At 40.4% G+C, this 65,716-nt stretch overlaps 2 protein-coding genes and 1 long non-coding RNA gene across 5 annotated transcripts; 1 reads left to right on the top strand and 2 right to left on the bottom strand.

Annotated features, from left to right (window-relative positions):
- Positions 1 to 5,272: 5,272 nt before the first annotated feature.
- Positions 5,273 to 6,883, bottom strand: LOC121439413. Its single transcript, XR_005973257.1, has 3 exons — positions 6,844 to 6,883; positions 5,859 to 5,953; positions 5,273 to 5,288 (listed from the first exon to the last, which is right to left on the bottom strand). It is a non-coding gene; the product is annotated as an uncharacterized LOC121439413 (long non-coding RNA).
- Positions 6,884 to 11,018: 4,135 nt separating this feature from the next.
- On the top strand, positions 11,019 to 37,450 carry Zrsr2 (zinc finger CCCH-type, RNA binding motif and serine/arginine rich 2). The gene is made up of 11 exons (XM_041639922.1): positions 11,019 to 11,208; positions 11,521 to 11,600; positions 13,501 to 13,582; positions 15,849 to 15,957; positions 16,864 to 16,950; positions 20,447 to 20,485; positions 21,189 to 21,307; positions 27,024 to 27,237; positions 30,777 to 30,832; positions 31,552 to 31,661; positions 33,930 to 37,450. Exons 1-11 carry the CDS (start codon positions 11,168 to 11,170, stop codon positions 34,442 to 34,444), a joined length of 1,452 nt encoding a protein of 483 aa, XP_041495856.1. The 5' UTR covers positions 11,019 to 11,167; the 3' UTR covers positions 34,445 to 37,450.
- Positions 37,451 to 37,682: 232 nt separating this feature from the next.
- On the bottom strand, positions 37,683 to 61,942 carry Ap1s2 (adaptor related protein complex 1 subunit sigma 2). 3 transcript variants are annotated; one of them, XM_041639923.1, is made up of 6 exons: positions 61,735 to 61,912; positions 59,496 to 59,674; positions 54,323 to 54,431; positions 52,532 to 52,669; positions 38,715 to 38,723; positions 37,683 to 37,968 (listed from the first exon to the last, which is right to left on the bottom strand). In XM_041639923.1, exons 2-6 carry the CDS (start codon positions 59,672 to 59,674, stop codon positions 37,921 to 37,923), a joined length of 483 nt encoding a protein of 160 aa, XP_041495857.1. In that variant the 5' UTR covers positions 61,735 to 61,912; the 3' UTR covers positions 37,683 to 37,920. The 3 variants fall into 3 exon arrangements, with proteins under 3 accessions (XP_041495857.1, XP_041495858.1, XP_041495859.1); XM_041639924.1 differs by lacking the exon at positions 38,715 to 38,723 and having other exon boundaries at positions 61,735 to 61,931; XM_041639925.1 differs by lacking the exons at positions 37,683 to 37,968; positions 38,715 to 38,723 and adding an exon at positions 49,289 to 49,363 and having other exon boundaries at positions 61,735 to 61,942.
- Positions 61,943 to 65,716: the final 3,774 nt, after the last annotated feature.

The raw sequence follows: 65,716 nt of genomic DNA, 5'->3' as shown, positions 1-65,716 counted from the left end.
TTCCAGATTGGAATAAGAACCAACGTAAAGACTAACTGAATTGCCTTTATTTATATCACAGAGAGTCAAATCCATCCTTCCTTTCCTGTTCATTCCCTCCCCCTGCCTCGATCCTTTCTGTTAAACATAATGAATTAGGCAATAGTAAAGCAGCAGGTGTTAGTGGAGAAAGGAAGCTGACACAATTCTCCTGAGAAGATGCAGTTTATGGGAGAGAGGGCCTTCAGGTGAGAAGCAGAAAATTGATAGAAACAATGCAATATGTGGACATCGGAACATGTCAGGGCCTTAGAGGAAAGGAGAGGTGTCCTAGGTAGGTTATGTTGCTGTCATGAAACACCAGACCAAAAGCAACACGAGGAGGAAAGGGGTTATTTCACTTACAGTGTGTATAACAGTTCATAAAGAGCAGTGATGGTGGAAACTCAAGCAGGGCAGGATCCTGGAGGGAGGTGCTGATGCAGAGGCCATGGAGGGATGCTGCTTACCAGCTTGCTCTGCCTGCTTTCCTATAGAACTCAGGACCACCAGCTCAGGTTTGACACCACCTACAATGGGCTGGGCCCTACCACATTAATCCATAATTAAGAAAATGCCCCACAGCCTTGCCTACAGCCTGATCCTGTGGAGGCATTTTCTAGGTGAGGCTCCCTCCTCTCTGATGACTCTAGCTTGTGTCAAGTTGACAGAAAACTAGCCAGCACAAGAGGCTTCAGTTTCAAATGTGAAGAGGAGCTACCTTAAGAGTTAAAAATAGGAAGTTAAAGAGATAGCTTGGTGGTTAAGAGCATTTACTGCTCTTTGCAAAGGACCTGTGTTTAATTCCTAGCACTAACATGATAGCTCACAGCCACCTGTAATTCCAGTTGCAGAGATCTGCTGCTCTCTTCTGGCCTTCAGGTGTTTCTGCACACATGTGGTGCATGTAAACTCATATACACACACACATTTATTTTTAATTCATCCTGACCAAAGTTTCCTTTCCCTCTGCTCTTGCTAGTCCTCCACCTGCCGAAGGAGGAACCTTACACAGTGAGAAGGAGGTACTGATCACTGCTGCCCCAGCTCTGCCTCCTCTTAGCGCTGAGCCCTGGGTACCTACACTTCACTTTCTGCCGCCTGGATTGTTGTCTCCCAGAGTTCTTGGGTCTTTCAAATTGGCACCTGTAATTGTAGGGAGCCGGACAGGATTGCCATTACAAGATCGTGCCGACATCCTGTCTTGTTGGAAATAAACAACTCCATATTTGGCTAAGCCTTTGGGAGCTGCGTGTCCCCCGCTTCCCGCATGCGCCGTGGATAAGGGTCCTTGGGCCTATCCCGATGCAGTCTGGTGTCAGCTGATGGTGGCAGCCAATCACAGGGCGACCCGTCTGCCAATTCTCTATATAAGCAGCTGCCTTAGTGCTCTCGGTGCCCCTCGTTTCCTGCCCCTCGCTTCCTGCTCCCCATCAACCAAGGACACTCTATTAAAGCGTGATCTGAGAAGAATCCTCGTGTGGTGGTTGTTCTTTCTCGCTGGTTGAGAAGTTCGCCGCAGCTGGTGCCAAAACCCGGGAACTTCGGTCGCCAGGCGAGGGGCCGAAGAGGATTCAGAACTCAACACACGGAGTGGTGACGTCGGTAAGTCTTTCCAAGTATGCTGATTGCAGTCAGCAGGTGAACCAAATAATCCTCAAGGTAAAGATTGGGGATCCGCAACAAAAAGCGGGTTTTCTGCTCTCGCCGGTAGAAGGGAGAGTGGAGGTAATAGAGCTGTGACCAAAGCAGACGGTTTAAAGTATAGCCACGACCAAAGTGGAAGGTTTAAAATAAAACTAAAAGAAAAAATGGGAGTTTAGAATGGGTGCTTCAACATCACACCTGACTTTTCTAGCTCTTAACGAGCTGTTACGGAGCGCTTTGGAGAGGTTTTTGGCTGAAGGTGACACACTTACACCTTGGTTTGCCGCCTCTGGCAATCTTAATGTGTCATCCTGTGATAGGCTTGGTAGAGATCTGGATTTTGCCGCTGAACAAAATATGCTAAGGAAGGGGCGCTCGGATAGCTCAGTCGGTAGAGCATGAGACTCTTAATCTCAGGGTTGTGGGTTCGTGCCCCACGTTGGGCGCCAATCTGTAGTAATAAGGAGCGGCGGGGCTGCTTCCCGCCACCCGGCTACCTTTATACCCGAAATAATTACACGGAAACTGTATTCTTTTAAACACTGCTTGGCCCATTTCTATCTAGCCTCTTCTAGGCTAGCTCTCGCACCTGGACTAGCCCATTTCTAATAATCAGCTGTAGCCCACGAGCTGGCTTACCAGGAATGATCTTGACCTGCGTCTGTCTGGAGTGGGAGAACCATGGCGACTCCTCGACTCAGCTTCTTTCTCCCCGCCTTCTGTTCTGTTTACTCCTCCCACCTATGTTTTAACCTATGAGGGCCAAAGCAGTTTCTTTATTGCTTAACCAATGAAATCAACAGATTGATATATGACACTCCCACATCATGTAATTTTCAAAATGTGGACATAGGTGACCGCTTCTCACCCCAACCTCCAGCACATGTATGATCAGAGCCTCTGTCCTCTTCTCCTCATCTTCGGTGTGAGCCTGGAAGCCATCCATATCATGGATACCAACCTGCCATCCATACTGACACTTTATGAACTGGGTGATGTGCATAGTGCCTGGCAGCTTCTGCTTAAGCAGCACAGGAGTGTCCTAGCCAGGCAAGGGCACTGCCATTGTCCTCCCTGGATGTCCAGGGCAGAGCTGGAACACAGGTCTCCTGGCAGGGCACAGGCAGGTGCTCCTGGCCAAAGCCCTTCAGCATCTTCAGGGGACAGGACCTTGAATTCCTAATCCTTCTGCTTCCACCTCCTGAGTGCTGGGATTCCAGGCATGTGACACCATGACAAATTTATGTGTGACCAAGGATTGATCCCAGAGTTGCCTGCATGCTAAGCATGCTCTTTAACAGCTGAACATCCACAGCCAACCCTCCTTTGTAGAGGAACTTTGCTTTTAAAATCTTATTGGTTGCCGGGTGGTGGTGGTGCTCACCTTTAACCCCAGCACTTGAGAGGCAGAGGCAGGCAGATCTCTGTTTGAGTCCAGCCTGGTCTACAAAGCAAGTTCCAGGACAGTCAAGGCAATTACACAGAGAAACCCTGTCTCGAAAAAATAAAAAGCAAAAGAATTAATTTGTTGGACAAAGAGATGGTTCACCAGTTAAGAACACTGGCTGCTCTTCCAGGAGTTTGATTCCTGGTACCCAGGTGGTGGTTGACAACTGTAACTCCTGGTGATCAAAGGTCTTCTTCTGCCCTCTGAAGATACCAGATATACAAGGGGTACACATGCATACACACAGGCCAAGCATCCATACACATAAAATAATACTAAAAACATTACAATTTACATTTATTTAATTCTAAATTTATTTCTTTGCTATAGCTTTTATTTCTTCTGGGTTATCTTTTTCTTCTGTGCACCCTCCTCTTCTGGCTTTGGAACAGTTTGTTCCTTGTAGCGAGCTGCGTGGTGTCACACCTGTTGGAGATGTATAATCAACTCCTGAGATGGCTAAGGCCTGACCTATGCTATGATCACGCAATGATCATCAGCTGCTTGCATATGCGTGGGCCTATGGGCAGTGCCTACCTGGAAATCCGGGATTGGCAGCCCATCCCTACTTAAGGGCTGGGAGAGGTTTGCCCAGGGAGAGAGGTCAAGGAGAGAGGAAGGAGAGGTGAGAAGAGAGAGGTTTGCCCGAGAAAAGAGAGAGGAGAGAGAAAGTGAATAAAGTCCTGGAATAAACTGCAGTGAGAAGAACTCCGGTGGTCGCGTCATCCTTGCGGGACGAGGGTGGCCGTGACAGTTCCTCTTCACTGAGGTTTATCTCAATGTGGCAGAGGAGCTGACACATTGGTTAGCCCCACCATCAGCTCTGTAAGTTCAATGGTACATCTTGGATGCTTTGTTCGTTGGGTATGATCAATAACTAGATAATCTACTTTCAAACCCTCTTTGGTCTTCGGGGGCCATAGACACTCTGTCTTGGCCACTGTTTGGTCAGGGCACACCCACACCTTTCATCATACAGCAAGAATGATACACATTGTTCCTTTAAAGCGATGCCATTGAGACACTTGGTGGGTTTTTGAATATGCATACCCTTGACAGCCTGGGCAATTTCACAGGTATTCTTAAAACAAACATGAAGATACAGATTTCTTGATTTGCATGATTTGCTAGGCTTTCTGGGTTTAGAGAGTCGTGAACCATCCTCACAGGTCATCTCAGGCCACTTCTTGAGGAATCTTGACCACACAAATGTCTTCTGCGTTTTCTTGCCTTAGAGATAAAGCCAGGTTAACTTTGAGACTAGTACGATTTGCCATTCTCAGCTCTGGGCGTCCTTTGCAGGACAACCACTCCTGCGGCTGAGGCCCACTGTATAGACTGAGCACAAAGTGAGGAACCAGGCTGGCTGGGCAGAGTGCTGGTCCCAAAGGAAGCTGATCAGCACTGGCAGCTGAGCCACCAGCTACCTTGGATCTTGTTCTTAGAAGAGAGCCCTGTGTCACGGTAGGAGCATCTCCCAATATGCCACCCAGCCTCCGGACCTCCACCCCCCCGCTTTATGTCTTTAAAAAGTGTTTTATGCTGGGCAGCGGTGGCATATGCCTTTAATCCCAGCACTTGGGAGGAAGAGACAGGTGAATCTCTGAGTTCAAGTCCAGCCTGGTCTATAAGAGCTAGTTCCAGGACAGGAAGGGCTGTTACACAGAGAAATCCTGTCTCAAAAAAAAGTGTTTTATTTGGGTGGGCATAGTGGTGCATGCCTTTAATCCCAGCACACAGGAAGCAGAAACAGGTGGGTCACTGTGAGCTTGCGGTCTAGTCTACATAGCAAGTTCCAAACCAGCCAGAGCTATATAGCGAGCCCCTGTCTTGGCCACTGCCACGCACCGCGCCCCCATGTCTGTGTTCTGTGCGATAGACCCCAGTTCGCGAGCTTCAGGCAAGGGGCTGGAGGTTGAGAATACAGACGCAGAGACAGACCGACATGCAGATCTCTTAACACTGATACTGAAAGCCCCAAGAATGCTCCCTTTATTGTGTTCAGAGGCAGATTATATAGAGATAGCCACGCCCCAGCCAAACCCACCAGAAACCACTCTCCTGCCATCAGGAACTCCTGAAGGTCTCGTACTCAGAGCAGCTGTAGATTACAAGTTGTTTACAAGAAATTCAGGATCTGGGGTCTGACTGCTCCCAACAGGTCACTGTTCCATTGCTGTGAAGAGAAACGAAGACCAAGGCAACTATTACAAAAGAAAGCAGTTTCAGAGGGTTAGTCCATTATCATCATGGTGGGGAGCATGACAGCCGGCATGGGAGGCAGGGTACTGGAAACTACATCCTGATCCATAGGCAGAGTGAGGAAGATGCTGTGGCCAGTGTATGCTTTTGGTACTTCAGAGTCCCGCCCCCACGCCAGTGACCATACTTCTTCCATCAAGGCCACACCCCCTAATCCTTTTTAAATAGTGTTACTCCTGGGTAACTAAGTATTCAAATATATGAACCTTTGGGTCCATTCTTATTCAAACCACTACAGACCTTGTACTTTAAAATATGTTTTGTTTGTACCTTTCAAAACATGAACTGGTCCAAGGTCTTGTCCAGAGGGGTGTGGGGGGGGAGCGGAATCTCATATCTCATGTATCCCAGATTGGCTTCCTAGTGTCTGCGTAGCTGAAGAGTACCTATAATCCCTCATATTCTTGCCTTCACCTCCCATGCCCTCGGGTTACAGTGTGCAGCATTGTCTTACTTTTCTGTGGTTGGGAAAAACTATCTTGACCTTAGAGAAGAAAGGGTTTAGTTTGGCTTCTGATTCCTGAGGGATAGATCCCATGGTGGAACAGGAATGGCGGCAGGAGCGGAGCAGGAAGCTGTCTAATCACGTTTCCATCCACACAAAAAGCAAAGAGAGGAGAGAAAGTGAATTTATAAATACACAAAGTCCACCCCCAGTGGTGGGCTTCTTCCATCGAGGCTCCCCAAAAGGCTCAGTCCATAGCCCTTCCAAACAGTGCCAACAACTGGGGACCACGTGTTCAAACACAGGAGCCTATGGGGGAGACGTCTCGTTGCAGCCACAACAATAACCATGCCCAGTTTCGTGTGGACTGAACCCAGCGCCTTGTACATTGCTGCCAAACACAATACTGACTGAACTACTTCCCTAGCCAAAGAGTTTTGCACGAAAATTGTTGCTCCTATCCATTAAGCAGAGGTAGGCCACTGAGCCCCTCCACACTTTTATTATTATTTACAATGTTAATGGTTTGTAATGGGTTTTCATTCTCATTAGTTGTTTGGACATGTAAGATTTCTAAAAAAAAAAAATCAACGAGACACCCTTTAACAGATGAGATAGCAACTGGAAAACTCAGAAGGGATTTACTAGAGAAAGAATAATGGGGAGAACCAGCTAGTTTCCCACAGCTTGCATAGCCCAGCACACAATCTTCAGATGTCACTAGACGAGGCTGGCAGCTACTCCCATTCTTTCTCCCCAGGACTACATGGTGTGGGATAGGGATACTGCACAGACATTCCCAACTCATCTAAGTTCCCAAACAGAGCAAGTTCATAGGGAAGGTTGACAAACCAGGCATATTTCTCACAAGGCACAAGAGAATCCTAGGGTCATTTGTGGGGTGGTCCTCCAAAGCTTCCTGGGGTAGACAGAAGCTGGGCAGCATCAGCTTCACTTCTATTACAGCCCCCCCCAAAGGCTGCTGCCTTTGTGTTGTATATACCCCAAGGGCTGTAGGACTTACCAGGCAAAAAATTGAAAAGGTCATCCTGCTTTGAATGGAGTGGAATCAAGTTTGGACTGTCCAGAGTAGTTCCTCCCTAAATGAAACGGGAGATTCCAAAAGAGGGGCAGGAACAATGTCCAGGTTAATTGGGGCAGGCCCATTCTTTGCCCGTAGATTCTGCAATTACTCTAAAGAAACATAGGCAAGACAGGAGGGAGAACTGGGTAGGTTAAACTCACCTGCACATGGATAAGGATAAGGTTGTCTACTCATCTCTCCCCCTTTTCTTTATTGGATTCAAATGGTAGTAATCTTAGTTTGGAGAGGGAATTGGCTTCCAGAGCTCCTTCTGTAAAGAAATTAACTTGAGCAATTCAAGCTTGTTTCCTGAAAATGAATTCAGTAGTTAACTTGAAAATAAATGTCTTCCTCCAATTGAAGGCGATTTACGTTCCTTTATCAATCATAATAAAATGAAATCTACATCTGTGCTTTTTTAAAAAATCGGAACATCTTCCCAGAAGATGTGCTATTTGTTTGCAAGTGACAGTCACACGCAGCGCCTGTTGCAGCCACTAAAGCTCTGATGCTTTCCGGATGGCAGCAATTTGAAGTGTAAATCCTAGTCGCGGGGGTCTGTACAATCGGGGAGTCACACAGCTGCAATCGCCATTGCCATGCCGAGCTGTTTTGTAGTTTCAGGCTGTTTTTTCCAAATCTCACAAAAAAATTGAGATTTATGCAAGGGCTTGGCATGTTGCATACACCCATAGTCCCAGCACATGGGCTGTAGAAGCAGGCGGATCAGGAGTTCAAAGTCATGCTCGGCTATTGAGTGGCTCTGTAGATGAGCCACTGTTTGTAAGAAACAAAATGAAACAAGCAGAAGGTTTTAAAGTAAGAGGCATGCAAGGGAAGAAAGGCAGGCCAGCATACGGGGGTAGGTGGGAAATACAGGTGACGGGAGTGTGGCCCCACCAGCAAGCCCCCACATTTGGTAGGAGAGTCAGGAAGTTTTCACACCAGTGATGATGATAGGCGCTTTCATGGCTTAAGTTTGGGGATACACTTGCTAAGCACTGTGTGCATGGATTGAAGGGACTCTGGCCAGCCCAGCCATGGCAAACGTGATTCTGGCAGGCCTTGCCCTACTCCCCCATTCCCTCTTCCTTACTGCTGAAAAAAAAGCCTTATATTACATTGCTAAAACTGGCCACCAAGATCTATTCTCTTATTTGGCCAGTTCCTTCTCCTGAGGCTGACTACCAAGGTCCAGGTACCAATGTATTGAAGTCCAGCAATCAAAAGCCCCCTTTGGTTCACCTAAGTAACATGCCCAATTAAAATTAAACACCTCATCCTAACAGGGGTTTCCCCCCTTTACCTTTATAAACTGCCATTTGCAGAGGCAGTCCTTTGTCACCGCAGGACAAATAGCATTCCTCCATCTCCTCTGTTCCCTTCCCTTCTCCCTTGTCCTCCATCTCCTGTCTTTGTCTCTATTCCCTGCCCGCTGTACTTCTCAGGAAAATCAATCTCTTTCATGCTAAGAATTTGGTCTTGGGGTCCTGAGCTAATACTTTTCCTTTTGTTTATAGTATGGACTATCTTATGCAATCTTCAGAATAAAATGTTTCCAGCCTGGCGGTGGTGGGGCACACCTTTAATTCTAGCACTCAGGAGACAGAGACAGGAGGATCTCTGTGAGTTCGAGGCCAGTCTAGTCTAAATAAGAGAGTTCCAGGACAGCCAGGGCTACACAGAGAAACCCTATCTTGAAGAAACCAAAGCAAAGCAAAGCAAACAAACAAACAGAAAACAGCCCAGGAAGCAAGTGTTCATCGATTGTCACAACAACAAGAATAGCGTGTCTGAGGTAAAGGCCTTTGACAAGCATTGCAACAAGTTGCTACAACATGTGAAGATGTGGATCAATTCCCTCGAGAGCCACAAGGGCACGAAGTCCAAGCTGCTAAACAAGGGTCCCTTACATCTCCCAGATTTTCCTGTGGGACTTGTTATCAATATCCTGAAAAAGTGCTTATGGCTAGCAGTAGGGGTCTCTTCCTGTTAGCAGAACCTCTTCTTAACCGAGAAGACAGCTATGAAATGTGAAGAAAATGCTATTTTGATTTGTTTTGTACGAAGATAAATCAAGGGAAAATTCCTTCTAAAGATGGTGTTAATGTGAGTTTGGTAGAAACATTTCTTTCTTTTTGGCCTTGTGTATATTACTAGCAAGGATTTCTTCTATTGTTTTTACATTTATTTATTATTTTGTGTGAGAGCATGTGTAGTTGCGCATATCAAAGTAAGAGGACAATTTGTGGGAATTAATTTTCTCCTGCTATGTGGGTCTTTGGGGATTAAGGGAATTGAACTCAGGTCCTCAGGCTTGAAAGCAGGCACTTTTACCTACTTAACCATTTGCCAGCCCTATTTTTTTTTGTTTTGTTTTTGTTTTTTTTTCCATTATTTTTTATTGAGAAAAGGAGAAAAAAAACCAAGTTTCCACCTCCTCCCACCCTTCTCCCCCTCCTCCCACCCTTCTCCCCCTCCTCCCACCCTTCTCCCCCTCCTCCCACCCTTCTTCCCCTCCCTCACTCCTCTCCCCCTCCCTCTCCAGTCCAAAGAGGAGTCAGGGTTCCCTGCCCTGTGGTAAGTACTAGGTCCTCCCCTCTCTGTCCATTCCTAGGAAGGTGAACATCCAAACTGGCTAGGCTCCCACAAAGCCAGCACATTACGTAGGTTCAAAACCCCGTGCCATTGTCCTTGGCTTCTCATCAGCCCTCATTGTTCGCCATGCTCAGAGAGTCCAGTTTTATCCCATGCTTTTTCAGTCACAGTCCAGCTGGCCTTGGTGAGCTCCCAATAGATCAGCTCCACTGTCTCAGTGGGTGGGTGCACCCCTCGTGGTCCCTACTTCTTTGCTCATGTTCTCCCTCCTTCTGCTCCTCATTGGGACCTTGGGAGCTCAGTCCAGTGCTCCAGTGTGGGTCTCTGTCTCTATCTCCATCCATCACCAGATGAAGGTTCTATGATGGTATGCAAGATATTCGTCAGTATTGCTCTAGGATAGGGTTATTTCAGGTTCCCTATCCTCAGCTGCCCAAGGAACTAACTGGGGACCTCGGCTTGGGCATCTGGGAGCCACTCTAGGTTCAAGTCTCTTGCCAACTCTAAGGTGGCTCCCTTAACTAAGAATTGTGCTTCCGTGCTCCCCTATCTAACCTTCCTTTATCCCAATCCTCCTGTTTCCCAAGTCCCCCGCTCCTTCCCTTCTACCTTTTCTCTCCCCATTTCCCCTTACCCCCATCCCACCCCACCCCCAAGATCTCAATTTTCTCCCCGGCAATTTTGTCTACTTCCCATAGCCAAGAGGACAACTACATGTTTTTCCTTTGGTTCACCTTCTTACTTAGCTTCTTTGGGATCACCAATTGTAGACTCCGTGACCCTTGTTTATGGCCAGCCCTATTTTTATTTTTTCCATCTAGTTCCACATCACACCTTACCTATATTATTGTGATACAGTATTTTTTGTTTTGTCTTTTGTTTTTCAAGACAGGGATTTTCGGTAGCTTTGGAGCCTGTCCTGGAACTAGCTCTTGTAGACCAGTATGCCTTGGATTTACAGGGATCCTCAAGTCTCTGCCTCCAGATGGGTGAGATTAAAGGCCTTCACCACCACTGCCCTGCTTGACTGGTTTTAGGTAGCTCAGGTTGGCCTCGAACTTTGTTCTTTCTCTTCCCTCTCTTGGTAAAGATTATCTTTCTTCCAAGCTCAACTCAAGTGCCAGCGCAATAAATTACCTTCACCTGCTCCTTATAACCTAGGTGTCAGTCCCTCTCCATGTCCTAGGAGTGAACCAGGTGACAAACCTGATGCCTTTGCAGCCTGAGCCACCCCCTTCAGTAAAGAGGAGGAGGGTCTTAAATTCCGCCTGAGGCGTTGATAGGTGGACCTGCACAGAGGGGCGGGGCCTCGAGGCGTCTCCATGGGAACCAGCGAGGCTGCACGGGTGGGAATTTAGATTGGTGGGTGAAAGGAGGCGGGGCCAGTCTTTAACTCCTTGAATTCCGGCGCAAAGGGCAATGGGGGGTGCCGAAGCACCTAGGAAGCTCTGGGGAGCAAAGGCTCGAGTCCCAGGTGGAGGGAGAGCTCCGGCGGCGGCTTCGGTGAGGAAACAGTTCCTCAGACAGCGTTTCCTGCCTGCCTAGCTGCGGGAGGAAACCTCCCTCCTTCTGTCTTGAGTCCATCCGGTTGGCCGCACTGTGTGAGCGAGTGTCGTCATCTGTGATTCTACTTCCACTCCGCTGTGGGAGGGGAGAAGGCGGTAACATGGCGACATTGGAGCCGACTGAGCTTCCAGTGAAAATGAGGTATAACACAGCAAACGATGACGAACTGAGGCGACCTAGGCCGCCGCCGCTCGCGTGGGGACGATTATTAATCTGCTTTTGCCCAGAATCCCTGGCTGTAGTGGGCAGCTGTAGTTTGGGGGAGGCGAGGAGGGGAGAAGATGGAGGACATCTGCTATCGGGGATGGGAGAATTGAATGGCGGGAGTCGGGATGGTAGCACGGGAAGGGCGCCTGCCTCCTCTGCCTCCGAGTGCTGTTCTTGACAGACTACAGAGGCCTTGCTTAACAGTCCGTGGCTCACACCGTGCGTTTGTGTTTTCCAATCTTCCAGCCATAAGAAGTCCAGGGCTGCTCGGCAGAAGGAGAAACGGAAGAAATGGCGACAGGAGCTCGCCCGATTGAGAGATGCAGGTATGAGAAACCTTCTTTCTTCTGGGTATGAAATTACCCCCTCCACCGCCCCACTCCCATCCCCGCTTGAACTATGACCTCGAATAGGCTGGCTTTAAATAAAATTCGCTGTATAGCTGAGGGTGACTGAACTTCTGATTCTCCCGCCTCCCTCTCCCCAGTTCTGGGGTGACAGGAGTGCGGCCACCATGCCAGGTTGCCTCTGATTGTTTGCTGCGTGCTAGGCATGGCATCCCCAGCCCTTGCGATTGCTCCCCCTATTTCCGGCACAGACCCGAGGTGGAAAGCCATCTGTGCAGCTAGCCACCATGCTGTTTGGCTTTCAAGTGACAGAACCTGATATTTATGATGTAGGTTTATAAACTTCGTAGATTTGTAAAAATCAGTACATATAAATGCAGGCGATAGGGTTGAAATCACACAGCAGTTCTAGGTTATGGCTACCAGTCATACCACAGAGGCCGTGCTTAACAGTCCTTGAGAAAGAACTAGCCCAGGAGAGACAGGATGTAATGTGAAGGATGAAAAGAAAACAGTGGTAAATTGTTGATATTGATGACAAAGTCCTTTTCCTTTAAGCCTGAAGATGAGCTGTTAAATTTCTTAAACTTACTTTGTCTCCATTGTCACTGCCTCCCCCACCTCCAAATTTAAATTTTGAATAGAAGATATAAAGTTTTCTTCTACTGGAACTATTTTTACCACATTTTTATTTTGAAAATATAACAATGTACAGAAGTTGAAAAGAAATAGGACATTTAAATATTCATGCTTCATATAAATTTGCCAAATGTTTAAGTATTTTTTTTTCTGAATCCTTTGCACAGCCTGAGTATCATTATGGAACCACCGATTTAAAAAAGTAACGTGGGGCTGGAGCGATGGTTACGCTGACTACGGCTAGTGCTGCATGCTTTTAATCCCAGCATTTGAGAGCAGAGGCAGGGGGATCTCTGGTGTGGGCAGTCCTTCTGTTTATGTATTGCTTTTATGGTTATTGAATAAAAGAATCTGCTTCTGGCCAGTGGCTTAACAGAATATAGCCAGGCTGGAAAAGATATATAGAGAGAGTAGGCGGAGTCAGAGGGAATCCATGTAACTGCCTTCAGGAGACATAGGCACTGGAACCTTGCCGATAAGCCACAGGCACTTAGTAATACACAGATTAATAGAAATGGGTTAATATAAGATATAAGAGTTAGTCAGAAATACGCTTAAGGTATTAGCCAAACAGTATAGCAATTAATACAGATTTCTGTGTAATTATTTTGGGGGTCTGGGCAGCTGGTAAATGAACAAGCAGCCTTCCCCAACAGATCTCTGAATTTGAGACCAGCCTGGCCTACATAGAAAAGTCCTCTCTTGTTTGGTGGCTATCCCTGGGAAGCCTGCTCTTTTTTAATTGAAGGGACTCAGGAGTTGATCTGGGGAAGAGGGGAGGTGCAGGGAAGGGACCAGGAGGATTGGAGGGAGGGAGGGGAGGTTCAGGGAAGGGACTGGGAGGATTTGAGGGAGGGAGGGGCGGTGTAGGGGAGGGACTGGGGGGATTGGAGGGAGGGTAAGGTATGAAAGAAGGACAAAAGTTTGTGTTTTTTTAAAAAAACAAAAACACTGACTGTTCTTCCAGAGAATGAAGGGTCCGTTCCCAGTGTGAAAATACTATCCCTTTTAAGTATTTTAAAAACATTTTGGAGGTAGGATCTGTAACCCTGGAATTTACTGTGTAGATGAAGCTGGCCTCAAATTCAGACACCCGTTTGCTTCTGCCTCCTGAGTGCTGGGATAAAAGGCGCGTGGCACTGCCTTAATTTTAGGTTTTTACCATCATTGTAAAAGTTAGAGATTTATGCATTTTCCATGAATAAAGACTCAGTTTAATAAAACATGTGAATTTCTACAGAATTGGCACAGAATGAGGAGGAAGAAGATCCTATTGCTGAAGAAAAACGATTGGAAGAAGAAAGGCTGATGGAGGAAGAGAGGTCAGGACTAATTGAAACACTTAAAGTCAACTGTTGGGTTATTGTAATATTATCCATCTTTACCAGCTAGGAAAGGCTTTCTGTATAAAATCCTGTAAAAAATACCTCTTATAAACCAAATCTCTAGCCGACAGGCTAAAATTAGATGTTTTTTTGTCTTTTTTTCCTTTCTTTCTCTTTTGTTATTCTTTTCCAGGCTGGTCTCCCCTTCCTGCCTTAGCCTCCCGAATGCTGGAATTACTGGCTTCTGACATCATACTGTGTTTTTTTGTTTTTTTAGTGGAAGTATTGTTCATTGCTCTGCTTTTCTTTTCTTTTTGTTTTTCGAGACAGTGTTTCTCTGTGTAACAGCCCTGGCTGTCCTCAGACTCAGTTTGTATACGAGACTGGCCATAAACTGGCAGAGATCCTCCTGCCTCTGCCTCCTAAGTGGTAGGATTAAAAACATGTGCCACCACTACCCGTCTTTCATTGCTTTTCTAATTGGTAAGTAAACGTATTTATATTTTAGTGTTGACACAAAGACCTAATTCTAATAACACTATGTGTTATATGGATGTAGCGTAATTCTTTATTCATAATCTATAGTCCTCTGTAGTTCATCAGACTGGGGAAGGTATGGTAACTTCTCTTGCTGTGGCGGTAGGAATGAGAAACAGCTGTTCCAAATTGTCTATTTTTTCTTATTTTTATTTTTGTAGTTTTTGGTTTTTCAAGACAGGGTTTCACTGTGTAGCCCTGGCTGTCTTGGAACTGGCTACTCTGTAGATCAGGGTAACCTCTGTTGTCCAAGTGCTGAGATTAAAGGCATGTGCCATCACAACCTGGCTTCAGTTGTCTCTTTTAGTCAGGGAGTGAGCACTCATCTTTTTTCCCCCTTTCCCTTATTACTCAGCCAGGAACCGCAGTCTATAAGATACGGGTTCATACTCAGCCAAGAACCGCAGTCTATAAGATACGGGTTCATACTCAGCCAGGAACCGCAGTCTATAAGATAAGGGTTCATACTCAGCCAGGAACTGCAGTCTATAAGATACGGGTTCATACTTAGGGTGAGTCTTCCCTCCTCAGTTAATACTCCCTGGAACTCCCTCACAGGTATACCCAGAGCAGCATTTCCTAGATGATTCCAAATCTACTCACATTGACAGTGAAGATTTTAAATGAGAAACTTGTGCTCTTGAATGTCTGGGACGTACCAATCTATGGTAACATTATCTTTTTGTGGAGAGGGGTGTTGTTTGTTTTATGGGGGGCTAGGGTCTCGCTATGTAAGCCCAAATTAGTCTAGAATTTGTAATCCTGTTTCAGCCTTCCAGTTGTTAGGATCATCGACATGTACCTTCTGGCTATTCTGTGCCTTTAAAAAGTCAGTAATCATTACAGCGTTAAAAATCCTGGCATCTTTCTCTATAACCTTAGAGTTAAGGGATTCCTGTGATTTGCCTTCGACTCTTTAAAGTGCTGGGGGTGGGGAAGTGCCACTGTGAGTTGTAAGCATGTCTTAAAAGTTTTAAGGGAGCTGGAGAGAAGACTCAGTGAGTCAGAGCACTTACTTTGACTCAGGTTTGTTCCCAGCATCCACTGGCACACAGTCATCTGTAATTTCCGTTCCAGGGTATCCGATGCTTTCTTTTGGCCCCTTTAGGCATGCATGTGATACCGATGTTTAGATGCCAGCAAATGTTCATACACGTACAAATGAAAGTTTTAAGACAAGATGAAAAGTTATAAAAATAAATTAGTAAATGTAGATTTAGCCAGTTGTAGTGAACACCTTTAATTTTAGCACTGAGGAGACAGAGGCCGGCAAATCATAGAGTTTCAAGCCAGCGTGGTCTACATAGTGAGTTCTAGGATTGCCAGGGCTACATAGAGAGACCCTGTCTCAAAAAAAAAAAACAAAAAACAAAAAGAGTAGGAGGAATGAGTAATGGTAGTGGGCAAAGAAAGCATAGACCAGGAAGAATAATACCATATGAATGTGGAAATCCATATAGATGTTGCTTTGAGATGTTTTCCTGAGATAAAGTCACTGTTACTTTTTACAGGAAGAAAAGATGTCACGGCCATAAATGCTATTGAAAGGGAATAGTAATTGTCACTTATTTCTCTCCAGGAAGATAGTTGCTTTTCCAAAGGCCATGCCTCCTCACTGCTTTACAGAAAATACCTTAATATTTTCATGTTGTATTTTGGTTTCCTGTCTTTGATATGTTCTAGAAATTCCCATTTGTTTTTACTGACTGCATCTTTATATTAACAGGCAAAGATTGCATGAAGAATGGTTACGGAGGGAAGAGAAGGCACAAGAGGAATTCCGTGCAAAGAAGAAAAAAGAAGAAGCAGCTCGAAAACGGAAGGAAGAACAAGAGGTAGAGTATTAAATAGCCTGCTAACTGAGTAAGTACTGAACTGAAGTAAGTCTCATAAAGAGCTGTTTGTTAGGACAGATGGCTCAGTTGTTGAGAGCAATACCGGTTCTTCTAAACGACTTGGCTTTGATTTCCAGCACCCTCAAGGTGGCTCACAACCACCCAGAAGTCCAGTTCTGGGGGATCTTGTGGTCTTTGGGGCACCAGGCATGCACATGGTGCAGATACATGCAGGCATGACACCAATACACATTAGAGTTGTTATTTGTGGGGCTGGAGAGATGGCTCAGTGGTTAAGGGCACTTACTGGCTGTTCTCCCAGAGGACCTGGGTTTGTTTCACCACCCATGTGGTGGCTCACCACTAACTGTCTAAGTTGAGCTCCAAGGGATTCCGTGCTCTGTTTTGGCTGCTGCATGTGTACCCTCACATATACATATGTTCACAGGGACACTCACACACAAAATCTCCGGCACACACCTTTAATCCCAGCACTTGGGAGGCAGAGGCAGGCGGATCTCTGTGAGTTCTAGGCCAGCCTGGTCTACAAGAGCTAGTTCCAGGACAGGTAGGGTTACACAGAGAAACCCTGTCTTGAAACAAAGCAAAACCAAAACAAAATAAATCAAAAAAAGAAAAAAAGAAAAAGAAAAAAGGAAGTTGTTTTCTTGTAGTTGGGGATATAGCTCTGTGGCAGAGCTCTAGCCCAGCATGTGCATGGCCTTGGGCTCTAGCCTCAACATTGTGTAAACAAAAAAGGAGCTACATGTGTTAACATTTAGAAAAAAACTGATATTGTCTCTTTTTCAATGACCACTGTTTCTAAAAAATTTCAGCCATTTACTCTGTAAGCTATGTGTTTTTAAGCATGAGTTAAAAAATGACTTTCTCTTTTTTCCTTTAAAGAGAAAGTTAAAAGCAGAATGGGAAGAGCAGCAGAGAAAAGAACGAGAGGAAGAGGAGCAGAGACAGCAGGAGAAGAGAGAAAGAGAGGTGACTTCTATCGTGGGAGGATAGAGCCCTGCATATCTTCTTAGGGTGCATGTGTGCATGTAATGGGCTTATGGAATTGGCAGTGGGCATGTCAGGGCTGGGGTTTGGTTTTAATTTTTGCTTGTGTTCTGTTCATTTGGAAAGTGTCAGTTTTTGTTAGGAATACTCTAGACTAGCTCCCATATGTTTCTCTTCTTTGGGTCGTGCAATGGCAGATTCCTTTACCCACATTCCCTTACCTTTTATGTTGGAGATGGGTAAACATTTTCCCCAAGGGGCAGCTAGTCAATGTTTTAGCTGTGATGTCTGTCTGGCTTCTGTGGACATCCAGCTCTGCCAGTGCACCCTAAAGCAGACAGAAATAGTATGTATATGAATGGATGTGGCTGTGTTCTAGTAAACCGTTTCTGTAAACTGGGCATCTGGCCCTGCTCTACACTTTGTACCGCGCTATAGCAAGTGTTAACTTCTCTATGATTCTGTTGTATATGTGTTGACTTCTTCACAGAAAAACAGTATCTTGACTAGTTTGCACGCTTTCTTAATTCATATGCGACCTAACAGCTAATGGCATCTCAGCAAGAATTAGTTTAATACAATCAGGATGTTAGGCATTAAGGAATTAAATAGTTTTTTCATTGTATTTGCTGTTCTATCTAACTTTGTTGTCAAAGCAAATGGCAGTCATTTAAGAAATTCCAAGGGACCTTCTGTTTGAGAAACCTGTGCGCACTCTAGGACATAATGCTGCTGTCCTTTTCTTACATGTTTTCTTAATGCTTATGCTTAAATCTTTGTTAAAAACCTTTCCTTAATAACCCCCACTATTGCTTACAAAAAAGGAAATTCTGTATTGTATTTGCATATCTCGTGTACATTTTATGGGTTTGTTTTCCTGCTGGCCTTCAAAAGTGTATTTCTTTCAAATATAACACGGCTTATCTTCCCTTGACTGATTCTTGAGGATATTCTTTATTCCTTTTTTTCTTTAGCATCACCAACTTTGAACAGCATGATATTCCGTAGTCACTCATCTTAGAATGGGAAGAGATATATGTGTCATGGAAAGGTAGCAGCCGTCTCCACAACCAGTTTTGTGTCTCAGGTGGCAGATCCGGTACAGGGTGTTGGCACCCTTGTTTGGGCACTGCCTTCCACATGAGGCAATTTCCAGATGGGGATGTTAGGGGCACAATTGTTTAGATTGTCAGTACTTTACAGAGATGAACCATCTCCTGTTTTAACAGTAGAATATTGTTCAACTTTCGTGGATCAGTTAAAAGCTAAGGCTTCTTCTAAATGCTTTTGTTTTAAAGGGAGCCTGGTTAAGAAGTGGGTAAAATGAAATCCATGTATAAAGCACATACATATAAAGGAATGTGCGATGTGTGTTTTTTTGCGTGCCAGACACTGCATGGGTGGACAGAGACAGGCAGTGAAAAGCACAGTCTCGGCTCTCCTAGAATGACCTTTTCTAGATGGGAGGGGCAGAGGGCGGTCAGCAAAACACATTGTAAGAACAGTAGGCTCTAATAAAGAAAGATAGGATAGTGGAATAATGGGGGTCAAGATACTTATTTGGATTACCTGGCCAAGGAAATCTCTGTGGAAGTGGTGTTTGAGGTCATTAGCACTCGAGTGTAGGGATAATGGGAGGAAGGAACGTGGGGGCACCTGAAACTTAGAGACCACAGGAGACTAGGGTGAGCCCTGGGAGAAAGTAGAGAGGATCAGAAGGGCAGATCATGCAGAGCCTCTTAGGTTTTTTTTTTAATTAAAAATAGATTCTTCTCTCAATACAATTAGACCAGTCTCCCCTCCCTCTACTCCTCTTCTCCCCAGACCCTTCTGTTTCCTCTTCAGAGAAGAACAGGAAGAACAGGCCTCCAAGAGACAAGAGTCAAAGAGGGCAAAACAAGATACAATAAGACAAGGCAAAAGCCCTTCATCCAGGCCAGACAAGGCAACCCAGTAGGAGGAAGAGAGTCCTAGGAGCAGGCAAGAGTCAGAGGTACAGCGGCTCCCACTGTTGGGAGTTCCACAAAAACACCAAGCTAACAGCCATAACATGGCGCAGAAGTCCTGGTGAAGACCCAAGCAGGCCCCGTGCTTGCCTAGTCAGTCTCTGCCCAGGTTATTTGAGCCCAGTAAAACAAAAGCATTTGCTGTGTTGGTGTCACCCTCCTTGGGATTTGCTGAAGGAGACGGAGGCAGGAGGATCACGAGCCTCTTAGATTTAAAAGTTAGGTTTTATTTACCATACTATGATGAGGGCTTTTAAACAAGGGGTGACTTCATCCTGTTAGCAATGTCACCTCCAACAGAGCACCCCAATTTCTCTACAAAGAACAGGGGCCAGAGAGGAAATAGGATGACCAGTTACATACAGTGGGCCGGAGATAACGGTGGCTCCGATGAAGACAGAGCTTCAGACAGATGCGCACACAGTTAACAGGGCTGACTAGATGGCAGATTGCATGGCAGGGAGAAGGAAAAGGAGCAGAAGTCATGTTTTAGGTGTCATTTTTGTTTGTTTTTTTAAACAAATGGGAAAATGGCAGTGCCAGTGACTGGGGATGTTTAGGTTTGGAGGATGAGGGTGCATAGGTGGAGATCTAGAGGTCCCTTGAGGGGCTGGGGTAGAACTTACTGGCGAAAGTAAAACCTTGAATTTGATTTCCAACCCTCAGCCAAAACCAAAGCCAAAAGAACCTGTTTTGATCACATTCAACTACGATGACTTGGTTTGTTTTTCTTTTTGCTGTTGTTGTTGTTGTTTGGCGTGGTTTGGTTTTTCGAGATAGAGTTTCTCTTTGTAGCTCCGACCATTCTGGAACTCACTCTGTAGACCAGGCTGGCCTAGAACCCCGAACTCCACCTGCCTCTGCCTCTCACGGCTGGAATCAAAGGCCTGCGCCACCATACCTGACTGCTTCAGTGACTTTTAAGTTGCCAGGACCAGGCAGACTTACCAAGTAAGCAGCTAAACACAGTTGTATATATGGTTTTAAGGCACCAAGGTACCTGACTATATGTATTTAAAGCCAACTACTTAGAGATTTATTGCTACCTTGTTGGACTTCCTTTATCTTACTAAAGGTTTGAGATTTCTCTTAAATCCTAATACTACTCACCATGTCATATTTTTGCTTCTGTTAAATAATTGTGATGTTTAACCTAACTTTTAAAATATAGTCATTGATATCTCAAGAGCTAGAACATGGTATTTATGTACAGATATGCTACTGAAGCTATTATGACTTCAATATTTGCAATGTGCTCTATTCAAGTTTTGTATTTGAATAAAAATTCTAACCTATATATCTTTTGAAAGCTTTTTAGGAGGTGTATGCTTAGAAAGGAAATCAGAACCAGAAGCCTTTTGTATGTGTGTTCACGTGTGGGTTGTCATATATGAGATTCATAACTAGAGAAACCGGACATGACTTACCTGACATCCTGGTTTTCATTAGTTCTATGTTTGCACCACTTATAGGAAGCTGTGCAGAAGATGCTGGATCAGGCTGAAAATGAGGTATTTTCACAACCTTTCATTAAGACTTTGAGTTAGGTAGAGGTGCATGTTCCATTCATCTAGCCCTGGGGTGGCTGAAGCAGGAGAATGGCAAGTTTGAGGCTAGCCTGGGCTACATGGAGAGACACCATCTTAAAGATTTTGAGATCAATTAATATTTCATTAGGAACAATAATAGTTCCAAAACCATGAGTTTTATGGTATTTTGTTTGGATTACTTCTGTATACCTATACCTGGAATCACTTTTGTAACCTTGCAGTTATATAACAATAGAAGACGGTTGATGGTGGTATTGCATCACCCCATGGGCTATGCTTGTATTAAGTTCTAAAAATGTGAGTTACATCACATACTACCAGTCCCAAATGGTTGGTTTACGCACCTTGATTCAGAGTAACTGTACTTCTCTCTGGTGGCTCCCTATGACCATGGACCCTTTCAGAATAGATGGATAGAAAGAAGACCTTCATGACTGTATCTGGTAGCATTAAGTAACCCCCAATCAAGGAAAATGACTGGGAGCCAAGAAAAGAAGAAAAGCTCATGTTTCTAACAATTGCCCTTAAGATTTTATTGTAATTTAACTATGCATGTTTATATATGAAAGCATTTTTCTTCTTGATTAAAATATTTGACTATTTGGACAAACAAGTTTTTGATGGGCTTTTACATCATCAGTTAAGTCGTGGTTATTTTTAACAGTTGGAAAATGGTGGCACCTGGCAGAACCCAGAACCGCCCACGGATGTGAGAGTATTGGAGAAAGATCGAGCCAATTGTCCATTCTACACAAAAACGGGAGCTTGCAGATTTGGCGATAGGTAATGGATTTTGCTTTGTGTCAGAATGAAATGATGGAAAGTGTCGGAGTTTTGGAAGAGGCATAGGCTTCAGTGTGGAATGTTCTCCATAAGGTATGTGGTGCCTTCTTGCCCTGCCTACTCGATAGGGTTAACAGAGTGGATCCTTTGTATTCCACAGCCATAGGAAGACCTTTTTCTTCTTCTTTTTTTAACTGAAAACAAGATTTTCTTCATATAATAACATTCTGATCATGCCTTTTCCTCCCCCAGATCCTCCTGGATCTTTCCCTACCTCTTCACTCACCAGAATCTACACCCTTTCTTTCTCTCATTAGAAGACAGACAGACATCTAAAAAATAAATGACAAACCAGAATAGTACAAAATAACAGAAAAAAAAAGGGTTCTCTCTGACCCTGTTTAACTCTGACAAATGATTCCATTCTCTGTCCTGGGTCTTGTACCCTGTCCCAAGCCCTTAAGGCTGCTGTAGTACACATGGAGAGTGTGTTTTCCTCCAAATTAGCTTGTTCCTGAGGGTCGGAAAAGAGCCCTTCACCTAGAATTTTATCTAGGGAAATGTCAATTCCCTTCGCTTTTTCCTGCTGTTCTAAAAGTCTAGCCTCTTGCCTGAATAAGCATTTCCATTTCAATTGCGGTCCACTCTCGAGTACCGCAGAGCTCAGCTGGAGCCAGTCCGAGGGGGTTGCTCTGCTTGTCGTGGCCCAAGATTTTAGCATCTCTTTAACAAAAGAGGCTTGCATCCCAAAAGTCATGACAGCCTGTTTTACTTCCTTGAGATCATTCATACGCACAGGCTCCCATGTATCCTCCTTGATGACCCTAGGGTTTTTGGAACCAATCACCTTATCTGTTGTTATTACTGGAAAGGCAGGTAGAGCTGTAGGTAGAGCTTTGTGGAAATTGTCCCAGAGAGACTTACCCACAGATGTAGTTAAAATTTGCCTTTCTACCCTTTGCTCTTCTTCATCAGAATTTAGAAATTCCTCAATCTTTTCAATTCTATTCACCATTGCCTTCTGCAATGTCTGAATCTCCTGTCCAGAATTATGTTCCAAAGCCTTCATTGAGGATTCTAAAGTATGAAGTTTTTCCGTTAGAGATAACATCTCATCTTTGGACATAATTTTTATGGCATAAACCTTGCCTTCTTGTATTGACTATCTTTCTGCCAATCTGTCATAAGCTTTAGACAAAATCCGATTGTCACATTCAGCAGTTTTGATTCTCTCAGTTAATGTTTCATTTCCAACAGAAAGGGACTGAATCTTATTGTCCAAATCAGCTGTTCCCTCTTCCATAGTAATAAATTTCTCCTTAATATCAGCCACTAATGTTTCAGCTCCTACAGAAAGGGACTGAAGCTTACGATCCAGATCAGCTGTTCCCTCTTCCATAGTAATGAATTTCTCCTTAACATCAGCCTGGAGAACTTCAAACTGATTCTTGAGAAGATTGTTGTCATTCTCAATTGTTTTTAAGCGTTCAATCTCTGCCTTAAGAATCCTGGATTCGTCTCGTAAAGACTTTATCATATTTCTATTATCAAACCATTTGGTGCCAATGAAAACTACGAATCCCAGAAGGATCCATAGATGTGGGGTGATAGACACCTCTTGTAAAATCTCCCACATGGTACAATTAAAAAAACTGTTAAATTCTTGAATACTAATGTGTTCAGACATTTTATTTATAGAAGAAAAAATTTCTTACCTGCAATGATCGGTTCCTGCCAGTGATGGTCTCTGTGTTTTTGGAGCCTGTCCTGGAACTAGCTCTTGTAGACCAGGCTGGCCTCGAACTCACAGAGATCCGCCTGTCTCTGCCTCCCGAGGCGGGCACCACTACCGCCTGGTCGGCCTCAAACTCACAGAGATCCGCCTGCCTTTGCCTCCCAAGTGCTGGTATTAAAGGCCTGGGCCACCACTGCCCGGCCAAGTCACTTTGTATCAGACCAAATCTGCCGCTGTGGCAGCTTTTGTTGCAAAACCGCAGGTACTTGAGCTTCTGCTAATTCAGGTAGTGGGGTTCCGCTGCAAACTTAGCCAAGGCAGGCAGAATGGGCCTGTGTGGCCGAGTATGTCTGGGACTCGGCACTGGGGCCGGAGTCACGAACTAAAAAACAGCACCCTCCGTTAGCTAGCAGGCTACCCACTTGAGTAGGGGGCAAAATAGCCCACATTGGACGCCAAAATGTAGCGGTGTAAACGAATGCAGACAGATTGTAACAATATATATTTATAGCTTTAATGTAGAAATAGACTTACAGAACCACCGTTCCTGCAGAGACCAGAAAAGCAGAAGCAATGGCTGGGAGCATGCTCGCCAAATTTATAGGCAGACATTAGCCCGAGGCTACCACGCCCCCCAAGGGGTGGGACCTATCCCTACACTGCTGCTGCTAAAGCAAGATGCTGGACAGATGGCCTTCTAGGGATAAATGAGCCCCGACTTAGTTCACATTCACACGAATAGTTGAGCCAAGCTGCCTTTAAGGTTTGTGATGTGTCTCTAATTTCCTTGAGATTTAAGGCCCGTGGAAGCCAGATTTAGGATTCCCCTGTTGGACATGAGAGGACAGGTGTATTGAATAGTTTTATGAATGCTGGACAGAAATTCCTGTGGAGAAGGGAGTGGCCTGTCAGATTCCATCTCTGATAGTCGTTCAAAAAGAATATAGGCTGTAGTCAGATTAGTTTGTGACCGCTTCTTAGCATTGTCATAAGGCATATGAGATTTTACCATCACACTGTCAGAGTGTGAGAAGAACATAGCTATTTGCATTGTCAAGTGCTGAGGTGCATAGAACTGCATAGTTAGTGGTTATGAAAGTCAGTGCCGTCCTTTCATACAGATAGACTGTAGTGTTTCCCTTTGGTGGAGAGGCTGGATCATTTGCTCCAAATAGCATAGCTGGATCATCTCTATTAAGGATTGGCAGATGCCAAAGAAATGCCTCTGTTTCTTTCCTTTTCTAACAAAAGGAGGTCTTGGTCCATAATCCAGGCTGAATTCGAACTTGTCATGTTCCTGTCTCTGCCTCCTGAGTAGCTAGGATTCCAGGCATATAAACACCATGCCGGGCAGAGAAACACTTCGGAAGCTTGCTTTTGTGTGTTCAACTTTTTGGTTATAGTTGATTCTTTGACAATTCCATACATGTCTAAACTATATTTTGGTCATATTCACCTCCATTACCCTCTTATTCCCCTCCCACTCTCTGGATCCATTTTTCCCAATACATCCTCTTTCTGTTTTTATGTCTTTTCTTTTTAAAGTAATCCACTGAGTTTAATTAGTTTTGCTTGTATGTGCATGGTTATTTATTGCATCATTGGCAACTTCCCAGTAGCTGCATCCTGGAAGTCCCTTATCCCCAGCAGCTGTTGATGGCTAGAGACAAGGCCTTTAATACTTCACCCCTATCAATGCTAGAATGTTGATGTGCTTGAATTTATGCAGGTGTGGTGTCTTAATGTTCTGTTGCTGTGAAGAGACCATGGCCTAGCCAAGACAACTCTTCAAAAACATTTAATTGGGGGCTTGCTTATTATTTCAGAGGGTTTAGTTCATTATCACCGTGGTGGGAAGTAGACAGACATGGTGCTGAGCAGTAATTGAGCACTTTACAGAGGCCATAAGGGGTAGAGTGGCGGGGGTAGTGCGGGAGACAGACAGACTGGGCCTGGTGTGGGCTTTTGAAACCTCAAAGTGACACACCTCCTAATCCTCTAAACAGTCTACCATCTAGGGACCTATATATTAATACATGAGCCTGTGGGGTTCATTCTCATTCAGACTGCTACATCTTACAAAGGTAGCCATAGCTGCTTTGAGTTCACGAATGCAGTGGCCTTGCTGTGTGCTAGAAGCCGTGTCTCACAGCATTCAGTCTCATCTACCAGCTCTTACATTTTTCCACCCCCCTTTCCATTCCTCCATGAGCCTTGGAGCATTTTAGAGTCGAGCATTCAGCAGGCACTTTTGCTCAGCAGTTTGGCCAGTTATTAACCACTGTCCACCACAAAAGGAGTTTCTCTGACTAAGGTTGAGAACAACACTAATTGGGTGCTAGGCTGCAGAGACACCTTAATTCTATCTTTTTGTTTTGTAACAGGGTCTTACTCTAGACCTCTCTGTGGATCAGAATGGCTATTGTTCAGACCAGGGTCATTGTATCACTCTGTCTCTTGCAGTATTTTCTACTCTACAACTTACTTCCTAAGTTTTTCTCTCCCTAGGTTTGTTTTACTGATTTTGTTGTTGTTTTTCGAGACATGGTTTTCTGTGTAGTCTTGGCTGTCCTTGATGAAACTCTATAACCAGGCTGCCTCTCAAGTGCTAGGATTAAAGGTGTGTGCCGCCACTGCCCTGTATTACTGTTTTTTATATTAGAACCCTAACCAGGAAAAAGTTTATTTAGGACTTTGCACTATTTAGTTCCTCCTACCAGTGCACTTCAGGAGAAAGGAGTAAATAAGAGAATGAACTCATATATATGATTTTTAAAAAAAAAATTTCTCTGGAATAGCATAGTCAGCTTTACTTTGGTCCATTTTAAACTAGGAAAAGAACTTGTTCTGCACAGTTATTGGGTACCTTCTGTGAATAAAAAATTAAGTTATATTTATTGTACTTTATAATGACCACATGCCAGGTTAACCCAGCTCTCTAGGATTAGGCTCTTCTCAGTCACATGATTTGGGGAGGTGTGCTTCTTTATGTTTCAGCTGCCTTTGTGTTTTGACTCTTTTTCTTGTGGTGGTAAAATATCCAGCAGTTTAAAGGAGAGAGGGTTTATGTGGCACACAATTCCAGGCTACAGTCCATGATTGTGCAGAAACCAAGGTAGGAGGAACTTGAAGCTGCCAGTCACATTACTGCCAGAGTCAAGAGCAGAAGAGCTGCGATTTCATGCTTGCATGTGTATGCTCAGTTTGACCTCTCCATTTTAGATAGTTCAGGATCCCCTGCCCAGGGAATAGTCCCACCCATGGTTAAGGCAGGTTTCCCTACATCAGTTAAAGTAGCAAGGCAGTCCCGCACAGACACTGGCTGGCATGGCACTTGCTATGCAGAACAAGTTGTTGTAGTACTCATAGAGATTAGCCTACCTCTGCTTCCTGAGTGTTGGGATTAAAACTGCCTACTGCCATGCCCAGCTTAAACAATGTTTTAATTATCATTACTATTTTGTGTGTGTGTGTGAGGCAGAGACAGATGGAGGAGGGAGGATAAGTAGATCCAGGGATCAGATCCGGATCATCAGGCTTTATGCAGCAAGTATTTTTACCTACCGAGCCCCTCACTGGTCCAGGTTACCGTATTCCCTAAGTATGTAAATCAGTTGAGAATTGTGTACAAGCAAAATCGTATTGCTAATTCTCTCCTTGAGTCTCCCATGCAGCTTCTGATTCCCGTCACTGCAGTCTGTTACACTGTTGGACCTCCTTTTCCTATGGTTCAATGTGGAGAAATCATTCCAAATATAGTCAAAAGCTCCTGAATGGCATATGACCTTAGAAACCATTCTCAATCTTTTATTTCAGTGAGAAACAGTCTTAGGACAGTTTTCTTGTGTGCTATAACTGGATATCCAACAGTGTTCATTATCTCACAGTTAAGTCTAAACAACTATGTTACAGAGTTTTTGGTAAGTTTTTAATGTTACTTTTAGTTATTGGACAAGTGAATTTGCTTGCTTTCTTCCGCAGGTGTTCACGTAAACACAACTTCCCCACGTCAAGTCCCACCTTGCTTATTAAGAGCATGTTTACAACGTTTGGAATGGAACAGTGCAGGAGGGATGACTATGACCCCGATTCAAGCCTGGAGTACAGTGAGGAAGAGACCTACCAGCAGTTCCTAGACTTCTACCACGATGTCCTGCCGGAGTTCAAGAACGTGGGAAAAGTGGTTCAATTTAAGGTGTGCACAGGTTGGGAAGGGGCCAGGCACACCTTCGCATAAAGTATCCTATAATACAGGGCAGAGCTAGGGCTCAGACTGTTAGCTTGGCTGGAGCCTTGTGCCAATATATGTCTGGCCTGGGGCTGAGCGTGCCAGCAGTTTGTAAATGCCACTCAAGTCTCTTCCCGTTCACCCCCACTTTGGCCAATGCCATGTAGATACTGCAGGAAGTCATTCACCTGTGCTAGCATGTTGTTGGAATGCTAGAGTCTGGGTGGGAAGGACCCTTCTTCAGTGCCTTGTGATGTAGCTCTGTCCAGCAGTTTGACTTGATTGTCAGGCTTGCTTTCCTAGCCATGCAAGCCTTTACTTAGCTGCTGTCTGCAATGGACATGGTTCCCTTCCTCTCCTTTCAGTGCCTCACCTAGCACAATGTTACATATACTGTCATTCAGTTTCACTCAGTAAGGTGAGGTCTGGCTGCTGCTCTTCCTGGGACACTCTGAGGGAGCCCCAGTACGTAGGCCTCCTGCTTATCTTGATTTGATTATATCTGAACCTGAATGACTGTTATATGAGGACAAAGGAAATGTCCCTTGTTTTGGAGAAAAGTAGAAATAAAGCTGTAGGATTTTTTTTCTTGCTGTCAGAAATGAGGTGTAAGCTGGGCAGTGGTGGTGCATGCCTTTAATCCCGGCACTCGGGAGGCAGAGGCAGGCGGATCTCTGAGTTCGAGGCCAGCCTGGTCTACAAGAACTAGTTGCAGGACAGACTCCAAAGCAACACAGAAACCCTGTCTCGAAAAAACTAAACAAAAAACCAAAACAACAACAGAAATGAGGTATAGAGTTGGAATAATGAAGCGCCATAGACATAAGAAATCTGAGATTACAATTTACTTTACAGATTTAAAATACATTCTTGAAAATTTGTGTTCCACATAAGAGGAAATAAAACATAGTGTTATAAAGAGAAAAAGGGAAACTAGAATAGGGGGATTAAACGGGGGAGGAGTGTAGGCTTTTTTTTAATTAAATTTAAATTAGTTAAAAGAAATGTGTTTTCCTCTGGAGCTGGCAAGATGACTCAGTGAATAAAGGCACTTGCCATCAGGCCTGACTCCAAGACCCACATGGCGGAAGGAGAGAACTGCCTCTTGCAGACTCTTCTCTGCCCTGCACATTCACACATGAGCACAGCATGCACATGCAAATAAAAGTGTAAAACAAGTTAAAATTTTTCTCTAAACTTTTATTTCTGTGGCATGTGCCTTTCTATCTTCTCACTAAGAGCAAACAATACCCAATGGAGTGGAAGTGTGTGGTCATGTCTGCCGCGTTTCTCATGGAAACAAGTTTGTTTGCTCTTCAGATGTCTTTATCTCTGTGTGCCTCTCAACAGTGAGATTGGCTAACAGCAGTGGTTTCTCATACGGCCCTCTGGTTGCTGTTTCTGTGAAGTGGTAATGGTGAAATTGTATTCAGAACTTCAGATTGGTAGCTCAGTCATAGAGTGCTTACCTAGCATATATAAGGCTCTGGGTTCTGTCCCCAGCACAATGGGGTAGGGCTAGTGGGTTTCAGGGAGGTCAGTGGAAGTTGTGTTATTACGTGTAACAGGCTGCATCCACTCACCACAACATTTTTTTCTCGAAAGCAAACAGGATGATAGGGGTCATACTAATCCCATTGACTGTTACAAATGAAAAGAAACTTGTTTAGGAAATTTGTGGTACAGAAATGATCACAACATCAAATTCATTATGGAAAATCAATGGCTCTTTGGAAACCATGGCACTAAATTATTAATATTTTCATTACGTGTCTCTGACGATTGAACCTAGGACGTTGTACATGCTGGGCAACAGTGCTGTACCACTTTCTATTTTTGCAGCTCAGGCTGGTCTTGAACTTGTAGTAGTTCTCCTGCCTCCACTTTGCTATTACTGGGATTTTAGGCATGTGCCACCAAGCCTGACTAGATTAAGTGAATTTTAAGATCTCTAGACATGGTTGACATAGACTCCTAAGGCCCTTTATTCTTCTTTCTAAAGATGGTGTTACAAATCGAGTAGGAGTCTTGTCTCCCTTTGGATGTTCTAATGACAACACCCTGAAACAAAACATTGTAGCTTCATTATGAAGAAAAAAGCTAAACACTAGTAGGAATTTTTGTTTTGTTTTTCTGTTTTTCAAAACAGGGTTTCTTTGTGTAGCCTTGGCTGTCCTGGAACTAGCTCAGTAGACCAGACTGGCCTCAAACTCAGAGATTCCTCTGCATTTGCATCCCAAGTGCTGGGATTAAAGGCATGCACCACCATCCGGCATGGTAGGATTATATGTCATTTTATACAATTGAAGGCAATGATCGATTGTTTAACCATACTTATAGTAGGGGCAACACATGAAAATGAGATATTCTTCACACCTACATGGTATAAATTGTATTAATTTCACGATTGGGCAGAAGACTTAGTACAGCTGCCTCTCAGAGCAGCTTGTGCACTTCCTAGCAAATTAGGGATCTATAAATTAGCATTTTGTTTACGAAGGCTGTAGAGGTTTTTATACCTACAGAGACAACTTTGTGAGGGGGAGAGTGGAAGCACTTTGCATAGTCATGAGTAGATACAGAAATGTGATTTGATATAGCTAGTATACAGCAGTTGAATCATTAAGCTTGTATTGACACTTAAAAAAAATAAAAATACCATGTATATAAAAAATGTAGAGCTAGGCATGGTGGAGCTTGCCTTTCATCCCAGCACTTGAGAGGCAGAGGCAGGGAGATCTCTGTCAATTTGAGACCAGCCTGGTCTCCATAGTAAGTTTCAGGACAGTCAGGATTATGTAGAGACCCTGTCTCAAAAACAAGGTTAAACAATTTCAAAGGTACAAACCAATACTAGCAAGTGTGTCTAGACCTTTGACATTGTGACATAATGTTATCTACAGAGTTCATGCCTGAGAACTGCAATCGAGTTACAAAACAAAAACAAAAGGATTTATTGAACTGTGATTTTTGTGTGTTTCCACGTTCATAACTGTCAACATGTGGCTCACAGGAGGCTATGTATTGGACTCACCTGAATCAGTATGTATAATTATTATATATACCATTTTGGTTAGTATATATTTATATATTTATGTATATGATGTATTTTCCCTATCTGGCACATACATAATTTATGTATGCCTAAATGTGTACATTTGTCTTAGAAATCTACACATATACATATGTATTCCAGACAGAAACAGCCCATGCCCCCACCTAACAAATGCTTTTAACTGCGGAGCCATGTTTCCGGTACTCTGTTTTTATATATCTGTGAAGCATTTCGTACTTTTAGGGTTTAAAAATGACAGCCAAGGCTTAGTGGAGATGAGGCAGTTAAGGTCTGCAATGTTGTTAGGTGCTTAGATATGCCTTGAGTTGATAAGCAGGTGTGCTGATCTCCATGGACTCTTCGAGGGGCTAAGCTTGGACAAGATGCATTTGGTAGTTGGCTTCTTTTGGAAACTTTTTTTCTTTTGTTAACATCATTCTTTGTTCCTTAGGTCAGCTGCAACTTGGAACCCCATCTGCGCGGCAATGTGTATGTTCAGTACCAGTCGTAAGTATTATAAACATACATGCACCTTCATGTTTCATCATACTTAGGGTATTATGTTCTTTTGATGTTGCTGAATATATAGCTTCCCTATGCATGGTACTTTTCAAAATGTCAATATGAAGAGCTCACGGTGAAGTGGCCAAGTGTTGAAAATAATACTTTTTCATTTTTTGTATACTTAAGTAGTTTTGATTCTTTTATAAATATGGTTTTATATATATTTTATAATTCTCACAACTAAAATACAAAGTGAAAGGGGGCTAATTAGAATAGAGTAGAAAATCCCTAAGGTACAAGGGGTTAAAACTCCAAATAGTCTGCATTTGACCAGCTAGCAATGTAGTTCCTGTATCATTCCTGGATGTATTGTCATTTCTCTAAGTGGTACCATGGCTGATGGTTTTAATTAACCATTGTAATAAGAAGAATAGCAGTCCTAGCTGAGAAGCATGGGTTCTGCAGATTTAATGGTCTAATCTTGCAGATTAAGAAGCTTTGATACCAGCCACTTTTCCTTATGAACAAACCTTTCAGGGGGTTAATGACAAAGGTCCCTGAATAAACTAGGCTGTGGGAACCTGAGTACTCTGAAGACTTACCTAGGCAGTACAAGACCTGAACTTGGTAGTCCTACAGTAAATGGACAAGAGGGCTAATTCAGAATAGGTTTGTTCTACCTATGAGAGTTAAAAGCACAACCTTTGATTTTTGCTTCCAAGGGAAGAAGACTGTCAAGCAGCTTTTTCTCTTTTTAATGGACGATGGTATGCAGGACGACAGCTTCAGTGCGAATTCTGCCCAGTGACCCGGTGGAAAATGGCAATTTGTGGTAAAAGCCAATGTAGTGACACCCCTCCCCCACTGCTGCACTATACAAAGGAATCTTATAGGAAGAAAACAATGTTTTAAAGGGATGAAGTACAGTTTTTGTCTCATACTACAGATGAGCAGAGTGGGTTATATAAAGGACACCACAGTTTAGATCTGTACGGGCCTGTGGGTCACTCTATGGTTGCAATGACTGAGGTCACAATAGATTGGTGACAGAATTGTGGCTTGAATCTCAGTCTTCAGACCCTCAGTCGTGGCTTCTGTGTGTGACAGTGCAGTGTCTAAACCAAAGGTCCCCACATGATCTGCACTGCAGTTTCCGAGGCATTTCCTATTCATTGGTTCTCCTCACTTGAGCTGGCTATTTCAGTCTTGATCCCTAAGGAATCTTCCACCATCAACACCACAAACATTACCCATGGCTAACACTTCCCATGTTATTTGAAATCATGCTCTTGTGCATTTGAGACCGTTAGTAGGTGTGGATCAGTTAAGTTGTACATTGGGTGCTCTCAGTTCCACTGACTCATCTGAGCTCAGCAGCCAAACCAGGAAATGATTCAGCACTGCTGAGAGTTACCAGCCGCTTTGAAGGTTTCACCATGTTCCGCCTTCTAAAAGCATGCTTAGCCAAAGAAGTGTAAAAGTTCCCCAGGCGAAGAGACACAGAGCTCTCGTAACTCAGGGGTGGGCTTCTGCCTGCTCCTTGTGCTTCGCCACTCTTCCTTCTCAGGTGCTTTGTATCAAAGCAAGTCTAATTCTTTAGCAGCCCTTTCTTAATAAATGCTGTCATTAAAAACAAATTACGATGGGCATGGATGATGTCGTTTTCGATTCCAAAATTGGGATAAGCCAAGACAGGATTGTGAGTTCAAGGCCAGCATGGGCTTTATATAATGAGACCTTTTCTTAAATAATTAATTGGTTAATTAATGTGATAGCTATCAAAAAGCAGGGGTTACAGAGATGGCTCAGTGTTTAAGACCACTTGTTCTTATAGAGGATCCAGGTTAAGTTCCCAGCACTTACATGTTGGCTCATCACTGGCTGTAACTCCTGTTCTAGGGATTCTGACAGCTTCTGACTCCATGGGTAGTAGGCATGTATATGGTTCACATATATAAGTGCAGGCAAAACACACACACACACACACACACACACACACACACACACACATATATATATAAAATAAACCTTAAAAATTTAAAAATAAATAAAAAAGCTGGATGGCTGGATGGTGGTGGTGCACATCTTTAATCCCAGCACTCAGGAGGCAGAGGCAGGTGGATCTCTGTGTTTGAGGCCAGCCTGGTCTGCAGAGTGAGTTCCAGGACAGCCAGGGCTACACAGAGAAACCCTGTGTTGGCAAAATGTGTGTGTGTTTGGTATTTAAAAACAAGAACCACCATTACCCTAAGTTCATGGGTTGGGCAGATAAACAAGATGGCAGTGTATTTTTTTAGGCACTCAGTTTTGTTAGTTCCTCAAGGTGCAGTGTGAGTCCAGTGATATCCTTGAGTATAACTTTGAAACCTCAAACTAGGAGTCTTATTTCATTTCTAACAACAATTATTATTGTTACTAATAATAAACTTCAGAAATATCTTCTTTGGAGAGATCCCTAGGTGGGTGCCCATTTTTAGCCACATTACATCTTTTATTAGTCAGCTCTAGAAATTTCTTGATGGTTCTATATATACCAGTACCCGATCCCAGAGGTCAGCTGCAAATGCTAGCTCATTTTATTTACCTTCAGCCACAAAGGCCTTCTTTCTTTTTTGTTTTCCCTCTTTCTTTGTATCTGTGTGTTTGGAGACAGGACCTCATGTATTGCAGGCTGTGGACATTAGTGTGCCATCATACCTGGGTATTATGTTCTTATGTAAATAACATTGCAGGATCCCCCACCTATGTTTGACTTTTCCTGACCAACATATGCTTTCAGAAAACTGCTAATATATGGATTGCAAAGTCCAGTTCTTGAGTCAGTGGATGATGTCACCATGCGTTCAGTAGCACTCTGTTGACACCACAAGACACAGATGCTCTGGTTAATTAAAACTAGTTGGTGACCTTTTTAGGGTACCTTGTAGCATTTGAGTGTTCTTGCAATCATAGGCAGCAAATGAGGGCATCAGTTTATCTACATGGTACACTATAAGAAACAGTGCAGACACACCCAGACTTGAGAACCTCATCTGCTTTCAGAAGAATGACTTACAGTAATGCATAGTGATAATCACTGCCTCTTCACTCGCCCTCACAGGCTTATATGAAGTACAGCAGTGTCCAAGAGGAAAACACTGCAACTTTCTTCACGTGTTCAGAAACCCCAACAATGAATTTAGGGAAGCAAATAGAGACATCTACCTGTCTTCATATTGGACAAGCTCCTCCTTTGGTAAGAATTTGGAGAGGAGGGAAAGGACCAGTCACTATGATTACTACAGAAGGTCAAGAAGACGAAGGAGCCTGAGTCCAGACCTCTCCCACAAGAGAAACGGTGAATCTGACAGGAAGAGCAGTAGTATTCACAGGGGTAAGAAGTCTCACAGACATGTGACAAAAAGTCGTGAGAGGCGCCCTTCACTGAGCAGAGGAAGAAGGAGGAGGGATCACAGTCCAGGCCCCTGGAGACAGAGCCGCAGGAGCCGCAGGAGCAGGAGCCGGAGTCGAAGTAGGAGCCGAAGTTGGAGCTGGAGCTCATCGAGGTCCAGGAGTCATGGCAGGAGGAAGTCAGGTAGTAGAGACAAAACCACCCAGAGTCCCAAATCTAAATAAACTTGGTTTTTTTAAAATATCAATCTGTCTTTCTATGGCAGCTAATTCACCTGTGTAGTTTGACAAGGCTAGCTAAATACTATGATGTAAATCATACTTTTTGATAAATTGTATCTATAAAACATGAAATTACTTGTAATCCTAACTTTGAGAGCATCAGTTAACATTAGAGTAATACTTTAGTATTTTTTCGTTTTCTGTATTTTTTTCTCTGTGTAAATTATCACAAGTATGGAGGTCAGAGGACAATTTTCAGGGGTCAGTTACACAGTGAGATCCAGGGATTGAACTGAGGTCATGAGGCTTTCTCACCAAATATCTTTACCCTTTGAGCCATCTTGCTAGCCCACCTTGTTATTCTTAAGTGTCCATACCCTTTACTTTTGGTTTATGCAAATGGGCATTTTGCTAACATGTATTCGTGTGCACTACTTGTGTGCCTAGTGCCCACGGAGGCCAGCAGATGGCGTCAGATCCCTTGGACTGGAGTTATAGATGTTGTGAGCTGCCATTTGGGTGCTGGGAATCGAACTCAGGTCCTCTGGAAGAGTATCATTGAACCATCTCTCCAGCCCAACACATTATATTTTAATTCAAAGATCACATATGGCTTTAATGTTTTTCACTTAATTGTCTCATTTCATCAATCCTGATTCTGTAGTCCCATAATTCGTATTTTTACTTACCACATAGAGAATAATACATCTACATTTATTTGATAATATCCCTATTGTTGGATTTTTAAAGATGACCCTCTTAGATTTGTTTGTTCTTCACCTGGGGGCTGTTGTGGTGTATATCCTTTTTGAATAGTGTGTTGTGAAAGTTCTTTATATACAGGCATTTTGTCATTTCCCAGAAAATTAGAGTCACTACTGACTCCATGCACTTTAAAACAGTCCTGGTATAATAATCACAGAAGAGTGATCAGCGGAGAAGTGAATGTAGGATCATGTATATTATCCCTAGCGTTCCCAAGATGCTCTCCTCTCAGTCTTTCACTGTCGCTCTGGACCTTGAGATTCAGTCACGTGATATTTAGCAATCTGACATTTGAGAATTCATTAAAGATGCATACAGGTTGCGTGCAGTGGCTTATGCCAGGAATCCTTGCAATTGGGAGCCCAAGTGGCGAGGGCTAGAGCGCGAGACTCAGCCTCATTTCAGGAAAGAAAAAAAGCACAAAATGTTAAAAAATGTTTAAGAAAATGCAACTTGTTTTGATTCTAAATGCTTGCTTCACACTAAAAATTATGGACTAGGTTCACTAGGTTCATTAATGCTGAATAATTTTAAGTAAATTCGGTATTTTTAAAATACTGTTCAAGCTTCAGCCAAGATTATGTAAAGATTGTTTTGTATGTGTGATGTTGAGGCTTCCAACATGGTAGGCAAGGGCTCTACCACTGAAGTACATCCCCGGTCGTAAAGCTAAATATTCTTAGATCATGATGGAAAGTGAAGACAACTGAACAGGTGATTACCTTCCCCTCAAATGTTAATTGGCCAGTACAGACTGCAGGGGAAGTTGAGAAAACCTGTGACTAGATCATTACCCCGACAGTGACTTTGAGCTTACATTTACTCTAATGATCGGGTGCCTATGTGTCTGTGCTAAACCACTTACCACTCAACTCCACATTACTGACAGAAGCCCACGGGCTTTTCAGTGAACAGCTTCACTCACAAAAGCCCTTTAAATCTACAGATGACTGTTCAACTTCATTTGCTGAGAATCCTTTCCTCATTCTTAAATACCTCAGGCTTAGAATGTACCGGTTTCTATTCGTAGTAGCAGAAGGCCCCATAACCATTATCACTGTTGTAACTGGAAGTTTTGACTTGTTGCTTACATTAGGCAGCACAGTCAGCAAATTAGTCTGTTGCATGTGCTAGCACTTCCTCATGTAGGAGGTGAGGATTCATCATTTGGATATTATTTGATTATCCGGAGTAATCTGAGTTGCTAAATCAGAAAGCGTATAGAAGGCAATTGCATCAAGGTTTTAAAAGTGGCATTTATTAATTGAAAATAAATGTGTTGTAAGTTCTTGATAGCATAGAATTCATGTGATTTTTTTTAATGAGCTGGATGTACATGGAAATTCCTTGACTCTTTTGCCGTTTTTGTGTGTGTGTGCAAGTACTATCACATTCCAGTGCAGGGAATGGGGTGTCAGATGAGAGGGATTGTCAGCACTGTATCGAAAAAGCAGAACCCTTCTTTCAACAGCTCTCCCTAGTTTGACAAAACTTTTGGAAAGAGATAAGAGAACCACCACAGTGTTTGTAGAACATTTATTACTATTAATCGGTGATGTGATAAGACAGTGTTCAAGTGGCTTGAAAGTTGTTCACAATCACAGCAAAGCTTACTCCAGCCTAGCATATACAGGGCAAAGTAGAAATCAGGGGGAGGTATTCAGGTATGTGTCAGTATTTATAAAAGTGATGCCGAGCATTTATATAGCTTGAAAAAATAGAGGGCCAACTTATGCCATTTACTTGACTCAGCTCTCACTTTGCTCTATGAAAGGTATCTGAAATTTCCGTAAGACTTCCAATGAGTAGGCAGTGATAGGGAAGGAGAGGGAGCTGCTGTCGAGCTTGTAGCACTTATAATTGGAAGGAAGCAATGGGGAAGCAAAAAAAAAAGGCTTTAACAAGCACTCCAGAAGGAACATTCATGCTTTAGATTATGACTTTATGTAACACTTTGTGAAGTGAGAAACATACCTGGTAATTTACCATCCTACTTAGTTTGGGGCATTGAAAATAATTTAGTAGCTACATGATTATGACCACTAAAACTTCACCTCAGGAGTCGAATGTTCCTTGGCCTTAAAAATTATGTGCTCAAGATCAGGAAAGTCTTTGTTCCCTGTCCCACTTATTCAGAATACTTAATTTTATTGTAAAATAGCATCATTCTAAGTTAGTCCTCTAAAGCATCGATTCCCTTTGCTTGAATGTATGTTGTATCCAAATAAGGTTCTTTGGTACAAATTTGGCTGCTTAAATTTTCAATAAACTTTCTTTCATTTGATACATGATGTGTAGATTTCCTTTCTTCTTACATATACTGAAATACTACTCAAGTCTGGTTTCGTCAAACCAGGTTTCACAGAATTTAAGTTTCCTTTTTCAAGTATAGTAGTAAATGTATTTTGCCAGATTGTTGGGTATACATGAATATAGACATATCATTTTTATATATGCACATAATTATGAGACTGACTTTCAGAAGTGTTACTTTTTCTACATCTTTCTAATTTGTATTTAGGTCCCTTAATTTATCATTTGATTAACCAAAGTTCCCTTTAAAAAAAAATTGGGTAGGCCTGAATGAAGCAGCTTAGCAAAACAGTAATACTGACAAGACATCATCTTACACCATTAGCTAACATGGACATGAGAGGCAGTGACCATCTACAGTATGTGAAATGCCACAAGAAGTCATCAGCAAGGGAGGACAATTATGTCAGTCCAATTTCTTCAAGAACACTGCGTGGGGTTTCAGCTTCCTGTGGAGGAAAAATGTGAGACTCTGGTAAGCAGATAGAGGGAGAGTTTTAAGAAATGAAAAGCTCACATGAAGGGCATGCTCATTTCAGAGATTGAAGGAGGCAATTCTATTAGTGACAGCCAGTGGTTTTCAAAGATGGATGCCTAAAACATTGAAGAATGTTTTCAGCATTTACTAAATACCTAATTTCTGAGCTAGGCACCACTGCAATAACAAAAAGCAATCAAGCCCATTGTAAACTGACTAGCAATGTATGAAATTATATACAGAAAATATTAAAATTCAATATGTCTCCCAAATAAAAAGCCCCTCTTCACAATTTCTAGTGAGTCATCTAGAACTTTGAATAAGGTTTGCCTTGTCGCACATTATCTAGAGAAATGTCTAGGTTTTCTTAACTGTCTACTGCAAATGGTTTAGAAACAGCCACCTTTCTAGCCTTCCCTTGGGCAACCACTGGCACTGGTGGAGGTGACATACAGAAGAAACACTATGAAACAAAAAGCCTTTTCATCTTAGTATAAGAATGAATATTTGTTTTTAAATGTCAAAGCTAAATCACCCAAATCTAAAAAAGGTATGTTAAAATTTTCCAAACTGGCCAATTTTGTACACTACAAAAATAAAAAGGGACCACATAGGTCAGTGATTAACTATTACTAGCAGTTTTATAATTAAAAGGCAACATTGTTCCTTTAATAGATGAAAACAATGTGAGATTTTGTTATCCAATAATAAACTTACTTTTGCATCCTAATCAGGAGACAGCACAAAACAAGGAAAAGGAAAAGTATATTACATCAGAGTTCTTAGAATGTTAGGTTGAATGGTAGGAAATGCACTACATAGTGTAATCTTAAATGACTTACTGTGGTTTCCATATTTGGAAAACAAAAATAGTACTTACCTTCATGTGTTGAGATTGCGTTTAAGGCTCAATGCCTGAGTTAAAGAAAGTGCTTCTAAGTATATTAGCTGATAGTTACACTACTGAAATCTAAATGTAGGGATTTAGCATTTAGTACTAATATTATAGCCTAAAAAGTTCATAGAATGCCTGTTAGTATGCTTGTCTAGTAATGAGAAATGAGTGAAAATCAGCTTTAGTGAAAGGACATTTTTCCAAAAGGTAGTATAATCTATGAAGTAAACTTGCTCCTGCCCCCAGCTGAACTTCAATGTGATCAGGTGACAGATCTAAGATGGAGGAGAAAAGAAAAAGGTAAACATTGCCACAAGAATGTAATCACCTAACTAGGAATGTGGGGAAGTGTATGGCATCAAAAAGTCCATTTTTGGCTTTTGATGGCAAGGAGTACAAAAACAAAAATAATAGGCTTGCTAAAAATTGAGACAAAAGGCCTATGAACCATCCAGTATAAAATTTCTTTGGATCTAATTTAACAAATTATTAAGAAGGCATCGATTCCCCTCCGATCATTAGGAAAAGCTGAGGTAGGCCCAAAACAAAATGAAGTACTTTCCATTTTGTTTGTTGTGGAACTGATGTGCTAGGAATACACACAAGCATTAGAGATGAAATGGACACAAGTGGGTATGAGGTTGATAAATGAGTGCTCTGTATGGGATTCTGGTTCGTCTGTTTTCATGATAATTTCTTAAGGCAGTGGAATAGTGATGCCAATGTCTTAGGCTTAAAAATGTTTGGCTTTAACAAATACATGGAGAGTGACATCTGAATTACTAAACTTATTTCATACTGTAGGCTCAGAAATGGTTAAAATGGTGAATTCTGATATTTTTTTTAAAACTACAACTTGAAACATTACTTGGAAAAATGAAAATATAAAATGTTATTTTATCAAAAAGGATGGAGAAGAAAAAAGTCACTCACATCAGACAAAGTACATGAGAATTTAAAATTAAGTCATTTTAAAAACTTCATGCAATCTTTAATATGTTAAAGAATCCCCACACTGAATTTTATACAGTTTATATTCTCAGCCCATCTAGATAAAAATGGCCCATAACTTCCCTGGGTAATCAGATTTCTCCAGGGTGCTCACTGTCTTTTGTCTGAAGAGAATAATGTTGCTTTCTGAATATGCATTATTTAAAATATATGTCCTATCTAAAAGACCTAATTTACACATTTTATTTTATTCCTTTAAGACTAGATAAGCTGAATGTTTGTATAAACTGTTAATAATACAAAATGTAATTTTTACAAGTTCCCACTGAAATTGTAGCTCAAAATTATTTAGGGAAATGATTAAAATAGAATGGTTGTTACCAGGGCCTTCCTTCAGTGAGAGAGAGAGATGGGAAGTGGTTGGCTGATGCGTTATGTAATTTCAGTTCTGCAAGATGAAAAAGTTCTGGAGATCTGTTTGTACAATATGAATATGCTTATCACTAGTGTAGGCTCAGAAATGGTTAAAATAGTGAATTCTATGTTATTTTTTAAAAATCACAATTTTAAAATTACCTGGAAAAATGAAAATATAAAATGTTATTTTATCAAAAAGGATGGAGTAGAAAAAAGTCATTCACATCAGACAAAGTACATGCAATACTTTATTTTAGACATGCAGGTAAAGCTATTCAGAATCTGCTAATTTAAAGCAAGCAGCTGTATTACAGATACCCCACCCACAAAAGCGCAACATTTTGTTACAGCTCAGCACATAGCATCCAAAACAAACAGGCATGAGACAATGCATATTTATGCAACATTAAAATCAGATGAACATGTAGGGTGGGAGGATGTGAAAAATGGAAATGAAAGACCAATGTTTTGTGATGTGATGCTTCAGATGGTAATGGAGATAGTTCATCTATACAGCTGCCTAATAACTACATTTCCTATAACGTTTTCACAGATCCTTTAGTGGAAAACTGGTTTGGGTAGTTTTTTTTGGCATATTTAATTTTTGTCTTTTGAGACAAGGACCCTCTAGGTAGATAGTAATTCATCTTCCTATTGCCTCAGCCTCCCAAATGCTAGAATGACAGGTATACACTACCATGCCTCTGAAGTTATTGTTTAATGATAATTTACTTAGGCTTTAAACTCTAAACAGTGAGTTACCTGGTAGTTTTTATAATAAAATATGCTAAGTGTTATTAAAAATTTTTAATATTTCAAAAATATACAACCATAGTTAACACAGCACTGAGTGTTTAAAAGGCTTAATATATTAATTAGGAAGCCATTAACTAATAAAATAAATATATTTGGATATTGAAAATGAATATAAGAATTTTTGTATCATATAAGTAGGCTCAGTGTTACTGCTTCAAAAGTGTTACGGAGCAACAAACATTTCAGGAGACTGTGACACAGCTTTCTGATAGTTCTTAAGGGGACTGTTTGACACGGCATAAATGTGGTTCACCATATATTAGCACTACAAAATTTCTTGAAAATTCAATATTTTAGCCTTGGGCCTTATATAATTGTAAATGATCTTTTCTTTCTTTTATTGCTTCAACATACACTTTCATGTGATAGTCAAACATATTAGCTCATACAAACTGTAAGATAATCTTAGTGTTAAATAAAGCTTGGTTTTCTTCAACAATGGACTAAATACTGTGGTGCTGCTAATTTTGCCTGAGTTCTTAACTGTATTTTCTTTGGTAAACATTTGTGATTGCCCAGCCTTTCTGTTATACTCTCGTAAGATTAATCACAGATGGTTTACTAATGAAAACTTGTATGTGTTTAGGATATTAAAATATTCACAAGTCATATTTTGTCAAGAAGAAACAGTGGTAGACAGAAATAAACTACATATCAATATCATATACAGAATGAAAATGGAATTAGGAATGTGCACAGAAAAAATACAATCACAAAGGTACTAGCTCTAAGATGCCTTTTATCTTTTTACAGGAGAATTAGTCACCAAGCTGAGGACATTTTCTTTCATAAGTATATCAGTTCTCTATTTCCTCTGAAATTCTGCATAGTTGATGAGCAGTCATTTAGTACACAGGGACATTAAAATATTCATGGCGTGGCTACAAAAGAAATGCATAAATTCTTATACACAGTATACAAGCTGATGGAGACACAATCATATTTTGAGATTGTTTAGTTCACAGTAAAGTTATCTAAAGCATCAATTTACTTTTGCTCTTTGGTTTTTGGCTGAACATTTATGTTCTTAAAAAATGCCCAGTTCAGAATTACCTTTTTTCAAGTTCACACTATGTAACAGTAAACAAAATGACCTACATTCTACAGAATCCTAAAGCACTGTACTTACTACTAATCTGAAGAGATTGCCAGTTTAAGTCAATGCTAGTTAGTGGCAAGTTCAGTTAGAATACTCCCTTTTCACCCGTGTGTTACATTCATTAGGGTCCTATTACAATAAGGAGAGATCCCAGAGAAAAGCTCCCCCAAGAGCAAGTTAAAACTAGTCACTATATGGCATTTTTAAGTATCAAGGAAAGCTTTTAATTGTTGACTTAGCTAAAAAAAATGTGACTTTGAGACTACAGATTAATTTTTAAGTCCTCAAAATTATTCTAAGGAATCTCCCAAATTTGTTAAATGTCTGTGCCTACAAATATATCTAACAAAATATTAGGTGTTCTCATACCAAAAAGTGACAACCCAAGTTAGAGTCTTAAGTGCACTTTCCAGCATCCAGATTGATTTTAAAGTTGGAACTATAAAAGCTGCCCCTTTACCATTTAGAATAGTGTAATGATAAAACAAACAAGTAACGTAATATTAGTAATAAATGCCCAGTGCTTAATTTTCTTATAGAAGTTTTCATTCTCACAGGGAAAGTCTAATTCTGTACTAACAGCATTAATGATTTACTGTATTTAAAAACACTTTGTCTGACTCTCAGCAGTAAATCAGTAATCCCAATTATGGGTTATTATAGGGAAAATTTTCCTACAAAGCATCAATTTAATGAAATAATAGGGGCTATCCATTGGAATTTAAATGCAATTAGCTTTCCAAATAATGCCAAAATACAAATAATAAGCTTGACAAAATTATAATTAAAACTGAATTCATATAGCCTACTACATTTTGATGCATGTCTGTACTCCAGCTCGTATTCTAGTACGCTTTCTTATACACAATCAAACTCTTGCTGTGATACATAGTCTCTGTGTTCTGGAGAGAGAACAAGAAAAGTTTAAGTCTCAAATAACCTTATACTTCAATACCAGTTCTTTGCTTTTATGTTACAGTTTTTTAAACTTTCTGATTTCTCAACTTTAATATATCATATGAAAAGCAACCAATGAAAAGGTTTATGCACACTGAAGGAGAAGGGTGGTTTTCCAACAGGGCTGAATATATTAAATAATAAAATAAAATTTAATAAAATAGTTTAATAAAATAAAAACTATAATAAAATACAGTCATTCCTTCCTAGAGAAAACTTACAAGGACAAAAATTCTATATAAGCAATTTTGAAATATGGCCACCTCAGGCATTGCCGTCACTTTTTAAGTAACAGGTTTTTGGTTGTTTTTTTAAATTACCCTTTGGAAAACAAAATGGTTGATAAGTCAAACTAATCTTTAAAAGCCAAAGGTTCATATTACTGTTCTTAAACAAGAAATTAGTACCCATCAATTGTCAATAATATTCTTAATAGGAAGAAACCCCTCTTCATTGGAAAAGCAGCAAAAAATAGCCTTTAAAATGTGCAAAAATCAGTGAAGGTATATACAGTAAATCTTTTAGGTGCTTTAGGATATAGGAGATGTCCTGTTCAGACTGAACATCTGAAGAAGTTCTGCTATAGATAATGACTGCTATAGCCTTAATGACTACTTAACATTTAAAGCTGGGCTTTAAAGTCAAAGATTTAACTATGTCTGTATCAACATTTTTCTCTTCATATGCAAAAGATATATAGTAAATTCAACATAAACTTAAGTATTCTGAACCTTCATACTACCAGTACATTTTTTTGAGTAAAAAAAAAATGTAAGAACTAGGGAGGTAATGGTAAGAGCTTATCACAGCATACAAGAGACCCGCACAGCTAGGTCTACTATTTTGCTCTTCCTTTGGAAACATATATATATCTCCCATCAAACTGAACTTACAAATATACTCAAATTTTGGTGATTTAAATTAAGTAGGAATAAAGGCTAGAATAGTACTGAGAAAAATGTAATCTAGTTGCATTATATAAGCATAAACCACTAATTTTCCTTAGTGCAGATTCTTTGCCAAGATCAATTTTTCTGAATAAGAATTAGAAATGCATTATTTTCAACCTGAAATGGGCCATCACTTTTGGGCAATCCCTTTGTTCAGTACTAATTTTTCTTTATTGAATCTGTTGCCAAGTCCCATACTTTGCTTGTTATCTCCTCTTCTCCCCAGTCCCCAGTAGTTCTCCTCTAGATGATATTTTTCAAGCCCAAGAAAATAAGAACTTTCTCAATTTTGCTCACTTAGCTCATGAGGAAAATAGATCTCCAGCTTTACTCCATGAGTACCTTATAACAAAGGGAATGTTTTCTTGCCTAAAACCAGGGCTTCAGACTCTGCCCCTATCCCCCTTTCAATCTAGCATACTTTTCCCTTTATTCCTAACTGCCGTCACTCTTTGCATGAGCTCCTTCCCAATACATATGCTTTTCAACTTTCCTCTGCACTGAGAATAATTTCATTCTCAAACTATAAGAAAGACTAGATATAGTGTGGCATGATAAGATGTCAAACATAGCAGACAAGAATCAATTTTGATCTGTTTTCAAAACCATCTGTCTTAAAAAAAAGACAAACCTTACTACCATGAAATTTCCTAGTTATTCACCATGCTAAATCATCCGTAAAACTAACAAGAGAGTTTCAAGACTCTTAAACTAGCAATTGCATCTGCTTAACTACTGTTGAACTGAGAGATGCTTAAGTAAGCTAATGGTGTTAGATATTCAGGATTGAACGGCTAACTGTGACACCGACTGTACCATGAGGAACAACCATCTGAGCTTTGGATTCACTGGCACCTAGAAGATGATTCAACAGAATCTCAGAGGAAATGGTTTCTATTTAGTGAAAAGCAAATATAAGGAAGTGTGATTTCAAGTTTATCACCTTACTGCAATGTTTAAAGGAGTGTCTGCTCATACTTCTTGTGTTATAAAATAGTAGATTTTATCTCATGTTTTATAACACGATGCTCCTTTTATATTTGACCCTAACTGAATTCTGTGGCAAAGCATGCAAACTTCTTATGCTCAACATTTTATTTAAGTCTGTCTATTCTTTGAGTTAGAAGCTCCAAAGGGTCACACAATAGAGTAAATTCACTAAGATCTATTTTGAACAATAAATTTTAAAAATCGAACTGAGAACAGTTCATAAGGTACCTTTTAGATGATAGGGCTCATGATGCAGTCCTGCTTTATGAACATCTGTAAATTAATAAGAACCTCTATTGATTTTCTTTGGAATTATATTTCTAATTATTTCTATTATTTTAATTATATGTAGGCATGTGTCTCTGCATGTAAGTATATACATGAGTGCAAGTGCCTGCAGAGGCCAGAGATGTCAGATTACCCTGGAGCTGGAGTTACATACATTACATACCGATGTGTGTATTGGGGACTGAACCCAGGCCTCTGGATGAATAGCAAGTGCTCTTAAGCATCGAGTCAGCTCTCCAGGCCCCTACTGATTTTCTCTAACATTAAGTTACTAATGAGTAGCAAGAGCTTTATAGCTGCTCCAGATGGTTAGTGTATAAAATGGACAAAAGCTCAAAGTGTTATACTCTGTCTGCTGAAACTTTATTTTAGCAAATTTCTGCTCAGGTTTTTACCATCTGTGATATCACAATGTGAACCCTCATTCAACAGCAGCATTCTTCTACCAAAACCTTCACAATACTAACTACATGCTCATTTTTCTCTTTAGAACAGTGGAGTGAGGCGCTTTATAGAGTCAATATCCTGCTCCTTGATCATTTGTCATTTCATATGTCTTGAGTATCTTTCCATATCATTACACAGAAACTTAGTCTTATTTATTTTACAGTTATGTTAGCAACTGCAGGTATGATTGCACTGTAATTTTCTTCACTAATGGACATTTGGGTAAATTCCAATGGCTAAATATTATGCTGAGCCTATGTCTTGGTGCGTATACATATGTATACATATACATTTCTCAGCTGGATACAATTCTTAGATGTGCAACTAATGTGACAAAAAGTATATTACACATTTGATCATAAAACAGACACCACAAAACAATTCCATACTATTAAAAAGATGTAACAGTTTATAAATGAAAATGAAATTTTAGTTCAAGGTGTTAAATTAAGTCAGGGTTTCTTAACTTGAATACAACTGTTACAATAAAAAAATTTTTAAAGGGCTAGTTGGTATTTTAATTTGTATTCCCTTAGTAAAGACTTTTTATTTTCTCATCCTTGACTTAGTCAGACCCTCTGCTCTTTCCTCCCAGTCTACTCATCTATTTCTATTATTTTTGCCTTAAAAATAAGTGGAATAACTTTTATTTTATCTTAAAAATGCTACTCTAAAAGCTGTTAATTATAAGATACGAAGGACAAATTACTTTCTCTGGCATCTAATTATACTTTTAAAATAAAACAACAGAAAAATTAGCTTAGACTAAAATATTTTAAGTTTATTCTAGTATAGATGTATTTGCCTTCAAATACCCTAAATTTAATCAGTTTTCTAAACATGATTTCTTAGAATCAGAATTGCAAACAAACTGTTCAAGACTAACTGTGAGGCAGAGCAAAAAGTTTGTAACAAAGGAAGTCTGTATATGTAAATTCCGGCCACTTTATTCTTCCTTTAAGAAATGGTCACATCTAAAAGTGGATGAGGAAATCGGCAGAAAATTCAATAGTGTTCTGCCTGCCTGCAGGGTAGATTCAATCTTGTTTCCACATAAAAACCCAATTACCTTAATAGAAGTGAACAGATCTAGTTGTTGTTGAGGAAATTAGATTATTCAGTGACATCCCATAAGCTTTTCTGTGGGCCAGGTTCTAAAGGCACCTGTAGATTATCTCCCCAGTTGCTAGTTACCAGGCAAAGGTAGTTTATATGAATCACAAGGATGTTTTTTTAAAATAGCCATTTATGTTTTCTTTAACATACATTCTTTTCACATTATAAAGTTTTTTTCTACTCCTTTCTAGTTCTGATTAATTTTCAACCATTATTTATATTGAATACTACATATACTATTAAAAAGATGTAACAGCTTATAAACGAAAATGAAATTTTAGTTCAAGATGTTAAATTAAGTCAGGGTTTCTTTTTTTTTTTTTTTGGTTTTTCGAGACAGGGTTTCTCTGTGGCTAAGTCAGGGTTTCTTAACTTGAATACAACTGACTTTCGGGGCTGGATAATTCTTTCGTGGGTGTGTCCTGGACAGAATAAGGTATTTAGCAGTGTCCTTGGTCTTTACCTAGTAGATGCCAGTCACAATGCACTCCAACAACCAGGAATTTGTCTGAGCATGCATAGCGCAAAGTACCCTGAATGTGCACGACTGCCCCATGTCATTCCTAGGAGAATGTATGAGTTTATCAAATTGGCTCTACTTGGTGGATAAGATTATATTCTAGTGTATTAGCCTGTATTTACTAATTTTTCTACTGTGGGGATTAATTTTTAAGCACAGTGGTAACAAAACAAATTATAATGTCAGTATAACATCAAACCTAAAATTTTCATCAAGTACTGTTTAATGAAAAAAACTGATCATTTGGAATATGCTCTTAGCAGGTCCTAAACCTGGGATCATGAAATCAATTATTAAGATTAGCACTTAAAAAATGTAGAATAGAAAAACTGAGAGAACAAAGCCAGAAATGGGAATATTATTCAATAATTTTTGTTTTGTACTTGGTATGCCCTATGATATAAAATTGTATTTACTACTATGGGTTCTAGTGAATTTCAAGATCAAATTTACAATAATTTGATATTTAAATTATTTTGGCTTTTAATGACTAGAAAAAGCCAAGTGGAGCTAAGAATACAGGTCTGTGATAGAGGGCTTGCCTAGCACAAGTACTACCCTGAGTTCTAGCCATCCCCAGGCACTGTAAAAACAAACAAGAAACAAAGAGCTCAGAGTAGCCAGAGCTGTTCACCATGAGTTAGAAAAGAAACAACAAGGGAGGGGGGGGTGTTCCAAAGAACAAAGGAAAACACTGACTAAAACTATATAGAATAAAAATGATTACAATCTGAAAAGCAGACGCCAATGACACTAGTCATATTGCATGGCACTAAAAGTAAAGCTAGAGATTTATTATGTCTTGTGTATCTGCCCGCTTCTAGATTGTCTATTTTAAGCATCAATAAAACCTCATTTTTCCAGAATCTGTTCTAGCAGACCTACATTTAAATCCTCTTGCAGTAATAAGTATAGCCTTAACTTTTAACCCAATTAAAGAAAGAGTTTAGGCTCAAGAGTTATAACATGAATGAATGGTAATTAGAAAAAAATTACAGGGGTTTTGTCTTCTTAAAGCAAATCAGAAAAATATTTATAACAAAATGTGTTTTGCTGTTAAATGATATTGTATATATTTGAAAAAAAATCTATGCTTTTAAAACAATTAAAATATCTGTGAATCTCACTAACATGCCTAAATACTCTTAATTAGGAAGGTTTAATTTTTTGAAAAACTTAAATCTTCATGTTATAAAATACTTCTAGAAATACTTATTTGCCTAATGTTATTATAAAAACCTCATTTCTTTAAAGAAATCAGTTTTCTCTCAAAATTCTTACCTTTCCATTTTTATGCAGTCCCACAGATTGATTACTTTCACAAAGACATAGCAGACTATTAAGATATTTCATGCAGGCCTCGGCACTAAAACAAATCAATTTTAGCAGGAGTAATTCTCCATAGACTAGTGCTTTCTAAACGAGTCAGACAAACATCTGCAAATCCAGTGAATCTGTTCATAAAGTGGACCATCTTCAAGTAGAAGCAAATTCATGAGTATAGTGCTTGCTTTTGGCACCTCACTTCTTTTCCATTTCATGGATTACTTTAGTGAGAAACAATACCAACAGCAAACAAAGCTCAAAAGAAAAAAAATCCCCACAAATTTTAAAATGATGCTGTTAGTATAAGAAAAAAAGGTCAACACATCTCAAAGCGCTGATCAACACCATCATGCATCTACCTTTAGGGTTATAACAAGCCCAACGCCTAATATTTAATTATTTGATCTTCACAGATCAAGCAAGGACTTGAAATCATCTCACGTGCAACAGTCTCTGCATAGTGCCATTTTATCCATGCCACAAAAATGCTAATAGTTACCAATAAATAAGTTGGGGGTCAAAGGAACTAAAGTCTTAGACTGCTCTTTATCATAAGATATCCTCAGACAAACCTCCCCATTCTTCATTCTGGCTCTACAAAATTAAGGAGCAGAGAAAAACTGGTAAGTGCTGACTTCACAGGGGAATTATCAATATATGTGGTTATAAAATAAGTTCAGCTACATCATTATAACTCACCTTAGCACACAAAAACTAGCTATGTGGGGAGGGAAATATAACTTTATTAATCTCAGCATGTCATAGCTTAATTTAAAAATCAACTTTAGTACCAGTGGCATTTTGATATGACATGTTTTAAATTCTAACAGTCAAATATTAAAAATTGGATAATGGGCCAATTTCTGGGCTTTCCCTCCCAAAGCTAATAATGAATTCATGCAACCAAAAGAACTAAACACAGAATTGGTCCACAAATGTCAAATATGAAAAATATACTATTAAACCACAATGTTGATTAATATTTTTACAGTTATTATTCAGATATATATTTATTTTGTTTTTATTACTGATTGCAGCATAACAGAAGAAAATCTACTTTAAACACTGACATCTGCCCTGCTTGCCCATAAAATGCAAGACTACCTAAATTTCATATTTATATAAATTGGGCAAAAGCAAATTTTTAATAAATTTTCTGAATAGAATTAAGAATAGGAATATATATATTTCACAAATTTTATAAAAATATATAAAATCAAAATTATTATAACTTGTATAGACTATTTAAGCCAACATATAAAGTTCACTGTTAATTCAAAATTATATTTAATAATTTAAATACTCCAAATAAAGCTTTGACACTAAATAGAAAAGTTATAATACATGAAAAATTACATTTAGATTAGGTTTCTAGTACTTTTACTGCAAATTTTAGGATACATTAAGCTAAACTAGTTATACTTGAACAATTTTAGAAACAAAAATCACCTGAGGACACTGATGAAGTGACTACTATATTTCAAATTATAAGATCTAGAAAGTTATTATAGACCTAGGTATTTTAACAAATCTTAACAAGGAGACTTCTGAGAAAATACTGTCTATAAGTCTACATATTCAATAAAGGGTTCAAAGTACTGATAATGACAATAGTGAATATCCTCAGGCCTAGAGGTAATAAATAGCACACACTGCTATAATAATGCTTTGTACCCCCTTCATAGGGTAAAATACACACTATGCCATTGTTGTCTTATAAAGCATAGAGCAATTTCCAAGTAGCACTTAGAAAGTAACTCAGGAATAAGAAGATATCAGTGCCCTAAGCATTACTTTCTAGGAACACATTAAAAGCAAAACTTGAGCTTTAATGGCTTTAAAAATGTCTTAAAAACAACAAAGAATTAACCAGAAAATGGTGAAAAACAGAAGAAATACTAAGTTCTAACACAAGAGATTATAATTCTATAATAATTAGACATTATTAAGACAAGACTTAAATATGAATAATTTCTAATTCCTAATCCTGGGGCCTATCTTTTGGTTAGTTTTATTTTTCATGTTTTGGCAGGGCCTCAGGTTGATCAGGCTTCCTTCAGAACTTACTTTGTACCCCAGACCTTGAACTCCTGATTTTTCGGTCTCTCCACAAGTGCTAAAATCACAGGCACATATTATCATATCTGGTTTATGCTGAGTAGAGGATTGAATTTAGGGCTTCATGCAAGCTAAGCAAACACTCTTCCAACTGAGCTACATTACATCCCCAGTTTGACATAATTGCCTTTTTTGATACTGTTTTCTTCTCCTAACTTTGATTAGTAAACAACAAAAAAGAGATGCTAACTTTAAAACCAATATTATAACAGTAGAATGTACTCTTGGAGTCAGCATACCTGATGTTAAAATTACAAACCTCCAAAATGACATGTTTGCAATCAATTAATAAGCCACCATGGCAAACTGTGCTCATTTGACTACCAAACAGCAGATAGCATGAGGGGCTGTCACTGAAATACTACAGTTTTCCACTCACCAACCATTTTTCTGATAACTACAACACCATTAAACACACAGTTCACTGCCTCACGTTTAAGAGCTGTAGACTCTGGATGATATCAACACAACTTGACACAGGCCCTCCAGCTGACTGACTGATAGAGGATTCACTAGGTGTTCCGTCCACCACAGAGACCAAAAGTAAAGAAATTTTAACAGAGAACAAGTTATTCTCCTCCCCTTAGTCATTCCTTTAAAGCTAGCCATTTCAGAAATGCTAGAAAAAAATTTAATTTAAAGTCTGTTTTACTAATTAAAGCCATAATAGGTATGTAATAAAAGGTTAAAATAAACTAAGAATACAAATCTACTTTCAACAATTTAGTAAATGAACCCATGGGACACAAATATTCATTTATAATATATATATATCTATATATATCTATATATATCTATATATATATATATATATATATATCACACACAAGGTTTTATATATACCATAATGAAAATACCTATTTTTTCTTTACTAACCCATTTTCATGCTAAACTTTCTATATTGTAACAACCACAATTAGTTCTAACCCATAATTTAATTTGGTACCTAAGCATCAAGCACATGAATTAGCTCAGGATGTTGAAGGCAATTAGAAGAGAAAGGGGGTTGCTATATTCTGGGATATGGAAGTTAAGATAGGAATATAATAGTTTTGACAGAACATGGTTAGTTATTTCAAAAGAACAAAGAGAAGTGCAAATTTATCTTAAGTTAATTTTGTTAACGCAAAGCCAGAGGGTTCTATAAAAAGCATAATTAGAAAACACTAACATTTGCTTGGCTACATTTGCACTTAATGGACATGAAATGAAAACATGAACCAATTTGGAAAGGAAATGCCATAATCTCACAGTCAACTCCTAATTATCCACACTAATCAAAAAGGTGGGGGGATTTTAAGTAATTCAAAACAAAGGATGAGGAGTTCTCCAATGTTGTTATTTTTGGCCAATTTTCCCCCTTTTAATATATACATTTATTTTCTATTTATTCATTTACTTATTTTAATTCAAGTAGTCTGTTGTCTAAATCAGCCTGACTTGCAGGCCATCTCCACGGAGAACCATCCATCCACAGATAACTGAGTTGATGTGACTGACACATATTCCAGTCAAACTGTACATGAACACTACATACCAAGCATGCTTTGAAGTAATTTCTGAAACTTGTAGGAATGATGACTGAGATTTCCCTAGCAAAAGCAAAACATGCTAGTTTTCTTTTCAGGAGCCTAAGTAGCTTACCTCCTGCAGGAGATCAGCCTGTTCAATTGCTTTAAGGACATTTTTCTTGGACGTTTCCTGAACTTCTCCTCCCAAAAGAAATTCATCCAAAATGAAATAGGCCTTCTCAAAATTAAAGATGATATCAAGTTCACACACCTGAAAAGCAAAAGCAAAATGAGACAAAACAAAGCCTGTTAAAACTTAAGCTAAAGATGCTTATTCACTACTAGGTAATGAATAAAATCTGATCAGACTGAACTGATCTTAATTCTTTTCAAAATGGAAATCTTGCTGATTAAGCACCATTGATTTAAATAAGCTTTAATTTTCAAATCTCAAGTACTTGACAACACAATGCCTACAAGTTAAATCTGGCTCTGCACACGCCCTATGTAGTCAACCCAATAATTTTCCACTCATAGAAACCAATCTTTAAGGATGTATTTCTTGAGTAATGTGATTAAGCTGCTAATGATTCTGAAAGCTATACTTCACACTTCCAGAATGCAAATGTCAGCAATAGGACTTTTCTATTTCACTAGTGTTCGTGTGTGTGTGTGTGTGTGTGTGTGTGTCTGGTGTACAAGTGTGCAAATGGGTGTTGTTTCTTGGGAGTCAGGGTCTCTCACTGGGACCTAGGCCTCACAGACTAGGCAAGGCTGGCTGTTCTGTGAGCTCCAGAGATCTACCTGTCTCCATCCTCCTGGAAATAAAAGTCAAAGTTAGGGACTAAAGAGATGGCTCAGCAGTTAAACGCACTGTCTCCTCTCTTCCAGAGTGTCAAGGTCCAATTCCCAGCACCTATATTATAACTCACAAGCACCTGTATCTCTACTTCAAGGGGATTTGATACTTTCTTTTGGCCTCTGTGGACACCAAGAGTGCAAGTGATCCATAGACGGGCATGGAGGCAAAACACCCATACACAACTTAAAAAGTAGCCGCAGTAGGAGGCAGCATTGGCTTTTTATGTGTGCATACTATGGTTTAATTCAGGTTCTCATGCTTGTGTGGTAAGCATTTCACCAACTAAGCTATCTATTCAGCCCCTCAATTTTACTATTTTAAAACTTATTCTCACTATTATAATTAAACGAGTAGATCTGCAGGGCCAGAGATTCTGAAAGTTGACTAGATGCACTGACAAGAAATAAGAGTCAGTGCAGGGTGGCGGTGGCACACACCTTTAATCCTAGCACTCAGGAGGAAGAGGCAGGTGCATCCCTATGATTTCAAGGCCAGCTTGGTCTACAGAGTGAGTTCTAAGATACCCAAGACTACACAGTGAAACCCTGTCTTGAAAAACCAACTAATCAACTGTAGCATGATTAATAAAAACCCAGAAGGTAAAAACCCTGAAGGTCAGAAAAGCAAAGCATCCAGCCACTGGCTCTTACCTCTGCCTCAGTCTGAAATGATGATACTGCCTCCAGGAATCTCAGAATGAGATTGTGTCTGAGAGCTGTCTCCTCCCATCTTATATTCCTCTCTAGGGCTGGCATGCACCACTACCACCTGGTTTCTATGGCAAACTAGTGTGGCTACTGGGATTAAAGGTGTGTGTCACCACTGCCTTGTCTGTAAGAATGAGCAGTAAGGTTGTTTTACTCTCTGATCTTCAGGCAAGCTTTATTTATTATTTATTAAAATACAAATGAAATATCCAACCAGCTATAACCAACCAACCAACCAACCAAATAAATAAATAAATAAATAAACAAATAGCCAGTCCTGCCTCTCCTCACAGTTAGAATCCCCAAATAATAAGCTTATCAGAGACAAGATAAAAACTAATCTACTACTACTCACGCTGCCAAAATACTTGTCAAGTAATTCCACGTAACGATGGATAATTTCCAGGGTAATCAGTTCATTGTCCTGATCCTCAATAGCACAGCAAAAATATAAACTGGCATATCTGTAATGAAACGGAATCACAGAAAAAATGTTACCCCTATAATCATGTTTTCTAAATATATTTTCAATGTCCTGTTGTACTAGTCCTCATGCTTATTATAATTACATTTATTCTTCTTTTAAAATAAATTTGTTTTCTCCTAGATTACAAAAGTAATAAATGTACAAGAGAAATTTTGGAAAACACAAGCAAAAAGAAAAGAGAAAAAGGAATAACTCAATCATGTCTCTTAGAAGGAGTAATTGATCTTGCTCTTCTTTTCAGAATGCTTTCTGAGCATTTAAAAATATAATTGAGCCAGTTTTTCTTTAGTTTACTTAATTAGAACTAAATATACAGTGTGATTGATTCAAACTACAAGCAAATGGCGAGAAAACAAGCTGTCAATATATCCCAACTGACGGGCTTATTGAAGATATTGTCATTGTTTTAGAATATGTCATTGAAGAATAATGTATACACAGAAATCTCAAATCTGCAAGCCTGTGGTCTTTCAGAGTAGATATTTCAATGTGTTCCCTCATCCCCAGTAAAAAAAAAAAAAAAAAAAAAAAAAAAAAAAAAAAAAACAGGAAAGACAAAACAGGGCACCATCTCTAACTTGAGCAAAGAACTTCCTCTTGTTCCCATCATAGCCTTTATTTGTTTATGTATTTAAAAAGCAAGACTATTCCAACTCTCCACCCTCCCTAATCCATGCTCTTCAACAGCATCTCCAGAGTGGCACAAATGATATAGAACAACGGTTCTTAACCTTCCTAATGCTGCGACCCTTTAATACAGTTCCTCTCGTTGTGGTGACCCTCCAACATAAAATTATTTTCATTGCTACCTCATAACTGCAACTTTGCTGCTGTTGTTAATTGTAATGTAAATATTTTTGGAAGTAGAGTGTTGCAAAAGGGGCTGTGACCCACAGGTTGAGAAACACTGATATAGGAAATTCTCTGAATTATGAAAACTAAAGATGAAAGGAACATATTTAAAAATGACAGACCAAAAGACAGATACAAGTTATTTCTATGAACTGAACAGAATAACAAATAATCCTATTACAGAGATAATTAATAGTAAATGTGAAGTAACATTCTTTATTGCAAACGTCTCCCATGCTACTGTTAAGCATCCAGTATGTATCTCCTTGCTTTTTTTTTATCTACAATACTGCCTCTTTGTTTACAAGTAAACAATAGTTAAATACCAACTAAATAGTTAAAGGTCTTAAAGTATACTAACCATGAATTTAAAAATGAGCAGGACTAATATATCTAGGTACCAATCAAAAATACTTTGTTTCTTGAGACAGGGTTTCTCAGGAGCTATGGAGCCTGTCCTGGAACTAGCTCTGTAGACCAAGCTGACCTCGAACTCACAGAAATTCACCTTCCTCTGCCTCCCAAGTGCTGGGATAAAAGGCGTGCGCCACCACCGCCTGGCCAAAAATACTTTTAAAAGAAAAAAAATTGAACTCCTCCACTAGTATTTGAGTTTTTTCTTTTTCATTCTAGAAATCAAATCCAGTATCTCTTATATCATTCACTAATAGCTTCAGTCCTCTAAATGTTTACTTCACTAAGAATGAGGAAAAGGCATCAACTTAAAGAACTACTTCTTCCAGGTGAATAGACAGCTATTAGCATGAGAAGAACACCTCTTCAGAAAGCTGGGGAAGTACAATAGCAGGTACCACAGAGAGAGTCACTATCCGTGAGGTGCTAAATGTTAGTGAAGGCTTTTGCATATTTTACCATCTTAATCCCATAACATTCCTACCAGATATCATTATTACTTGCACTTATAGGAGAACCAGGCTTGAGTAACTGGATGAGAACAGAAATTTGACCCTGGAGCCCAAATTTTCAATTAAAAACCACAGCTGTGAAGTGTATTAAAATAATCCTGCACCTGGCTAAAATTAAAATATGCTCAATATTAAGAACTTTGAGAAAGGGAAAGAGATAAAAAATGCCATACAGATTTAGTAAAAGATTACTAAGAAAACCTGAAGAGTACTCCCTATTTTTAGGACCAAATGGTGCTTTAAAATTCAATATGAGCTCATGTTGTTCTCTTAGTAAAATTAATAATAGACTAGTAAGAAGAGAGGTATGTTTAGTTATTTTTAGCACCATGGATTAGGGCTTACTCTAATTACTGGCACTCAGAACATCTGAAAGTGCCTATTCTTATATTCAAAACACATGACTTCTTTGCAGTCAGCTAAATATCAGCTGACCGTGCATGAATGTAGCTAAACTATTCTCAATACCCACTGGTATGTCGTTAAAATTTCTTTTGTTAGTAAAGAAAATCAATAAGTACCCCTCAACAAATTCTCAAGCTGGTAACATGGGGATGCATTTTAAAATTAATTTTAAAAGGCCTAAATTCAATCGCCTCTACTATAAAATGTTGCACCAACTAAGCATATAATGTTCTGTCTCTAGTGGATATTCGGGAGCATTTATTTTAAAGATGAGGAAACAAAGGCAAAAAAAATCAAAATATTCAAAGTCACAAAACTAGGTAATGGCACATGGGAACATATCGTAAGTCTTCAAATTTTTCAGCTTGTCTTCTCAACTACATTATCCTTGTACCCCCACCACTTCCTCCCACAAAGGGAAAATATGTATGCCAAATGTTCAGGGACAAATGAACAAAGATGATATAAAAAACACATGCTAAGAGAAACATTGAAAGTGCTTGAGCAGAATTTATTAGGAACTCAGTAGAAGTTCTATGCCTTAAAAGGTCTTATCTCTTCCAGCCGGAGCAGGGAAAACACATCACCTGATAATAACAAAATACATGGTTAAGTTTGCAGTAGATGATGTTTTCAGTATGAAATAGGAGGGGCCTACAGAAAAACATTTTACATTTTGTATATGAAACATCCCAATAAAATTATTTTTTCTTTTTGTTAAATCCAAATTTTATTTGAAAAAAAATATCCCTTTGATTTAAATATCAGATCAGGTTGGAGTTCTCTTTTGTAATTTCTGAAAAAGGTGGGGAGATCTGCAGGAAGAGGCTGAGTGGCAAGTGTATGATCTCCAACCTGATGTTTCCTTTCCTCTGAATGGCCCGCCCATTCATGGGCTCTGTTCTCTTGCTAGGATTTTCTTCCTCCACACGGGGGACTCCTTTCACTATCTAGAAATAAGCTTAAACTTCTCGCACCTTTTATAAACCCTATCCAGGATTCCAGAATCCAGGTCTATGGGCAGTTATCACCTCTTCTGTCCTTGGCAAAGCTCTCCCAAATATTCTATCCATGCAGTTTCAATTTCTCTACCTTTCCACCTTCACCTCATTACATTAAAAATCCTGTCTCTACTTCACTGACAGTGTTCTGGCAACAGGCAATGCATGAAATGCTCACTAGAAGATTCTAAAAAGCTCTTCACTTTTACTGTACTTCACGCAACAGCCGGCATTAGTGTTCTTACTCTCAAATCTCTCTGCTCCTGACTACTGACCTAATACCAATCCTTTGCTTCTCATTTCGATCTGTGGGCCCCCTCTTTAGCCCTTCCACCTGCACCAGAATGCTGGTGATTTAATACATAAAGTCTAATTTTCACCCTCAAGTTTCATGGCTATGCCTACCACATCCCATCAGAGAGCCAAGTGAACAAATATGGCCATATCAACTTGCCCCCAAATTAACTAAATTCTCTAGCTTACCTTTCTACTAATAAGCCAAACCCTAGAAGTGGAGGTGATACCACTCCCTCTTTCTTTGGCTGCTCTTGGCTTTCTGCTTCTTGGGGTGACCAAATTTTCTCAAACTTCCTTAGGTAACAGGTCTCCCTTCCAGCCTCTCAGCTCAGGATCCAATTATCATGTAGTTCTCCACTGATCCTGCAGGTGCCAGTCTCAGCCCCTTTCACTCCCCCAGCCAGGGTTTCACTGCAATCTTCTGAGAAATGCAAATCTAACCTTATTTCCTTCCACACCTGTTTAAAACCATTGCCTCCACACTTAAACCTTAAGTTGTAGCCCCATGTCCATCATTAGTATGTGACCTATTTCCAAATTCTCATCTTTTATAAACTGAAATTTGAACAGTAACCATGTTTTGTAAATCGAAGACCCATCTCTAGTGCAGACAGCAGAGGTCAATTGAGCCAGGGTACAGGGTTCTTATTTCTGATCCGCAAAAGCAATTGGATTTCTACTTGTTTTAGAAAAGATTCTGTCCCTGGGCTGGCTATCTATCTATCTATCTATCTATCTATCTATCTATCTATCTATCTATCGTGTGTAGATTGTTCTAAGGCATTTCCCAGTTCTCAAATGCTGTGATTTTCTATGATCTTTCTCAACAAGTACCAATCCAAACATTGAATAAAAACTCCACCCAAACTGATGAAATTCACTATGAAATAAAGATAAGCCTAAAGTATTTAAGATGATTTTTCTATCCTATAAATCGAATTTCTTCCCCTGGCACCTCCTCCACCACAAAATCCATCCATACTTGGAATGTAGTGACAGAAAACAGAAGAAAACATGATTTCTCTTCACCTTCATGGCATTCCATACTGTTCTCTCTACACACTATCAAGACAGTGTTTTATATGCAGAAATGCAGGAAATGGGGAAGAAATAAATGTTCCCTCAAAAAACATTATGTAAAATAAAGATGAATGCCAAATATCAATTATTTGATAAATAAATCTTTATGGATTTGTTGGGAGAAAGGATCATCATACTATTGTCTATGCATGCCTGAATTTATCAAATTACTTAAAAATTTAAAATACTAACCCTATTAACCCCGTAATGAAATGAATCCATTGACTATTTTCTAAAACGATGACCAAGCATGAATAATTGTCTTTAATTATATAATTAATTTAAAAATGATTCCCCTGCTGCTAGCACTTCAGTCTAAGGCAAGCAATCAAAACAGCCATTTTGGAAAGTTTTCCTTTAAACTTATTTCATTTAAATATTTGTTAACCCTTGTTTATCAACAGAAAAGTCTGAAATGTCCCCATCTGAAATAATGCTAGCATTGATTTCCCCTTTCTGATAAATTTTACAAAATGATACCTTTTATAAACAATCTTCAGATCTCTCCACTCCAGGAAGCTGCACATCTTAGGTTTCCGAGCTAAAACGGTTTGAACAAGTTCTCTTGTGATCTTCTTCTTCTCTTTGTCTGAGAGTGGGACATACCATTTCTGCAGCCGTAGCTTTCCCTGACGACTAAAAAGCAACATGAACTGCATCTGTTAAGATAAATAAAATCAAGATTACATACAATTACCTAAGATAAACTGTTAAGATCACATGGCTTGCAGAGCTGCTTTGGGGATACAGTTAAACACCCTGCCAAATGATTAGTAAGCCATCAACATTTCTACGCAGGTTCTAACAACAGAAAATTCTTTTGGAAAGGTCTTCTAACGATGCTATGTAGGTAAGTGTGGAAGAGAGTGCGTGGAAATAAGAATAGGTGGTAAGCTCCAGTGAAATTTTGGAACAAGAACTCTGATAATTTAAGAAACAATTTTCTCCCTTGTTACACATTCCACACTCTCTGTGCATCAAGGACAACTGGAGACACCAGGTAGTTACTTTAAGGACATTTCTAGGAAAGAGGAGACCTGTTTTTCACCTTGAGGCCATTGTAGTTTCAGGCTGAATTTCTTGCAGACAGACTACTCATCAGTTAAAGCACTCCCCTCAATTTATGCTAGCATATTTTAAGCAAAACGGAATGCTAATCACAAACAACACATTTTTGTTAACAAAAGCCTGATTTTTATGTTTGCATTTCACTTTTATAAAATCCATCTATCACAAATAAGCACTCAAGAACTGAGTTAATGTACGTGAAAGAGAATACCAGTCTGAAAAGCTTGACCAAAAGTGACTCATATTGAGACAGGGCATAGAATACTTAAATTAAAAAAAAATAAAGAAAACAAAATTTTGAGACATTTCACAGAATACTAATTTTAAAACAAAAAAAGAACACATTTGAATGTATGCTGGATTCTAGTGTGTTTTTATACTGAAGCTAATTTGTATGGATTTACTTAGCATTTGCATGACTGTTGGTCAGGCTAGTTTTCTAAAGCAGGTATTTTAAAATTCAACGGATAAAAGCAAGCTGTATTGTAAAGCTAATTTGAAGGTAAAGTCCAGGTAGATTTCTCTTTTAACCCTTTTAAGTTCCTTTAACAGCGACAGAGCAAGTGAGACCCCAAGGCAGGTTCTTAATATTCACTACACCACCTTAAATTTGAACATCGGGAAGAGGAATTTACGTAACTAATATAAAATCAAACTGGCTCTAAATTTCAACAGGAAATTCATCTCGCAATATCCCAAAAAGGCATCAAGAAAACATCCGGAAATTTATGGCGTAGCCATTTAACTTTAGTAAAGTTAAAATTGGCTATTACCCACACACAACACGCTATATAATTCATTGCTAGCCAAGTGCCGCCCATATAAGTTCTGAAGACAGCGGCATTCGAAGAGGACAAGTAAAGCATCAACTGGACATTCAACGCAAACCGTTACTAGAACTTGGGGAAGAAAACGATTGGGTTTTCTTAAATCTTGGTGACCAGGAGAGGGTTTGCTAACGACAGGAGTGTGCTCCAGGCTATCTGTAGCAGGGTCCAGTATCTGCCCTACCACTTTGTAGGACGAAGAAACCACGCATTTTCCTTCAAACAAATGATGTGCTAACATGGGGCGAAAGCCCTGGCACAAGTATTCCTTTTCCCTCGCTTTGATTTTGCCGCAAATCTCGGGACAAAAATTTCTTCAGATTAGTATTAAAACAAAAACAAAACAAAAAGCAACAATGGGCTCAGCCTTGGAATGGGCTCCAGTCCAGCATCCCTGGGGTCCCGCAGTCTTGGACGCCTCCCCTCCTACCGGGACCACACTCCATCACTGCCCAAAGCCAGGAGAGGTGACCGGCAAGGAGTGGAGCAGAGACAATGGCATCCGCTGGCCCGCCAGGGGCGCCAAGTCCTCGGTCGCTGCTACCCCCGGCCCCTCCCCCAAATGCCCCGCCAAACTTGAGGCGATCGGTGAACCACAGGTGCCTCGGGGTCCCCGCGGAACCAAGGACCAGCCCCAACATCACTGGCGCGCCACAGAGTGAAGAGCGGGGCTCCACCGCCGCCAGAAGTGAGTTTTGGGGCGCGGCGCCCCGGGAGGACTCGGGGTGGGGTCGTCGGGGCGCTCACGGGGCGGCGGGGGGCGCGCCCGATCACCTCTCCCTCTTCCCATCCCTGCCACCTCAGCGGATCCCCTTGACACTTACGGCAGCCGCGGGCCGCGGACGCGCCGGAGCTTGGCCGGCTGAGGAGACCTAGGCAGCGGCGGCTGCTGAGGGGAAGCCCCCATCTCCGTGCTGTTGTAGGGAAGCCCTGGTGCCGCCTGGATGGGACCCGTCTGGCGGACGGCAGGCTCAGGCTGCAAGGGTAGGGCGAGCCAACAGTCCCCGCCCCGGAGGCTGGACGGAGGAGGAGCCCGGGCTGCGGCGAGCAGAGAGGCGGGCAGGAGGACGGAGTATGAGCGCCAAGTTGCCTAGGGGGCGCCAACTGCCTCTAGTATCCTAGCAGTTGCCTGCAAGAGCGAGAAAGCCGATTGGTCAAATTGCCGCGGGGAGGCGTGGCGAGGGCCGGAAGTCTGGCCACGTGACCCGGAAGCGGCCTCGGCGGGGGGGGGGGGGGGGGGGGGGGGGGGGAGGACGACACGCTGCGTATTTCTCCCCGTGCCGCCGGGACACAGCCCGCGCTGCTGTCCTGCCTCCTTTAGTAGCGGGAGGATGGGGTTCCGCGGCGCCCTTAGCTGACCCTGTGGTGCAGGCTAAGGATGGTCCGCACTGCAAAGAGCTGACTTCGAGCTCCAGTGACTTTCCGGGTCCCCAGAGGGTTGGGCGGGGAGGTGTGACAGTCGATGCTGATGGTGGGAGGAAGGACGGGAAGGCTGCAACTCTGGGGAAAACAAGTCAGCGCTTTTGTGGTGCCCGCGTTTGCAGGGAGGCCCCTCCTTTCCTTTGCACTGTTCCAGCCCTAGCTAGCCCAGACACTTCTCGCCCCAAGCTTTGCAAGAGCCACTCTGCAGGGCTTGCTTCACCCAGCAGTGCGGCGGACTGGAGGAGTTGCCGTCCGCTCTCTACTGCAAAAGCCCAGACGGCGCTTAGTCCTCCAGATCCCGCTTCCCATGGTCTCGCCCCCTACCTCACCCCGACCGGGTTCCAGTTTAGCCTTGCTGACGACTCGCTCTTCTTGGCATGTCCTTCCTCTAATGTCACATCTCTGAAGCCTCACCCTAAAGCCCCGGAACAACGAATCCCTCTTTTACCCACATGCTTCTGTTTAGCGCATCTTGGATTTTATTCGTTTAAGAACCTAGTTCCCTGCCTGGTCTTTAACACTACTGATAAATGTGAGTTGCCTAATCAAATTATGAAATGATGATAGACTTGTTAAAAGCTGAAATGTTGACTTAGTTCTGGGCATATAATGGATGTCCATGTTTTATTTGAATGATAGAATGGATGAATCACCTAGTTCAACTCATCTTTTATAGATAGGGGGAATAGAGACCCATAGGATTAGGTGACCTTGCTTGGACAGCCGTGGATTTCCTATGTCAAATACTCTTCAGTACTTCAGTCACCTCTATTCCTACAAAGGAAGCCAAAAGAGCATTTGTTGGGCCATGCCTTCCTTTGCAGAGGTTACTAAACATGAATTTTAAATTAACCAATGTAAGAAAAAGATGCTACGTTTTAAACAAAGTTGTATTTACTCAATTTTAAAAAAAAATCCCCTATTAGAGATTAATGTTCATGTTTATGCCTTACAGTGCCAATGTAATATGTATGATAGGAATTTGAGGTCATTTTATGATGCTTTTCTTTAGCAAAATAACACTAAAATACCTTCCCCTTTCAGCAATAATATGCTGTTTGGAAAGGTTCCTACTGATGTGTGTGTGATGGATATATACTGGAATATGAAAGTGGTTAACAGAAAGTGGAATTGGCTTTTGGTAGGTCTTTAGGCCCCCTGCCCAAATTTCTCTTGTTTCCTGTCCAAACATGCCCCTGAAATGCCAATGTCTTTTTTTCTCCCTTAATACAGGAAACAGATGTCATTTGCCAGTTTAAAGACAGCACTAATACTACACAATGAAAACCTACCCTCTGATCCAAGACACTGCCTTTTCTTTTTGTATACAGAACACCTATGTCCTCAAGGTTTCTGAGCTAGCCAGTTCCCAAGTCTAATCTCATTGGATATGTTACTAATGTTGGTTTGTACCTCTGGAAATGATGGGAGACTTGCTAATGACATACTGGCAGTCTCATTTCTGTGTTTCTAGCCAAAAAAGGAAAAAAAGAAAAAAGGTGGGGAGGGCTGGGGGTAGAGAAGGAATTATGGGAAAATAATTAGCAGCTGAAAGCAGCTATTACATAATCTTGGCTGCTTATTAATTTAGCAGAAGGAATGGCTTATTAAATTCTAATAGCAATAGCAAAACTGCAAACAACCTACAATTAACAGAGCAGAGCCCATTATTTTGTTAATATGTTCTCTTCCTTTGGCAAGTATATGAGAACAAAATTTATAGAAGCAGATGGTCTTTTTCAGTAGATTATAGATGGTTTATTCCCCAGCCTTAGTACTAAGTGCTAATCGTGCATTCACTGTGAAAGACAAAAAGAAACACGGCTGCCATCTTTGTTAGTAATTAGCTAGCTTGACTTTGATTTCCACATTTCTCAAATTGTAGGCTTTGTTGTATACATGTTTCTTCTGACCTAATATCGGTTTCATCTGCTATGCCAATGCATTATTGTTTTTATTCTTTTGTCTTTGTTTTCAGAATGATTCTGCCTTATGTTAATAATACAAAATTATGTGTGAAAAATTAATAACCAGAATTTGTATGTGTTTGTTAAATTTTTTAAAGAGTGCCTTGCTGTCATGTATGCTAGCTACAAGATGTGAGGGTAAAAGAGAGACTCTATTTTTTAGCAATAAAATTTGGATACTATATTATCTAAAGCTTTAAAAAATAATTTTAGTTTCCTGTTAAATTTGCCATAGATGCACATTCTTATGCTTGCTCCATATTAAAATATCACTAAATGAAAAGGGGAAAAGGACAATGTTTAAAATATGCCCACATAGGGCTATATAGATGGTTGATTGGTTAAGAACACTGGCTGCTATTGTAGAAGACCCAAGTTCAGTTCCCAGCATCCACATGACAGTTCATAACTGTAACTTCAGATCCCAGGGGTCTGACACTCTCTTCTGGTCTCTTTGGACACCAGGCACAAAGGGGTGTACAGATACGCACATAGGCAAAGCATATATAATATATATGATAAAAGTTACTTTAAAAAATAGCTAAAACATGCCCGCATGGATGATGAGATGGAACATTAAGGATGATGAGAAGGTCAATAAGGAAATTAAGGTACAATATCATCTAAATACTGACGATTTAAATAAAAAGTCGACACACTGAAAATATGAAGTATTCAAGCAGAAGTAAGGAGAGGTCACAATAATGCTGAAGTAAACGACATCTGAAAGAAACCCAGAAGCTGAATTATTAGCTTGTTTCTTCCATTCTAGGAAGCAGATTCTGAAATCAATGGCGAACTTCCATGGTTAGAATCTTGAGGTAGATTGTAACCAGAGGGATTAATATATTTTATTTCAATTTTTAAATGACTTAACTATTATCATGGAGTTGCTAAAAGCCATTCAGTTAGTGGTGCACTCTCTAGTAGAGTCTTTTATAGAGTTCCTGTAGTCAGCTTTTTTGATTACTTGTACACAGTAGTATAACTCAGTATTAAGTCAGTATATAAGTTATGTGCAGAAATGATGCTTAGAGTTTATACATTTGTACATCTCATGATAAAGTTGTCCCAAAAAGAAAATGGACCTAAAACGATGAGAATTTGTGAAGTGGATCTTTTCCAAATAGTTCTGCCATTCCAGAGTCCTCACCAGTGATCTAGAGGAAAATGTAGAACCTATGTTCTTTCTGTAGCTTTGAACAAAATTATTAAGTTACTCTCACACTGGACAGTTTTACTCATCAGGGCACCCGTGGCAGTGTCTGGAATATCTGTCACAGCTGGGAGTCCTTGATGCTTTAGGCATCCAGTGGACAAACGGAGGATGGGAGGTGCTGCTTAACTCCTTACAGCATATATGTTCGCCCCACAACAAAGAAGGTTCCAGCTCCAAATGTCAGTGCTACTAGGGGAA

Source organism: Microtus oregoni, unplaced genomic scaffold, assembly GCF_018167655.1.
Source record: "Microtus oregoni isolate MIOR12 unplaced genomic scaffold, Mior012 000061F_ref0000440, whole genome shotgun sequence".
NCBI classification, from domain to species: domain Eukaryota; kingdom Metazoa; phylum Chordata; class Mammalia; order Rodentia; family Cricetidae; genus Microtus; species Microtus oregoni.
The sequence above is the reverse complement of the archived record's forward strand: the minus strand, read 5'-3'. Positions and strand labels throughout refer to the sequence as shown.

Excerpts from the sequence above, each read along its gene's own strand:
- Zrsr2 (XM_041639922.1), top strand. The coding sequence starts at position 11,168 with ATGGCGACATTGGAGCCGACTGAGCTTCCAGTGAAAATGAG. Across the intron at positions 11,601-13,500 it reads CGCCCGATTGAGAGATGCAG|AATTGGCACAGAATGAGGAG; the intron begins GTATGAGAAACC and ends GAATTTCTACAG. Across the intron at positions 16,951-20,446 it reads AGGAGAAGAGAGAAAGAGAG|GAAGCTGTGCAGAAGATGCT; the intron begins GTGACTTCTATC and ends CACCACTTATAG.
- Ap1s2 (XM_041639923.1), bottom strand. The coding sequence starts at position 59,674 with ATGCAGTTCATGTTGCTTTTTAGTCGTCAGGGAAAGCTACGGCTGCAG. Across the intron at positions 54,432-59,495 it reads CTGAAGATTGTTTATAAAAG|ATATGCCAGTTTATATTTTT; the intron begins GTATCATTTTGT and ends GTTTCATTACAG. Across the intron at positions 52,670-54,322 it reads TTGACAAGTATTTTGGCAGC|GTGTGTGAACTTGATATCAT; the intron begins GTGAGTAGTAGT and ends TTTGCTTTTCAG.